At 41.4% G+C, this 64,403-nt stretch overlaps 1 protein-coding gene across 4 annotated transcripts; it reads right to left on the bottom strand.

The window, feature by feature from the left end:
* Window positions 1-6,092: 6,092 nt before the first annotated feature.
* Window positions 6,093-58,715, bottom strand: SLC6A6 (solute carrier family 6 member 6). 4 transcript variants are annotated; one of them, XM_028719247.2, is made up of 16 exons: window positions 58,576-58,676; window positions 49,173-49,208; window positions 44,778-44,843; window positions 31,505-31,744; window positions 30,730-30,864; window positions 27,315-27,549; window positions 24,958-25,090; window positions 22,382-22,516; window positions 20,576-20,679; window positions 20,339-20,463; window positions 16,886-16,998; window positions 15,316-15,453; window positions 13,865-13,967; window positions 12,139-12,239; window positions 9,556-9,726; window positions 6,093-6,375 (listed from the first exon to the last, which is right to left on the bottom strand). In XM_028719247.2, exons 3-16 carry the CDS (start codon window positions 44,830-44,832, stop codon window positions 6,235-6,237), a joined length of 1,929 nt encoding a protein of 642 aa, XP_028575080.1. In that variant the 5' UTR covers window positions 44,833-44,843; window positions 49,173-49,208; window positions 58,576-58,676; the 3' UTR covers window positions 6,093-6,234. The 4 variants fall into 4 exon arrangements, with proteins under 4 accessions (XP_028575080.1, XP_028575082.1, XP_028575081.1 ...); XM_028719249.2 differs by lacking the exon at window positions 44,778-44,843 and having other exon boundaries at window positions 58,576-58,678; XM_028719248.2 differs by lacking the exons at window positions 44,778-44,843; window positions 49,173-49,208 and having other exon boundaries at window positions 58,576-58,715.
* Window positions 58,716-64,403: the final 5,688 nt, after the last annotated feature.

Raw genomic sequence — 64,403 nt, 5'->3', positions numbered from 1 at the left:
GCACAATACAGCAACAACACAAACAATGTTCTATTACAACAGTGAATGTATCAGAGCACTGCACTGACTGCTTCGAGGGGAGGTGGGAAGAGACATTTATGAACAGCCTCAGACTGTCCTTTGGTTCCTGCCATCTAACCTTGTCCTTCCTTAAAACAAGTCACAGTCTCACATACACACAGACAAGCATTGCCCTTCTGCAGCTAATGGTTAGCCATTTGGCAGCTCATCTGTTACCCTGTCCTTCCAGAGAGTTTTTCAACTCAGTTGCCTGGCTGCCCATAGGAAGGGGTTGGCTTCCAGCTTTAGGTCAACTTGCTTGCGCAATGCATTGCAAACGCATCTGAGCTAGAAAACTCCTTCCCGCCCCAACCCTAACTTAACAATATTCCAGCTGCAATCCTAAGAATATGTCTAGGAAAATGAGCTCCCTTGAACATTTTGAAGAGCAGGCTGCGTGTCTGCGTATCTGGGTTCATCTTTGAGCCAGCCGGCTACTAAGCAGATATCAGTTAAGTGGATTGCAGAACTTGAAAATATCTTTTTATGTTTTAAAAAAAAGGAAATAAGGGGTTAGTTTTCTTTTAGCACATTTGACTTCTCTTCCCAAAAAATATTAAATTAACCTTTCATGGGGATTTTCAGATCTAGTTCCATAGCTAGTATTAGTGCTGTCAGTGGAATTCCTAAGGCTATCGTTTAAAAATAAGCTACCACGTTTTATTTCCTGACAAAGGAATGCACATCTTATCATTTTTGCCCACCCCTCTAGCCTTCCATAAAGTACTAACAGGCAACCAAGAGCCTAATCCACAACTTGTTCATGCTGTAGGACTGGGACTTCTATGGATTTAGGACCATAGAAGACAACGAGGCAGAACTGGCTTAAATGAAAATACTTTGGCTTAACTGAATTGCAGACTAGGCTGTCAGCAGATACTTTTAGAGATTTAGATAGAGACAGGTGGAATACACAGCTCCTTTCCAGAAGGAACTAGGAAACCAACATGTGGTCTAAAATTACATTCTTCCTGCCAAGCGTTTAGCACAATTAAGACTCCCACTCTAAATTTAAGCAAACCAATGTGAAACTGTAGAGCTTGAATCTGGATGATTTCCAAGCTTCCTTGTCCATTTTCAATATTCTTTAATCATACATTGGAAGGAGGTTTCGAATTCTAACCATGCCATGGCTGAGATTGAGCTCTGGACAAAAGTGGTACAGTTCAGACTGGCATCTGAACATTTGGTCAATTGTGTGCAGAAAGCTGGGTTGTGCTCCTGGATTTCAACTTGGATTTGGGTTCCAACCCGCCTCCAGTCCCAAACAGATGGCATCCAAGTTTGGGTTCATCATTCCATATGATAGAACAATTTTTTCCTTTAGTGTACAGTTCTTGCAAAAAAATCAAACACTGCAAGGTATTTCAGAACATCACTACCTTTTCCCATACAGGAAAGAACCAAGTTTTTATTCTGCACTGATCACTATTAAAAGAAAAATAATGAAGAACCATTGTGCCTCAGTGGAGATGTGATTGTTCCTTTAAAATCTTATTTGAGCTTCTGTTCAGCACAGTTTCACCAGTCAATATGATTTACTCAATACAGCATGGAAATCACCTTCAGTTTATAACAGGCTAGCAACTACAGACTTCTAAAAAAATGCTAGAGGAAAGGTTTTTTTTTAACTAAATGCTTTGAGTTCAGGTCCTCTCAAGCAAAGAAAGCTGTGCAAAGTTTACAACTGTCTAGTGTCCTACTGGCTGATGGATAAAGAGGCAATAATGGCTGAGGGTTGTACCAAATGGTGTCCCTCTGTAGATGGGAGTCTCTTTGATCCACTGAAGGTTTACACATACAGAAACAGGAGGACAAGCAGAGAGAAGATGCAATTGCTGCTGATTCTCCGTTCCCTCTACAGTCCCCTAAATCTGATCCAGAGATTTGGGGAGCCCTTTGCTAGTGCAGGGCAATGCAGGAGTAAGAGGGGACTTGCAAAAAACAACCTCTCGCTTTCCACCATGGAAGCCACCGCTAGACAAAGCAGCCTTTTGCCAGTCAGGAGAGGTACAACTGGATACAACCCTGAAACACTTCTTGCCTCTTTGAAATTGTTTCCTGGTGGCATTTGGAAGTGGAGACCTGCTATGTATATTACTCAGAAGCATGCCCCATTGCACATGATGGTGCTTAACCTCTAAGTAAACATGGGTTAAGGTCACACCATAAATGAAAAATTACATTACTCTTTAAGGCTTAAAGCAAAGCACAGTAATTTCTGTTGCCATAGCAGCACACACCTTCTCGTTGCACAAATTAGCTGCATGTTTCCTTCTATCAGCCTTGACTGCTCACCTATCCTCCAGCCATTCCTCTTCCCTCTGCCTCCCTAGGCTTGCCTCAGCAGCTGCCCAGCCCAGCTGTTGCTGCTTAAATAGCAAAACACCCAGGTTTTTGGTTGCTCAAAACATCCATGCTCTGATTCTGATGCTTATTCTGCCTTGCGGATTCAATCTGACCAGAACCACATACATAGTTTTGAAGCAAAGTGTAAATAATGAGAATTAACACCATTTTTTCCCTAATTTACAGTATGTATAAATATTTTGTAAATGTGTATTTCTGGTTATATTGTTATTAACTGATACCTCTCAACGAGATTGTGACTAATGATGAATTAATGCTGAAAGTTTGGAAGATGTGTCCTTCTCTTAAACAAAAGTTACCAGACAACTCTGGAAACTGCTTTGGTCAGAACCAGATCTGCAACTGCTGGCTGCAGGTGTCTTGAACGTCCAAGTGATCTGTAACTGGACATTTCTGGAATTCATCTAAATCAAGAACACAGTTTCAAGAACATGTCCCTTTTCCAAACCCACAAAGCATTCAAGGTATGCTCTCATTCTCTCCCCACTTTTTTTTTTTTTTGGAAATGCAATCACTTATGTGAACAAACATTTATGCTATTCCGCCCTCCCTCCCCCATCTCCCCGAATCCAAACCAGTTCACCAACAGTTAGTCACAATACTGAATATTTAACTTCTTAGTTACAAAATAACAGATAAAATAGGCCACAAAGTTCTACAAAGTAAATTAGAAAAAAACCAGTCTTTCTTTTTTTTCAATCATAAATAAGTAGAAAATACAAACAGTTGTTTACAATGTCCCCCTAACCCTGCCCCCACTCCCACCCCATGCCCTTTAATTTGGCAGAATCTACTGTTGACATTCAGATTTACCACATTCGATTATTCTGAGATTTTGCGGTGTGAAAATGTGCTCCTTGGAACAGAAAACCTAGGGATGACAGGCTGTGTTAAACTTGATTGAGGCTTTGCTCACCCCCACCCGCCCCCAATTACACTAACTAGCTAGCATAACTTTTTAAGGTCACTGTGTATATGCCTATAAAACCCTTTCACCCTCAACATGGAAGCTACTGATTCAAATGGCACAGCTTAACCTCAAAATGGGCTGGAACTCTAAAGGCGCAGGACTGATTCTTTCTGGTTTTGTTCTGGAAATTCATCCTCCCACAATATGTGCTTAGAGTATCCCCTGGTTGATTATATTTGCACTGGGATCATCAGCTGCTTTGGAAAGCCTGAACTCATTTATTTACTTGCTTATCAAAATATACACTGCACCGTATTTAGGTCAATGTGCACCAGGGAGAGTCAAGGGAATTCAGTTAAGATCTGCTTCTGGCCTAACTCCTCATTGCTCCCCAATAGCATGAAAAGAGACAATACAAGTCTGACCTGTGCTTATTAAATTGGAGTCCTACTTTGGCTAGCAATGAGGCTTGGATGAGAGAGGTCAGCTTTCCCTTGGCTGCCTTAGCCCTCCAGGTTAAGCTTTTCAGCTGGTAGGGGCTAGGATTTGAGAATGATGCTATCATGTCATCACATATTATGGAAGTGTTTGGCTTAAGGCTCTTCCAGTAGGATGGTCACTGGAAAATGAAAGCCCTGACCCTGGCCACCTGTGTGTACTCAAAGTTCAGTTCCCTCGCACAAAAATAAATTTGAGACTCTTACCTTAAAAAAAAAAAAAAGTCAGCTAATACAAGAAACTTGAAATAACTGTGCTTTGGTCCTTTTTTATTTAAAGTTGTTGTTTCCATTTCATATAAAACCTGACATGACTTAGCAAGCATTTGTAAAGCCAATACGCTGTGGCCAATGAGAGCATGGGACACACGTAGACATTTTCTTAGGTTTTCTTTTTTCTTTAAAAAAAATGTAATTAGGAATGTTTTTAAATACTGGCTAGGTTCCAGTTTAAACTACAGTATCTGTCACTGACAGACTAAACTGGCTACAGGTACTCAGGTAAAGGCTTTGCTGCCATTTCTGGCTTACAATCCTGCCCATATTGCGTTTAGTGCCAATACTCACTTAAAAGGGGGCACCACCTCCCCCAGGATCAATGCCCATATGGGAGGGTCTAAGAGCCTTTATCCAACATCATCTTATTACCTTCCATAAGAACCAGGGCTTGGTCAAACTGAGGTGAGATTTCCAGAAGCAAATCCTTATTCCTGAGGTAAGTGGGAAAGTTCTGTATGCTTAGTTCATTGATGAAAAATCTTGTTCAGATGTTTCATGCCTCATCCAAACTAAAATGCCTTTGTAGCTCATTTCATCTTCTTGTGCTTCCTTATCTCCATACGATACAAATGATGACTCTACTTAAATGCCTGTGAGGATCAGGATCTAAGTCTGCCTCCTGCATCTCCTTCTTTCTCTCTCTCTCACTCAGCTGCATGTCCTGAATAGTCCTGTGCTGCAGTAGCTTCCTCAGCAGTGGGTCTAGAGGTCCATTTCAGGTTTTATAGTGACCGATATGCTACTACGCTGCTTTGAATGATACAGGCCCAACACTCCTTTCTGTGAACTAGAAATGATAAATTTTGGCAAGTTTGGGGTTTCAAAAATGCTTCAGAATTGCACAGTGCTTTTGCAGCATCCTTGCAAATGCTGCACTTCTATACGTGCTCTTTGACAGCAAGCTACCTTTCTAAGAAAATTCAAGTCAAAGCCAGATCATTTCTCGAGTACGGCCTGCGGAAGACGGGCCACTCCCCACATCACTTTGCTTCAGTCCACTCCGCCGACCTGTTAAGTTACTCTTGTGTCTCAAAAAGTAACCCAAGAAGGGATCTGGGACACATGGTGGCTTCTCAGAGAAACCCTTCTATACCAACAATAGTAGTAGAGCAACACAAAGGTCTGCATGTCTTTCTCAGAAGTCTACATATAAACTCTGCCTGTGTTGGGATATTAGACACAGAACTGGCTTAGGGAAGACGGGACTCGTGGGATGTAGAAAGTGGCCCTGAGAGGGTACTGCCCGGCAAAATGCCACCCAAGCAGGAATGACCTTGCCACCCTCTTGCAGGCTTTTCGCACAGAAACCGTACTCGGGAGATGGCTGCTGCGTGGATTGTTCCCTTGGTTCCCAACTGCTCCCAATTCCCACCCCATATTGCAGCTTTTCCAATTACAAGCACACAAATATATATCTACAATCTCTCTATATTTTACATGGACCACAATAAGCATAAAAGCATGTACCCTTTCCTGCTTTAATTCTCCCCACTTGAACCAGAGGAAGATAGTGCCACACCTTTGAAAACCAGTTTCTTAAAACAACATAAGCATTAAAAAAGCAAATGCCTCCAGTGAGATATTCACTTTCTTAAGTTTTGGTTTTACCCTGTTCGCAACCACACCAGCACCTAAAGAAATTTGAAACGTGTATATGCATATATTTATATATGTTGTGTGTTGGCATAATCCTATATATGTTTACTCAGAAGTAAGTCCCACTGTGTTCAATGGGGCATAATCCCAAGAAAATGTGCATAGGATTGCAGCCCATGTATATATTGCTGGCAAGAAAATCAACTCAAGTGGTAAAGTGGTATCATGAATAGGTGTTAGATAGATATGTTGTGTGGAGAGAGAGAAAATTAGTAAATTCCTGCAGTGTGCCTAATTTGATATGAAAGCTCTGCCTCTAAATAGAGCGAGAGGCATCCACTGTGATTTACTTTACAAAATATTAAAAAATAAAAACTGAACACACAAAAAATAACTTTCTCTGTGAGAAATAAAAATAAATCCTAGTGCAAATATAAAGCTCTGTAAACCTGGTCCTATGAGAGATTCTATGGTTAGTAAACGGCAGTTTTAAAGCAGGCGTCTTCCTCTCATAGAGAGAGCTCACATCATTGTCTCCACGATGATATGAGTTGGCTTGATCAGTTCTCCATTGGCCATTCCAGGAGGGCAGAAGGGGGCAGCACTCTCTGTTTCTTTCTCCCACCGAGTTATCTCACGAGGGGCAGCCACTGTCTTCACCCTCTGGAAAGAGAGAAAGGGAAACATTGTATTTGAAAAGGCTTCCAGATCCTTATGGAGTGAAAAATTGGAGTGAAAAGCCTAACTTTACAGATACATGAATGTGGGCTGATTTTCCCTCCTCTCCTTATAAGAACATAAGCAGAGTCCAACCAGATGCCCCCTAAACCTGTTCTGAGGGCTTCCCCAATGCTCCAGAGCAGATGGGGGGGCATGTGGGAAGAGGAGATGGAAGCATAATTGCATGAGTGGACCTTGTTCTATGCACACAATTTAGTGGAATCCAAACGTATATGACTGAACTGGCAGTAATGACCAGAAAAAAATCACCGGCAGGGGTGAGGTGGGGAGAGGTTATGGTAGATATGCATCAACTCAGCCTGCAGCAGCTGTAGAAAAGAACTGAATATCATACTATGAATTGTTAGGAAAGGGGCTGAAAATAAAACTGCCGGTATTATAATACCAATACGTATGATGTAGCACACTTGAAATAGCACACTGGGTCATATTCAGCAAACCCATTCCACCAGCAGAAGCTAGTACAAGGATTCCCACATTAATTCCTTCCTCCTCCTGTGCTGTTCCCAAAACAGCTCTGGAGGGTTGGGGCAACCCCCAGAAAAGATCAGGGGGAGGCAAAAGGGAAGAAGGTCCCATCATGCAGGAAAATCCTTGTGCTGACAGCACCTTAGCAGTAGCACTGCAATGAACACAAGCCAATGCCAACAGTTCTGGTTGCTGCATCTCAAAAAAAAAAGGGGGGGGGAGGAATATTGTAGAACAGGAAAGGGTATAGAAAAGGACAGCTCCGCTATGTGGAAAGATTAGAACAACTGGGGTTTTCTGGTTTAGAAAAAAAGGTCAGAGAAGACATGACAGAGTTGTGTAAAATGATGCATAGTGTGGAAAAAGAGGAGAGACCTATCTCTTTCACACTCACTCACTCACTCACTCACTCAGTCACACACACACACACACACACACACACACACACACACACACAGTGTCATCCAAGAGAACTTAATGGGTAGCCTGTTTTCAAATATTGCATTTTAAATGGATATAACCTGTCCTGGGACCTTATGGTGAAGGGTAATCAATAAACTGAATAGATTTGGCACAAAGGAGATGGAGTATTTCTTCATACAGCACGTTGCTAAGTGAGGGAATTGGCTGCTGCAAAATGTCAGCGGCACAGTGGCTGCCACCTTAGATGGCTTTTAAAAGGGATTAGACCCATTGAGGGAAGGTAGGGCTATCAGTGGCTACCCATCACGATGCCTGTATGCTTCCTCGGGATCAGAGACACCATGCTTCTGAGTTATTCAAGTCACTAGTGAACAAATGAAGGAGGGCGCTGCTTGTGGGTTTCCTGCAAGGATCTGACTTTGGGGGGGGAGGGGAGTGTTGAAATACATATGCCTTTGGTATGATTTGGCAGGGCTGCTCTTATGTATTCACAGTTCAAATGCCAAAAATGTTGGTTCGTGACCATGAAGTGGATTTAGTTTGAACGTCCAAGCCACTGCTCATGAGACGAGATGAGATCAGAAAACTGATTTTGTTACTGGGAGAAAGTGTGATAATGCAAAGAACAAGAAGGCAACACAGAAGAAAGGTTTTGGGGAAAGCTGGTGTGAGTAATATGCTGTGAGCATCACTTAGACCTGAGGTACTGACAAATTACTGCTTCCACTAGGTGGCTCTCTTAACTCAGTAGTGCAGCTGATGCAGGCCAGATCCTTCCACACAGCACACTATGTAGCTAGGATGCCCATCTATGGTGCAGCACCCGGAAGGGAGGCTGCACACTCAACATGTGGACCCCACAGGTGGATCTTCATGTCTTTACTAGGGCTCTTGTCAAAGTACAATCATCAAAAGCTAGGCTGACTTGTCTGAGATTCCAGTATAGCAACTAGGCAGAGGACTGCTACTCATGCAACTCTTATACTCAGGCAAAATAGTAATAGCACAAAATAGATGAGTCCTGGATTTATTTAAAAAGGATAAATATTTGAAACTTGCCCCTTTAGAAATATATGCAAATAGAAGTCCTATACTGGGGGGAAAGTCTGCTACATGTTGCATAACACAATGAAGGAATTAGTAAGTTAACTGTATTAATGCCTGATTGTAAACTATTTATTAGAATGAATATATTTGAGTGTTATTATTTAAAATACATGCTGTTTAAAAACTGATAATAAATTAAAAATATATTAATAAAAAGGCCTATATTATTGCCTGGTTACTGTTTCTGTGCATTTGATTATTACAGTACCAAATGCTTGCACACTTCCTATGTGCTAGAGTCTGGGCATTTTATACCTGGGTAGACCCGGAAGCTGTACGCCGGCTCCCTCAGCCAATAAAGCGAGATGAGTGCCGCAACCCCAGAGTCGGTCACAACTGGACCTAATGGTCAGGGGTCCCTTTACCTATTTCCACTCCAGTAAGTACTATTGCAAAGAAGTCCCTTTAAGAAATGGTGTGAGAGGCAAGCAGAGGGCCCCCATTTGGATAATTCTTAGAATATTGGTCTTCTTTAACTAGATGATCATGACCACTGGATGATCATGACCACAGCAGCACTACCAACATACAAATGTAAGATTGAAAGAATTAGGAAGCGTGTCTTCAAAAGGATGTTTGGGCTAAATAAGGTCCCAGGTTGGAAAAGATTGGAAATTACTGTACTGGCTTAGAGGAATCAACTTGGATAGAGAGGGCTTTGTGGTTTGTAAATGGACACCAGTTCTTTTAGCAAATACTACAATCCCATGCATTTCTAACTTCGCTCTGTACTGGCCGTGTTTCAGCTGTCCAGAAGCTAAAATTATTGAGCACCTGTATTCTCTTCCAGAATGTAAATATGACTAAAGCAACAGGCATCTTATTTAATTGCACTGAACCTTGTCCAGTTCAACAGAGGAACTCTGCTATGCCTTGTTTTAAGCATTGTGAATGCACCAAAATAACAGAGCCTGTAAAATTGCCCTATCCATTGAATGAATGACCAGGAAAAACTTTTGTAGACGTAGAAATGATGTATGTGCACTGGAAATAGCCTGGTTCCTGCAGCAAAGCACTGAAGTTGAGGCTGGGAAGGCAGCTGCGGAGAAAAAAGCTTGTGAGGACCAGTGTGCATTCTTATGCGCTTCCAGGTTGTTGACTTACCTCAATGAGAGAGCCATCGGACTGTAGAATACGGATAAGCATTACAAGCGGGATGCAGACCATAGAAGAGAGGGCAAGAATCCACCCCAGGCCAATGGCCCACTGAGGATATATGTACACCTTGTTGTAGGTCAGTGGTGTATACTTGGCCAGAGAAAAGATAAAGCACCCCTGCATTAGGAAAAGAAACAAAACAAAACAGACAGGTTGAAGATTTGTTGGAAGAACTGTATGCACCTTTCTGCTACTGACACTAGTAGCTGCATGGATTTACAGTATCCAATGAATGTACAGTCGACAGAAAAAAACACGAGCTTGACAACAGATAAGCTTGACAAAAGTTGAGCTTCTGCTGTAGTTTTGTAGTTGTTATTTGCTTTCATGCCTAACTCTGCACATGCCTAAGTGTGTGTTTACAAGAAGCTGTGGAGTGGGAGAAAATGACATTTTAAAAGCTTTCTCCACTTCTTTTTTGGAACTTGAGATTCAGAAAACAACATCTACCTCATTGCTTCCTTTCCATTAAGTACACCCCCTTAGCACTTCCTCTGCCCCTGGAATCACACTGCTAGAGATTATGGTAATAATTGGTAATAGCAGGGGTTGTTGTTGTTTAGTCGTTTAGTCGTGTCCGACTCTTCGTGACCCCATGGACCAGAGCACGCCAGGCACTCCTGTCTTCCACTGCCTCCCACAGTTTGGTCAGACTCATGTCTGTCCAACTATCTCGTCCTCTGTCATCCCCTTCTCCTTGTGCCCTCCATCTTTCCCAACATCAGGGTCTTTTCCAGGGAGTCTTCTTTTCTCATGAGGTGGCCAAAGTATTGGAGCCTCAGCTTCAGGATCTGTCCTTCCAGTGAGCACTCAGGGCTAATTTCCTTAAGAATGGATGCGTTTGATCTTCTTGCAGTCCATGGGACTCTCAAGAGTCTCCTCCAGCACCATAATTCAAAAGCATCAATTCTTCGGCAATCAGCCTTCTTTATGGTCCAGCTCTCACTTCCATACATTACTACCGGGAAAACCATGGCTTTAACTATACGGACCTTTGTTGGCAAGGTGCAGGGGTAGGGGATGCCAAATTTGTTCTGCATCCTTTCCCCATTCAGTAAGAGTGTTGTTTTGTTGTATATTCTGTGGAACCAAAAGTGAAAAAGTGTAGCATGCTGCACACCAGGAGCAGCTGATGGGGTGCACACCAAGCCTTCTGGCAGCTGTGTTATGTTGGGGTGGGGGAAAGAGGCGACAGGGAAATAAGCCCCGTGTACAGACACACCACTGGGAGTGCTGGCTACTCCTGTGCTGCACTACTATACACCAAAAAGAACAAGAAGGCTTTGATGTATTCATCATAGCACTGCCCTACTTCTTTTCACTTGACATGAATGCTTCCACCTTTTAGGCTTTGTGCAATATGCAGTGCAATCTTGTTCATGTTTACTCAGAAGCAGATCTTGCTGTGTTCAGTGGGGCTTTCTTCTTGGTAAGCCTGCAGAGCAAGCCATCTCAAAATACTAGTATTATAGAGCCACTTCTCTCTCACGCTTCCTGTGTGCTAAAGTATATAAAGTTTAACTGAAATAGCTTGAGGAACCATCTAATGGCAACGGCCCATCGCATTCCAATGCCTTCAAACAATGCTTGATTACTGTTCTGCTTACTGCATGTTTATTTATAGAATTTATAGTCTGCCTTTTGCTGCAAACGCCCTCAAGGCAGCTTACAAAACTGAAAGCAGCAAAAATGCAGCTCTACACAGCCACCAGTAAGATAAAAACCCTTCCACAGGCCACTTGGACAGCTGAGTAGGACAGCCAGGTGACTGGAAGTTCAAGTAGGGACTGCAAAAAGAGGCACTAGAAGCACATTCTAAGGGCGTCCATGCTTCTTTTTTCGCAGCTCCAGCTTCAACTTTCACATTCTGAATTCAAGCAGTGGCTGCAAAAGAAGATTCATGAGTGTGCTTAAGAGTGTACTTCTTATTCTTCCTTTGCAATAGGATGGACTTTGCCTAGAGAAAAAAAGGTAATTAATAGAGTGCCAGGCAAACAGGCACATAGCTTTGGGGTGCTTCTGGGTTCATTGTTGTTGCTTGAGGCTCAGGCAGCTTCGGTGGCAGGGGGTGCCTTCCACCCTGTGATCCTCAGATGAAGGGCGGTACAGAAATTATTATTATTAATGATGATGGTGATGATGTGTGGGATGAAAATTTCATCATTTGGGCACCCTATGAATACATTAAAAGCCACTTCTGTTAGCTGCAGCAGAGTGGTCCACAGGAAGGCCTCTGAAAAAGATCTTAATTGGTAGGCAGTTTCAAGTGGGAGAAAAATGGTCTTCTAGGTTCCCCAACTGATGGCTTTACATGCAAAAGTCCAGCAGTTTTATGTGGCCATGGAAAAAAATGGAATGCCAGTGGAGATGTTTTAACATGGGAGCAATTCCTTTACACATTATACATTTTAACTCTGTATCTTAATTCATGAAGCTACTGTTGGAGAAGATGAGGAGTAAAATAATAAAGCAACAAAGTCTACTACAAATGCAAAACCATGTTTTAGCCAAGCTGTTTCAAGCACTCACCACACAGAGAACTGGTGTGATTATAATCCAGCTCCACTTCATCCAGGGACCGGGCCTGTAACCAATCATATCTTCAATGGCATCGTAAAAATTATCAGCGCCTAGAGTTCGACAAAAGGGAAAGGGAATGTTACTGGCCTGGATGAGACGCCTGCTTTGGCTCTAACCTCATAATGGGAGCTATGCCACTTTTTAAAATTCTTTTTTATTAAATGCAAAATCAAGTGTAGAACAAAACCATCACAGAAAACAGGTACAGGGGGGGGGGGGCAGAGATACCAGTAATACATTTCAAACCTTTATTATAATAGAAATTATAACAAGTTTCTAAAAATATCAACATGAATATCACTTAATTTCCAGGGGGATGAGCTGCAGATCCAGCAAACCATAGTTTTATTGTATTATCCACAGCCATTTATAGGCTGGGAGGGATAGGACTAGGGAGACAGGCTATGTTTAACATAAACACTAACATCATACCAAACAGAAAGAAATTTGTTCTTTTTTGACCTCAGTAGGGCTGATTCCCACACTTATGTGGACCAGAGTTTTGAAATAAAAAGTGTGTTTTCAAGAAGCCTGAAAAGAGTGCTGAAAAACCCACACCTTCTATCTTACACTTCCTTTGTGCCTGTTAAAACAGTGATTCTTCCCCAGTCTGCTACTGGTCCAGGAATTTTTTTTTCAGCTTTAAAAGTTAAACTTATGATTTCTCCTTCACAATGGGATGCAACTAAAAAGACACCACACTGTAAAAGTGATGGCAAGCCAGACCCATTCAGAGTTGGCTATGTAGTGCCGAAGGCAACAGAAGTTGCACCGCCTTCCCTCTGCAGTTCCAGACCACTTCTAATTGTGTCAGCACAGGCACAGGCAACATCTGCGCTCAGATGAACATGCAAAGTATATCTGGGCAGATGCTCCCTGTTGTGCTGCAGTGCAGCACTTTCATTGTCACAGAGCAGCATAGCAAAAGGGAACACTGGTACAGTGGCCAAGCCCCATTAACTTTCCTCTCAATAAGCCCAGCCATGCCTTTTCAACTGCCCCCTGAAAATCTTGCTTTTGGAAAAGAGAGATACTTTTTGAAAGTTCCCCAAACCAACCACTGCATCCAGCTTGATTCAGCCAATGTCTCTCATACTGTAATGTGTATTATAGACACTACTTCATTTTTCAAGGCTGGGACTCAGGCTCACTTCCTAAGAAAGCCAATATGCTGTTTCAATTAGGAAAGTGATTCTTAGCTTCACATTCACCAACTCTGTTCCCATATAGCAGGGACGTCCCAACTCCCAATAGACTGTGATCTCCTCACAGTATAAAAAAAACCTGGCAGTGATCTACCCATTGTCGTTGGATGGGGCAAAAGTTGTTGAGCTTTAAGCCACAGTTGTTCAGCTTCCTCCTCCCTTTTTTTTTGGGGGGGAGGATATCTCTGAGGGGCCAAAGATCTACCAGGAACACCCCACGATCTTCCAGTAGATCACAATTTACCTGTTGGACATGCCTGTCATATAACAACTTTTTTTCACCCTATCAAGGACTGCATCTCAGGAAGCAAAGTAAGAAAAATTATATTTGTCACTTAGACCCCTATTTTAGCTCTGCCTCCCTCACAATCCCAACTCCTGGGCTCCAACGGCCTAATCTTCCAAGACCTTGCAATGTTTAGTTGTTCATGTAGGAAAAATACCAGGCCAGATATTTACAACTTACTCACCATAAACCCAGGCTACAGCAATGCATTCAAAGAATGCAACCCACAAAAGGCATACACCACTAGCTGCATAGTAGTCAAAGAGTTGAAACACATACATGCCACCCTGAAAAAGAGCAAGAGAGAAAAAGAAACAAGTGCTATTAATAAACCACAAAGGAAACCTGTGGCAAGCAAGATGACCTTCATCCCTATCCTTCACATCTATGACTCACTCTGGAGAAGATTACTCATCTGCAAATACAACTGTCAATCAACTGTTGGGGAGTTATAAGCACATGCTGTTGTCCTCCCCAGAACATGCACTTATTTCTTATATAGAAGGCATTTTTGAAAGAGATTGTGATTGACCAAAATTAAGCCATTTAGCTTATTCTACTCCAACACTGAGCTATTTCCTTTCTAAAGGATAGTATTTTAGGATGGGCTCTCACAAGAAAAATATGGTGGGAGAAAACAATTGGTGTTCAACGGAAATTGCTATAACAAGACCAAAATATATGGAAGCAATGCTTACTAAGGAGCTTCCTTATATATGGGCTGACACTGCTTTTCCCTTAGCATGATATTTTCCTTTCATGCACTGTATTTCCCTCTGCTCCATTTTCTAGCACCTTCTATAAGCCTCTCTAGTAAAGGTAAAGGGACCCCTGACAGTTAAGTCCAGGTGTGGACGACTCTGGGGTTGCGGGACTCAGCTCGCTTTACCGGCCGAGGGAGCCGGCGTACAGCTTCTGGGTCATGTGGCCAGCATGACTAAGCCGCTTCTGCCGAACCAAAGCAGCGCATGGAAACGCTGTTTACCTTCCCGCCGGAGCGATGCCTATTTATCTACTTGCACTTTGACGTGCTTTCGAAGCCCCAAATATAATGAGATAGGCTTCAACCTGCACCATTTCCCACATGTTTCACATCTGTCTAGCTTTGTTTACTCCAGATCTACAGCACAATGGAGCACTGTCTAGGTTCTTCTATAAGAATAAGCTTGGGGGAAATGCAGTGCTGGATAAAAGCAGCACTAATAATACACAGGGCTACAACTGGCATGGCCTTACATTGACACCACTGGCGAACTTAGAGAAATGAAAGATTTGGATAAATCAGTTCTCAGCTGTTCTTTCTGCTTTAAAAAACAATGACAACAACAGAGTAACCGTTTTATAGAGCCAGGCTCCTCTCTTAGGTACCAAGGAATTTCCCCTATGCTCAGGCCAAACTATTTGTATATCCAGCCCAGTACTGTTAGCTCTGGCTGCTACCAGCTCTCTGAAACTCTCAGAAGGAAAAGTTCTCCCAATTTTATTTTAACTGGAGATGCAGGAAATCAACCTGGGCCCTTTTCACATGCAAAGCCTGTGCTCTGCCATTGAACTGGGATTGCTTCCCTCTTGCACTGTACTTTCACAGAATGAAATCAAAACCCAAGCAAACCCACACCAGCTCGTCTCACTTACTTCAGTCACCATAGATAGTCCCAGAAGATAGCTGACGAAACATATTATAGCGATGAAGATTTCCCGTCGGTAACCCTTCCTTAGGAAGGATGGGTACAGATCAACTAATGACGTGATCTGTCCTTCAACTTCAACAAACTGGCAGAGAAGGAAAGAAAAAAGAACCCTGAACAACTGCCATGAATGTGTTCCATTCTTTCATAAAAGGCATCCCTTGGAAACAGTGCTGGCACTCTCCCTGGAGAAGCTGAATCCATTTACTTGCTTAACCTTTCAACAAGTCAAGGTTACAGCCTGTGAGTGGTGTCCAGCTGGGGTTTTGCACTTAGAATGTCCTCCTCCCAAGCATTTAAAAATAAGTCCCTGTCTTCTTCTTTCAGTTTATTATGCATGGGAATATAAGCAATTTTCTTTACACATAACACATATTTGTTTCTGCTAACAAGCAACAGTTGCACTAGTACTGTGCTCTGTAAGGCTAACTCACAAGCTAATGTATTAAAATCTTTCTTTAACCCAGGGCCTTAAAATACAGTACACTTCCAGAAGTTTTTTTCTTCTTCTGTTGCAATACAACTATAGTCTAGCTTGCTCCTAAGCTATTCTAGCATTCCAAAATCCTGCCTGACAGCGCTCCAAAAGCAAACAAAACATTAAGTGCTCCAATTAGTTTTAATTATTCGACACAGTGAGAAATGACTTAAAATTACTAGGCAACCCTCAATTTACATAAGTACTTGGTTGCAGAACCACAGCACCAAGCATGTTTTAACATTCAATTTGGAAGTGATTAAAAGTCACTCACTGGAGTTCAAAGATTAAGCACTAAAGAGCCATTTAGAACAAATGGAATGCTTTGCCAATTTAAGAGATCAAGTGAGTAACAGCCAGAGGGAAAACTCCACTAATCGCTGCTCATATGAGAGGTTTTGAATTCAGTAAACTTTCTGCCCCTGTCAAATAGATTTATTTCATGTTAAAGCTACTTTCCCAAGGAATAAATAGAACCTTGTTAGTTTAAATTCTTAAACCAACTCAATGAAATACCCCCTAAATCCCTGGTACATCTGTGCAACTAGCAATAGCCTACAAATTATTAACAGATTTATTTGCGTCATATAAATAGGTCTCTTTGGGGAGGCGGGGCAGCCATCCATTTCCTCAAGGAACAACACCACCACCAATGTGTACTGCACATTTAGTCTAACTGTTTTAAAAGAGAGCTTATCCATGGTTTCAGTTTTCAAGGGTGCTGAACTGTAAGAGACCTCATGAAAGGCAGGACATGCAAGGGTACTCAACCCCACATCCCAAGGATCGCTTTGTCCCTTTCTGATTTAGCTGGAAACTTCCTGAATAACTTAATTAGCCACTTCATACACTTCAAAACAGTGCATAGGCTAACACTGATTAACAGCTGTTATCCTTTCTCTGCTAGAGAATGAAGCAATCCTTTTCTGCAACATTTATGATGCATTTTCCCAGAGCAGAAAATGCAACAAACCCAATTACATTGTTAAATTTTCCATCATACAGTATGGATGCTGTGTTTGTTGCTATGGTTACTCACCTGGCTGTCCAGGCCAAGCAACAGAAGCATAATAAAAAAAAGAATAGCCCAAAAAGTTGGGAGTGGCATCATGGACACAGCTTTCGGATAGGCAATAAAGGCCAGGCCTGGACCTAAAGGAATAAAGGGAGAGAAAGAGGAGAAGATATAGTAAGTAAGCAGCTCATTCTCAAAGGCAAGACCCCCTCTGCCTCTCCAGAACAGATGCTTGATTCGATTCAGATAAAACAAAACCCAACTGAAGATTCCAGAATGGAACTCACTTGGATCCTTTATCTGACAAAGAAGCATGCATTGCTAGAACAGGAACTCCAATGATCAAATTCAAAAGCCATTATTTATCCACTTTCAGTCTCAGCATCTGCCTCAACATGCCAAGAATAGGTCAAACTCTACACGCATCATGCAGAAAGTGAATAAGATAGAAGATGAGCAGCTGGGCTTATGGTGTAAATGAGACATAGTTATAGGATGACCGGTTCTTGTGCTCCTTTATGAACAGAGGAGGGGGGAAATGCCATACGTGTTCTCTTTGTTTTCGCAACCCCCAGCCCCTCCTTGGACAAATAAAACCAACAAAATAGCCTTCAAGGGTTTGGGATTTGTGCTCCACAGGCCAGATTTGGAGCTGTTATACCCCTCCACACAGTTCTATCAATGCCAACAAAAAGCATTTCCATACCACAACAAAGGAAGTCGAAAAACTGACTTGACTATCTAAATAATCAATCCTCCATCCCTTTCTATGAAGGGGTTGGTAGCTGCATTGTGTTAATGGCTTACCCAATGTCTATAATGAATCAATTTGCTGCTATCAGTAGGCAGTATTCTTTTAAGATACAAAGCAATATCTGCTGTTTTTTCATTCTGAAAACATGCTGGCTGAAATAAGGCTAATGTCCCTCAACTAGTATTGTTAATAATCATTGGTCAATTATTCCATATCTGCACTGTGAATGAGCCACTAGAAGCCAAAACCAAGCTCATTTCCATGGCACGTGACAGTCATGCACCACAATGAGATGAGCTTTCAGTTTATATTGGTGCCACTTATTAGTGTGCAATAAAGAATCATATAGGGATGAAAAAGCCAAAAAGCACTATTGTTTATGTTTAAAGTATTTGGGTAGTTTTAAAGATGACTGAAAATATTACATCAACACTTTTCATACAAGCTTTTGTTTAAAGAAAATACACTGGCATTCCAGTTTATAGCTCTACTTTGATTTTCTTCTTTTATCTGTTACAAAGTACAGCAGAAGAATTCTCTCCGCAGATTAGTCCTTGTCACTCACCACTGAATGCCTCTGCTACCTTCCATTTTCCATGCCATTAAACTGAATGGAAAGGCAGATCGGTGCAGCAAAATGAAAAAATGCTGGCACCCCAATCCTGAATCTATGGTCTTCACCTCAGAAAAGTTAGTTGAGCATGACCCACTAAAATAAATGAGATTTAAGTTAGACGTGCCCTTGATTTCGATGGAAATTAAGTGCAGCCACTTATCTCTGAATTGGTGGCATTGGGGCAAATGCATATTTAAGGTTATGCTCATGACAAACATCTCTTGCTGGGTAAGGAACAAAATGTACAAATGGGTCTTATCCACATCATTCCCTCTTGTGAACCAACTGCTGGGACTGAATACATTATTTTAAAAAAATAAAAATTGCATCAGTCAGTTATTTAGGAAGGGAAATAGAACTGAATCCAGTTCCTCCACTTCCCCTTGAAAATACTTTAGCTTTTTTAAAAGAAAAAAAGGAGGGGAGACTATGCTCACCTCAAGCTGTTCTATGCATACAGAGCTAAAAAGTACTGGTTTCCTGGGCTCATCTCTCAATGGAGCTCACTATGGCCAACTATTGTATCCTGCAGTTGCTTATCTGCTCATAAAGTTACTTAGGCTTGATCTCCTACCCACTTGTACTTGGAAATAAGTCCAACTGAACTAAGTGAGTCTAAGTTAACATCAGCCTTAGCCACTTTTTCATTTTAAAAAGTGCTGTGTAAGACTAAGGCATCAAACATTTAGATCTGATGGCTACAATCTTTCAACAGACTGACAAGCACATGCTTACTCAGAAGAAATAAAACCTGCTGTGTTCAGTGTGGTTTGCTCTCAGGTATGTGTGCACAGGATTGCAGCCTTAAGCAAGCTTAAGCTAATTGAAATCAACAGGGTTAAGCTCTGCATTGGGATGTTAATAGCCATTCCCAGCTCCCTCATTTTCCTGCCTGCCTGCCTTGAAGAACTAGCCTTGTTTGTTAAATAAAGAAAAATAAAATTTGAGGGAATATACCAATCTTCACTGGCATTCCTCACCACTATTAAAATGGCACTATAGGAAGAAAAACCGATCTGTTTGACAATATGGCACGGCAAAATCACAGTACAAGTTTTCCCCACAGCACCCGAATGGGTGACCTTTGTCTGCTGCCTGAGGTGTGCATTAATATTAGGGTAGCCACAGCCTTTTAACGGCTTCACATCCAATGCTGATGCACATTTCTTGCCTTTTCAAGCTGTTTTGAACCTCGCCAAACCTGCACTCTCAGAGAAAAATAAAATGTGTATAATGGATATGACCAGCAGAAACCTCTGGGGTTCTACAATACCCTTTTTACTAGCTAGTTGCAGAAATTGCTGCCAGCCAGTCTAAGTGCTATCGTTTTAAGTTCACATAGACTACAATGAAAAGAGCATTTGGTCTAGCACGTCTGGGCTTCGAAGGCATAGTTAATTTGAGTTGCTGTGCTTCCTCAGGTGTTACAAGGCAAGTCCAGAAAAGTATGCATGCTTTGTTCGAAAGTAAATGAGATAAGGACATATTGTTCTTTTAATGCTCATGTATCCCAGGGAAATATGTGTAGGAATCAATCCACTGTTTCCTGTACATGGAAGTGCTCTATGCACAAATGTAAAATATGTTGGGAGGGCAGGAAGGGTGCAAAAAAAGGGGGGGCTCCTCTCTTTCTAGTTTCTATACAGCCTTGTCATGGAAAACAATGGCCCTTCACTAAAATATACATGGTGCAATAAAACTCAAGGCATATCCTAGCACAGCTATAATCTCTTGAGGTCACTTGCTGTGGGTCTATGGAGCTTTCGGCGATCATATCTATTAGGAATTTGACTGAAGCAAATGAAGAGCGACCACAGAGGTTCATATATTTATAAACTGTTTGCATCTCGCATATTTTTGACTCTGTTCTGGGCATTTCTTTTAAACTCAATTCCATTTTATGTTTCTGCATGTTTTCAATTTGTTTTGAACTGTCACACCCATTGAAATAAATTAAGACTTTGTCTCCTGAAATGCTGAGTAATTTTACTTTTCAAAATATCTCCTTTTGGGGGGAGGGGGAGAGGGGCGGTTGATTTGGTTTGTATTACTTTGCTCACACACTGGGTGGCAGTGCCCACCATCACTGCCACCGACACCATCGTACCTGACTCTGCCACATCAGCAATGTCCACCCCTTGCTCTTGTGCCATGAAGCCCAGGACGGAAAAAATTGCGAAGCCAGACACAAAACTGGTACCACTGTTCAGGCATCCCAGCAGCAAACAGTCCCTAAGTCACACATATGTCATGGAGGAAGTTAATTGGAGAAAAAAATTGAACCCATGGTTCCCTACACATCAATTAGCTAACATGTACTAAACCCCTTTGGTAGGAAACTTGCCTATAGCAGTTGTATTTGTATTTATTGTAGCTCCCCAAGGAAGTCATTGCACCTAAGCAGATTGCATAGGAGAAGAAGATTTGCGTCCCAGCATCTATCCAGACCTAAAGAAAACACGAAAGGGCCCATTAGAAGGCTGCATTTTGCACCAGCACCGGCCATTTATCTAAAGCTAATACAGACTACGCAAACCCCACAATGTGACAACAATAGACGTCTCTTTAAAATAATCCGCTCATAAATGCTAGCCATTGAATGCACCTACACTGTTCAATACCATATCACAACATTTTGGCATAAAAGTGAATAAAAACGCAATCAGTTCTTTTAAACAAAAACAACAGAGCATTACATATATACAGTCCCAGTTTTGAGAATCACCCGTTGTAGATCCCAGCAGACTAATATACACACAAGATACATTTCAAGATCAGTTCAGTGGTTTAAGGATCCCAGGCTTTTTGGTGGATAGCACTATGCTCCCTCCCAATACCTCTTAGGGTTTTTCTTGTTGTGGCTAACTATGTCTTCCAGTGTGCTCTGCTTAGGCCAGTGGTAGGGACCCTCACCAGATGGCTAAGGGCAAAACACTGCCCTCCAGCCCTCTCTGTCTACCCCCTAGAACACTCTCAAGGCCATACCCTCCACCAGCACTATTTCAGATCCCTCTTAAGGGTTTTCCCTTTGTTGGAATATGTCTTTGAACTATGACAATGCCTCTTGGTTTCCTGGACGGAGGATAGCAAGGGCTGTGTGTAGAAATGAGTCCCACTGTACAAAGATAAAAATTGCATTTGTTGCTTCACCCACTTTTGCAACTGTCCCCTCCCACCGCTGGCACGTGTCCCCTGCCCCACAGAAGGCTGCCCAGGTGGGAATGTGACCCTTGGCCTGAAAGGGGTTCCCCAGCCCTGGCTTAGGCTAACAGAGAAGAGTTTAACGAATCAGAACAGGAAAGAAGCAGCAGCCTCTTCCATAACTTCAATGCTGCTATAAATGGTGTTCCAGATGGATTGTACTCAATGGCATTTTCATCCGGCTTGTATCATAAGTTACTTTTCATTCACTGCTCGTATGACAATATTACCATAGTCTTATGTGCATTCCCCACCCCCACCGCACCCTACTTTAACTGTTTTGCATTTCCCCATTGCTATGGGGTAGAGCTTGTGGCTGACCAGATCATAAAATAAACTGTCACATAATTTGTAAGCAGTTGAAGATGGAGCAAAAAAAGAAAAGAAATTGCTATACTCCTGCGCTTTACTAAGGGTGCTATCTTCCAAACATTTGCATAGAAGCAAGTTTCTACAAAGAACGTGAAAGGTGTTCAGCATTTCCCATTTTATTTCACTGTCCTTAACTGCCTTCCCCCCAGGGCGTCCATATGACATGGACATTTGCAAATACTCACAAGTGCTCCTTACCGTTCTGTTCGCTGCTCCATAATTTTGCTGCCTTTAAGAGCTAAAGACTGAAGCAAAAATTATCTCCCTTACCTTGTCCACAGCCTAATATCAACAAAAAAGCTGAGATGCTATATTTGGACAGAGTCTACAAGCCTCAGAATCCTTCTGATATAAAAAGATATACACACATGGAAAATGCATTAACACATTAACAATAATAACCTTTTTGACAAGATACGGTGGAAAGGAATAACACCATGGAGGTAATCTTCAATTAGGTTTTGACTGCTTCAAGATTACAAGAAAATCTACTGCACAATCATCCCACTGCCCTCCTCACATTTTGTTTAGAGCATAGGAAGAAAAGTATCACCACTTCCAGTTTTTAGTAACCCACCTGTGGATCTGTTAGCCGAGAGATGTCAGGGTAAAGATAAAATTTGATGCCCGTTGAAGCTCCAGGTAAAGTGACACCACGGATTAACAGTACAAGAAGCATGATGAATGGGAATGTTGCTGTTATGTACACAACCTGGTATTAAAAATGATAAATGTTATCACTTTTTGATAATAAAAAGCTAGAATTTTAATTGTATACACCTGGTATTTGAGGTTACAAATGGACTCATCTCTTATCTTCAATTCTTATCCTCCTGTTTGCTCTCAGCTTTCATTATTCAGTGGATCACAGCAGGTTCCCCTTAACTGCATGCGTATATATCCATCATGACAGAGAAAGTATATGCTGCCAGTCAGTGTTGTAAATACAGAACTACTGTATCAAAGGCACCTAACTTTGTTCCTATTGTATCCAGCACAGAAAAAGGATGAATCTGGGCATGATCAACTGAGAATGTCTTGTAACACAAACTGAATAAATAAAAGGTGATGTATAAAATCAGTATGCACAAGAGATTACCCTAGCTGAATTGTACCCCTTGCTTACTTCTGAATGATTGTCCCATAGTACACGTGTGCCTTCTGGAAATCTGCCTCAAACTTATATATTTATTTGGTTCCTTTCTTCTGCTAATAGGGTCAGATGATGCCACCCAGTAATTACAGCTCTGCTACTTTAATATAGCTTTGTTTTTGTGAAATTGGTTTAGCAAGATAAAAGCTCCTGAGATGCATCTTCCTGCCTTTTAAGTGAACCTCGAGAGATTTAACAGGCAGATATCAAAGCCTGTTGCACCATAATAATTTCTGCAGCCAGTCTGATCTCTAAATGCAACACCCTTCCATATCATGCCCTGCTTTTCTTTTGGTAAATTACATTTCTGTGTGTGTAATTTTTTCCTGAATTTTTCTTTCCAAAGTATTTTGTTTTGCTTTTAAATATAATCCTTGCCTTTGTTATTTCCCCTTCTTTTCTACATTAAACAAGTATTTGTAAGTAGTGTTTTTTTGTTCATCATAATTACCAACTTTAACTGTTACTATTACTACATTAATTAGTCACTTTTTCCCCACAAGTGACTCAAACTGACTTAAAGAAACAAAACTCACCAGCTTTTTCACCCCAAGATTGTTACTGAGAAATTATTTCAAACTAAGCCAACCTAGCATATTTTGCCAATGTGAATTAATTGTAGGAGAAATATTTTCAGCCAGAAGAAACACTGAGCTATGCAAATTGCTTTTTGGATTATTATTTTTTTTTTAAAAAAAGAGGTTGGACATTCAAATTTATGTACTTTTTTCTTTTTACATATGTTTAAAATGAAGGGAGACCTGACTGCTATCTAATTATTATTGTTGGGCAAGGAATTATCTTCCAGAAGTAGACTGTTGACAAATGTGGAAAATCAAAGAGGCCTGTTCATCAATTCAAAGAAAAAGAAAAAATCTAAGAATGTTCAACAGCTATGACCTTGGAGAAACAACTAAAAAAACAGAAGCCAGATGTTATGACAGTTTCTGAACTCACTCTGAGTTTTTTCCAAGTTTTCAGTGGGTCTAGCCAAAGAGTTCACAGAGGAAACAACGTAATAAATAAATGCATCCTCCATTCTTGGATAAACAAAGAATATGTTGAGCTGCAGTAATAAAACTGCTAGCATATTTGCAGGGCTCAGTATGGCTTCAACCATATTGTGAATCCTGCATTGCAGGGGTTGGACTAGATCATGGGCAGGCAAACTAAGGCCCGGGGGCCAGATGCGGCCCAATAGCCTTCTAAATCTGACCCATGAACGGCCTGGGAATCAGCGTGCTTTCACATGAGTAGAATGTGTGCTTTTATTTAAAATGCATCTCTGGGTTATTTGTGATGCCGGCCTGGTGTTTTTACATGAGAAGAATGTGTGCTTTTATTTAAAATGCATTTCTGGGTTATTTGTGGGGCATAGGAATTCAGTGATTTCCCCCCCAAAAAATATAGTCTGGCCCCCCACAAGGTCTGAGGGACAGTGGACCGGCCTCCTGCTGAAAAAGTTTGCTGACCCCTGGACTAGATGACCCTGAAGTTCCCTTCCAACTCTACAATACTATGATTCTAGGAAAGGTTCAAAATAACATTGGGAACCTAGCCTTTGCTAAGAAGGCAATTCAATCATTTTAAGCCCAAGATGATGTGGAGAGTGCGCAAAACCACTGCATAAAACAAATTTCTGAACCTATTTAAACACTTTGGCTATAATGCTAAAGTATATGTGTGTAAAGAGGGTGAAATTCAAAGGCAGATTATGCCCTGCTGGTATCGAACAGAAGTTAAGGCAGAGTAATGTTTTGAATTTCTCTGGCCTTTTTAACACCTCATTTTCCCTCTATTGGAAACTATGGAGCAAAAAAGTGGGGGGAAGATTGAGCAAGCTTGGAAGTTTGTTCACGTTCCCCCCCAGTTTGAGATGCACTGTGGGACTGAGAGGAACTTGGATCCAAAGAGAACATTTTCTTTTTGGACTTGCCAATACCAGCACTCCAAGAAACAAGGCAGTTATAATTGCAAAGGGAAAGGCTGAGAGCACTTACTTTCCCAGTGGACTTTACACCTTTCCAAATGCAAAAGAAACATATCACCCAGACAAGGAGGAGACATAGTGCCAGGTCCCACTTGACAACACCAGGCTCATCAATTCCTGAAGACAAGCTCAATACGTTGTGCCTTAAAGGATAAAAAAAAAGGAAAGAAACAAGACAAAAGTTATGATAAAACAAACTGAACAGCTGCTTCACAAGAACCAGTCTTTAAAAGCAGAATGATGCTACTTCCCATGTTGCCTAAACAGATTAACTGGACACATGGGAAAGGCCCGTTGTTCTATTTGTAGTCTTCCAAAGAGCTGGGAGTGATAATTATCCCTCAGCTTGTTAAAACTATTCTGTTCACTCTGGAATACTTGGAACTGAATCCATTTGTCTACAGGCAATCCTTGCTTTGCACAGGGGTTACATTCTGGACTCCTAAGCATGTCAGCGGGGCCCACGTAAAGTATTCCATTCCGCCCCTTTAGTGACATTTCCGGGTCACTTCCCGGTTTGGTGCCATGTACACGTGCGCATGCTCTTTGAATCTGATGGGGCTACTCTAAAACTAATGAGAAGAACTGGTTTTTTAAAATAAAAAAAAATCAACCCACAAACCCACCTTTACAACTTCTTAGTATTTCTACTCATAACTAGTAATTTCTGTTGTGCAGGGAAGGTATAAATACACAAACCTCTCCAACTTTGTTATATATTGCCTTGAATTGTAAACAAATCAATCCATTATTTTAGATAAATTTAGTTAAGGGGGGGGGGGTAAGGGAACAGGATAGCAACCTGCTTCTATCACAGCACTATAATCACACAGACATCCATTTTAATAAGTAAACAAAACACAGAACTAGGGGAGTTGTGTAACTTCTGAAGCGTGTCCCATTTCAGCTAAGATGAAGAACTGTTTAAAATAGAAATGGAGGATAATAAACTAGCTGTTCCCAAGGATCTCACTCATAAGAAGGAAAAGAGCAAAAACAGTTTGCTAGATTTATGGCTAGCATCAAGTGTACATGAGCCAAAAGCGGATTTTGCTTCGTTTTATTCAGCTCTTATTAGATCTGCATGTCTGAAGCATGTGATCAGCTTCCTGAGATTTCACATGAACCAAGCCTGCTGAGTCCTAAGCACTTATAAGCTTTTGGTTGGTAGCAGGGAACAATCAAAGTTCTTGTTTACTGGTAATTGCCCCCTGCTTCTTACTGTTTCATTATGTTTGCAACCATATACTATGAAATAAAATCTTCACAACTAAGAAATCAAAGCATGTGATGTAATCCCAAGAGGTAAGACTCTGGAAATAAAGCCAGATTTGCTTATCCCCTATGACTGCTGCTCAAACAAGCATGAGATTTACACAGACCATTAGCTCAAATAAGATATAATGATGGCCTCCAATGCACAATCAGCAGCACTGCTAAGAGGAAGATGTCACTTAGCATACCAAGGTGAACATTTCAATAAAGCCAACCATGCCTGAGAAGTTTAGTGTTCAGCAAGTACAACTGATAAAGATTTCAGGGAACATTCCACCTAATAAAGAGCACTAGGCTTCATAATTCAGGCATTGTAACAGCTCCTAAGGATTATTTAATTCACAGTAGGACGGTTGTCTTCTGAATGTACCAAACTTAAGTGAATTAACACATGATAAAGAGGTTTACATATTTACAAGGCAACATATATTATTCTGAGTTATGTAACTTATTAGCTAGCTCAGGGCAGTGCAGTTGACCTCAATCTGTTAATACATATAACATATGGTAGTTATAAGATTACTGAACGTTTATCATTAATGTAAGATGCAAAAAAAACCCAAACCCCAATAAAAAGTTATTTTTAAAAATTAATGTAAAATGCAAAGTTCTTTGTTAAGGCCTTTCTGTGTAATAAGTTAACAAATACCTCCCACATAGATGACATTACTTGTGCAATGATTAAGTTAAATATCTGTATAAAATGCATGGTGAATCAAGGCCATCTTTCACAGAGTCAACGTGAAATTTTATTTGAATAGGGCTAAATCACATAATCAAAACAGGAATATCAGGTGTGTGCATTGTCTCTGTGACTCTATAACCTGACTTATTCTTTTATTATTCTTATACTCTGCCCTTCCTCCTTGCAGAATCCAGAACAGTAAACAGAGATGTTAAAACATGACCCAAATATCCTAAGACAATAATTTAAATTCGTAACAATAAAAAATTCGTAATAATAATCCAAAACTCCTACAGAAGTAGGTAATACCCCATACTTCCCCTTACAATTTTAGTCAGTCACCATTTTACTCTATGTTCTATGTCTTTTATAAAGTTCTCCAAAGAGCAACAATTAAAATTGCTTACTCCCAAAACTCTGTCACAGGAGAAGTGAAGTTAGTGGTATTCAGTGACAACCAGAGGGTTTTGTTCTTCCTGAGAGTGTCTTCTATGCAGTTTTTTGTGTTCCACTCTTGGTCGCAGAAAGCCCAAGGCAGCTTACTCGTAAAAGAGTGGAATAGATAGTACAGTCCCCAAGCCAGGATGATGATGTAATACACATTCAAAAGCGACACGATCACTATGGAAGCATAACCTATTCCTGATTTTTTTTAAAAAAGAAAGAAAGCAGAAGAACATATGAAATTACACACATAAGTAAGGCTTGTTGGTATTACAGGTGAACATGTAATATTCACTAGTTTAGGAATCTCTATGTCTAGGGTTACAAAGGCAACAGTTCAACATCATATATCTGCTGCATTAAGCGGAGATGCATAATTTCAAGACTCAGATAAGGTATCAAGGCCCTCTTTCACCAGTTGCACCCATGTTTCCAGAGAATTCAGTAAGGAGTAGTAGTTCTTCCTAAAACACAGTTGTGAGGTTGCAAAGGTATGCAAGCAATGGCTATCACATTTGGACTGCAAACATATAAACTATGGAAGGGTAACCTGTGGCTCTCTGAATACTTTTGAACGTCATCTCTCATCAGTCCCATCATAAATTGGCCAATGCTTAGGGCTGATGTAGTCCAGCAAGATCTGGAGGGCCACAAGTTGCCCACCGCTGTTGTGCACACCTACCTGGAAATAAGTCTCATTGAATTCAATGTGCCTTTCTTCTCAGTAGACATACAAATGATTGCACTGTTAATATTTAGGAACACCCTTCTTAATATCAACAAAACCACTGAAACTACAACACTTGAGCAGAAGGAAACGGCCATGTAAATGAGGTACAATTCATTTCTTGTTAGGTTTGTAGTCTACATTTCCCCCAAATGGTACTCAAAGCAGCTAACAGTAATTAAAAACAATACAACAAAAGAACAATAAAATACCAAGAAAAGAAAAGCAGATAAGGCATCAATAAAAACTAGCTAAAACCTCATTTTGTCTCAACAAAATTACAAGTTATGGGCCAAAGGGCTATCTAAATAAAAATGGAAACCTAAGGACATGATGCAGTACCTATGGCTCTGTGGCTTGTGTCCTGGTGGACTATACCTACTAGCAATAGTAGTAGTAGTTTCCCTCTCCGCCTCCCAAAGGAGCCAAGGGCGGCAAGCATACAAACAAGAAAACATCTAAAACCAATGCAGACTAGGAAGGAGTCCCAATTTAAAGCAGGTATTTGTAGGAAGAGAATAATTATTCCATGTGCACAAGGTAAAAATTGCCTTGTGTTTCTCCATGCTACATACCAATATGCTTTTGAAATAAAGGAGAATTTCAAAAGCACTTTGTGATGAAGTATTGGAGGGGAGATGTTCTGCTCTTCAAAGAAAAAAATCCCACTGGGGAACAGCACACCCAAGGAAATAATGTGAAGTAGTTATTTCAATCCTGGCTTGTATTATGAAGCCACTATGAAAGCTTTAAACATATTTCTGAGTATCAGGAGCCAAAGCTAAATCACAGGAGATGGTTCTCTCAATCCAATCTGCTTATGAGTCTCCCTGAGTCAATGTCAAATGCAGACAGTGGACAATGGATGTGTTGGCCTAACTTAGGGTGACAATCATTACGTATGGAACAGAATTCAGTGAAATGCACTTTCTCTGCAATGCAGTTATAAACAGTATTATTCTACTTATACCTCTGACTACAATGTATAGCACAACTTGAGGAAGGTATACTCAGAATTAAGTCCCACTGTGTTCTGCCTGTGTACAGCAAGGCTTGTTCCCAGGAAAAGTGTGAATAGGACTCCAACTTTACAGTGCAATCTTATACATATCTACTCAGAAATAAATGCCATTGAATTCAGTGAGGCTTACTCTTACGTAAGAATGTATAGGGTCACACAGTCATAAAACATTGGTTATAGCAACAGTAGTAACAATATTCTGGGAAGGAAAGACAACATGTTTGTGCAAAATAAAACAAGGTCAAAAGAAGGTCAGCAAACTGAATTTTGTAATATATGTACACATCTATCTTTTTTTTCAAAGGTATCATGCCTGCTATTTATAAAATAAATGTTTAACTTGCATATCAATGCTTGACAACAAAAAAATACTGCCCTGTTTGCTTTGCAAGCACAGGGTCACTAGCAGATAAGGTCATGTCCTTTGCTGCTCCAAATGGCATGCACACAGCTAATGAAGTGCAAATTGGCACAAACCTTTAGCTATAAATTCCAATCCAGGCCCCATACACTTGGCAAGAAGTCCTATTGATCTCAATGGAACTTCCTTCTAAGTAAGTACTTTGGGAGACACAGAACTGGTATAAACTGGCAATCATCTTACAAAACACCAAACTGCCCTGGAACAACTTAATGGCCTGTGAACACACCAGCTCCTTATTAAATATTGAGCTTTCTTGGATGATGGGAGCCATTCCACATTCTCCTGATGCAAATACCCACAGTAAAGCATTTCATAGTCATTAAAGATCAGAAATCTCAGAGAAGTTGTTCCAGAGAGTTTCATGTATTCTGAAGTCTACTATTTGAAATAATAGTAAATCCTAAACCTTCTATCAGGAACACATCAATTTCAATACTGCTCTTATATTTTTTAAATAGAAAAGTTGCATTAGCAGAGGCCAACCAAAATTTTGTTCTCACCAGGATCCACCCCTGCCAAGCTAAAGTTATGTTTCAAACACAATACAAGGTCAGGGGGATATTTGCTCCGCGTTCCAGTTCTAAACTTGGAGGTGGAAGGGAGGGCAGGAAACAAGACCACCTCCAATAGCTCGGAGCTGGAGGGGAGGTGGAAGAAAAAGCTTTTTGTACTTCTGTGACTAAATTTTTAGCACCCCACTGCCCCCTTTTTCAGGGTCTATCTCCTCCTCCTTCTCAGAAGGCAACACTGTGGATGTGGAGGAGATGTCAGAGGGAACTGCCCACAGAGGCAGTTTCAAGTCCTCACTGTTCTGGACACTCTGGCACAGCAGGTCATTCTCAAGCTGGGCCTTGCATCCTGCTGTGGAATTCCTGCCAGGTGTTGCCCTCAGTGCAAAAATGTCTCCAAGACCAGTACTGTTTAACTTTTCCCCAGAGAGGTGTGTGACAACCATTCAGCTGGATGGGGAAAAACTAAAAGGAAAGGATAGGAATTAAATAAATTCAGAGTCACCAGCAAAGTTAAGGATAAAGCCTGTTTCCTGCCCTGCTGACCCCAGTCACAGGGAGCCATGCCTCTGCATAGTCTCACCCTTTCCTTTGCATAGCTGCAAGGTGAAGGAAGAATGTCACAGAATTTTGGGAACTAACTTAGATGTGTGTATGTACATATATATATTTATAACAAATTAGGCAGATAACTAACCGGTGAAGATAGGGCAGATCTTTTCCCAGCATGTAATTCCTCCTTCGGAGGTATACTGTCCTAGTGCCACCTCCAGGAAAAACACAGGAAGACCTCCCCCAAACAGAAAAATGAAATAAGGTATGAGAAATGCACCTGTAGAGAAAACACAGAAGGAAGATTAGGAAGATTCTATGACTCAATGATTTTTTTTTCTTAATGGAGTAGCAGCTGATGGTGGTATTTAAGTATCACTATGAAATCTGGCCCATGCCCTTGTTAGCATGTTCTGAAATTGCCACTTGAGAGCAAAGATTAATAATCAGACTTTAAATATGTTACACAAATGCCCTGCTATTTTCAGATTAAGAAATGGGGAACAATGTGAAAGAAAATGTGCCACAGAATGGTTTCCTTTCATTGCATACTAGAAGATTAGGTAAAATCTCAAGGCAATTGTTTTCTTGTTTTACAATGTCTCAGAATTTAATGACCTGCTGTTTACAAAGTGTACTGCATGTAACAGCTGTAAAAGTTTTTAAAAAGCAAATTAAATGCAGTGAAATGCATACCGGAAATATGTGACTGGCTTTCGCTAATATGAATCAAATTTCCCCTTTGCAAAAAAAAAAAAAAAAGCTGAGAAGTAGCTATTAGTCCAATAGCACTTCCGGTTGTTTTTAAATCTTGATCTCATTCATCTTCAGAGCAGCCCTGCTTCCCCACATACCCATTCACATGAAAGGGAGCTGCTATCCACATCCCAAACCATTATGGAAGCGACAACAATACTCACCTCCGCCATTTTTGTAGCAGAGATACGGAAATCGCCAAACATTGCCTAATCCAATAAATCCTCCAGCCACAGACAACAGAAAGTCAATCTTGCTGGCCCACTTTTCACGCTGTGGTGGCTTCCCCTCTGCCTCATCCTCAGGGCGTGTCCCAGGGCTCTTGCCAGGGGAAGGTTTGAGAATGTCCTTGTGGAAATCTTTCAGACACTGCAGTTTCTCCTTGGTTGCCATGTTTTTGCTTTCTAAAAGGAAGGAAATTACAATAAAGGTTTTATAATTCACGTTACTTTGAAGACAAATAGGTACCTGTGCTTACAAATCACCTTGGCAAACAAAAAGTTTCCTTCAAATTCACCCACTTTTTCAAGCCAGTATATGCAGAGGAAAGATGCAGCTGACAATTATTCCTGTCTTGACCCCACAAATGAGTTTAAAATACACCTGTGCCTCTTTAGCATTGACACCTATTAAGGGTCTTTTCACAATAGAAGTTTAGCATTCCAGGTTCCTGAGCAGTCTGGAAAAACAATCCTTGGATCCTAATGACAGTGTTAGTAAGATACTTTGTGTTAAAGAGGCGGAAGCATCTTTGTTACTCAAGAGTATTAAAAACAAAAGCAGCATTGCCATGTATTGCGACACCTTTTCAGGCCAGCAGGAAGTAAAATGGATCCTTCTTTTGCACAGAAGAGATGTGAAAGTCCATCTGAGCCAGGCCTGTAAAAACAGGCGAACTGCCACCGCTATGCTTTTGTTCCCTTTCCCCCTCAGAGCCACCTTTCAGACTGGGGCTCAAGCACTTGTCAGGCTTCTTCCTAAAGCTCCTTTAGAAAGTGGCTGTGGATTAAGGTATAAGAGTGCAGAATAGGTAATGTGTGCATAACAAAATTAAGAGGACAGGTAGAGTTTCTAGGGAGAGGGCAGAAGTGTGTGCCCTGGGGATGAATGGCGAAATAGTGAAGGTGTTAAGGAGGGAGGGAGGGAGGGAAGAAGTAAGGAAAGAAGCAAGGAGGAAAAGAGCAGTGTATTCTGCATTGGAGATGCCAAGCACACACCCAGCCACTGGGCATTCTCTTGAACGTCCTTGCCATTCCTGGTGTGCAACCCCAGATTTTGAAGTACTCTTTACCTACAGCTGTGAAGGAATTATCAACAGGCTTAACTCCTGCTTAGGCAACTAGGAGATCGAACTCTGACTTTATGTTTACATCAGCTTAGTAAATGGGAGGGGACCACTGTAGAAAATCTGCCCTCTATTAAGTCACCACATTACTTTTTCTTTGCACTGACCCAGTGTCCATTCCAAGCCTGTAATTTCTCTCCAGAATCATCATCGGCTGAAATATTAAGGCTTTACAAAGAGAGTTATCATGGAGCTTCTATTAAAAGTGATCCCCGGCCCCCCGCTTTAAACATAGTGATTTATCCTAATGAGCGGAAGGATCTAAAGCAGCAGTTTCTTTCTTCTTCTATTTTTATATCTTGGTACTGATTAAACAACAAAACCCCTGCATAAATAAACCTTTCTGTTCAGTTCAGTTTCGGCATACACCCCCGCCTCATTTCACTGCCATCTCAGCATCTCACTTGGATTTCAAAATAAATAGGACTGACTCACTCCTGATACGCAATAGAATCATGTTCTTTGCCATAGCAATGGCTTTTTAGTTAATGAAATAGCCAATGATAAGGCTTGCTTTATGAAAACTCCAGGGCAAAGTGAACCCTAGAAGGTCACACTGGCTTATAAATATTGCTGTCAGCTGTTAAATTGCAAAAAGTATGCCATATATATATATATATATATATATATATATATATATCCATGTGCACATGCGCGTGCACACACACACTTGTGTTATATATGTTAAATTTTAAAAAAATGGAAGATAAACACGCAAAAGATTTCATCCAAAGTGCATGTTCAAAACAGGCCACATTTGATCAGATTCAAATGTGGAAGCTGTGGGAGGTATGCCATTTACACTGGAGCACTAAAGTAAACTTCCATACATTGCAGAGACCAGGCACGCATAGGCAGCCTAGGTTGTCCTCATTTCTGCATACTTGTGCTCTTATATATTAGAAGGGCAGTCAATCCAATCCAGTCTTCGTATCTGTGTCACATGGCTTATTTTTCCTCCAATCAGAGAGTTATTCTGTACCGGGTTGTGTGAATGGAAAGGCACATAATGGACTTTCCATCATTTTTTAAGCTTGCATGATGATCCTACATTGGAATCAACACATGCAAATAATCCTACCAACATGCAGAAGATGACTGCTGGATGAGGGCAATGATTTAAATCTAGAAAGTTTAAAATATAACACTGATAGAAAGAGATATAGCTAGTAAACACTTAAACCTAACATTCATGATAGAAGACATTAATACCTCGTGCTTAAGCCATCTAAATAGATCATGGACTTATTTCCGAGTAAATGTGCATAGGACTGCACTGCAGATCTGTTTGTATTTACATGGTGCTTTATTAGTGAAAACATCTACGTTTTTATTGGGCTTATGCAAAACAGTTCATTTATTTAAGGCTGTAACAATGTTTTTACTTGTTTACGCAAGTGTCACCACAAAAACTTAGTTCATATTATCGCAGTGAAACCTGGAATTAATTTGCTGCTTTCTGATCTGTAAACAGATTTAGCTTGTATGGCAATGACCTGAAACTAGGGTTGACATTAGTTTGGCAGGAAATCTGCAACTGGAACATGATTCTGAGATTGATATGCATCAATGTAACCATGCAGATGAAAACCTTTTCATAAACCATGCAGATTAGCTAAACCATATCTGGAGGGAAACAATGGAACTTGCCTTACTGCCTCAGTGTCTTGCTTACAACCAACGATAAGACACTCTCATTAAAAAAAATTTGAATAAGGTTTGGAGGGAAAATATATTTGCTTTTCATGATGCTATTATCTGCAAAAAGTTTATTGGAGCCATTTTAATCTAATCTTTTCAAGTGTGCCTAAACAGACCATATGCAACACTGAATGCCAGGTAACAGATTGTCAATTAACACGTCTAGCCAACTTGTTTCAAAGGGTTGGTTTAGTATGGGAACTATGATGTTACAGAATAAGAGCTGGCAGGCTGACATATTAGACACTGAATCTTAACCAGTAATTAAGTATGTAATAATTATATCTACACTAGTAGATATGGAGAACAGCAAATTGGAACCTCTCATTTGCAATGGTCCTCTTCAAAGATTAGTTTCACTTTATTCAATACATTTGAATTTTTGAACAACTTTAAAGTAGAGATATTATAGAAAGTAATAGGTCATGGCTTTGTATAACTGAGACAACAAGTAGAAGAAATATATGTCCTACAATAGCTTTCATCTGAATCAGAGTTCAGTGTGTGGCATGAGACATCCCCTTCCTCCTGAGGTTGAGCTCTGTCACTATTCTGAAATTTCCATCTACCCATATAAATTAGCATAGGTGAATCAGTGCCCTCTTTTATAGTGAGGAATTTCCTCTTTGGGGCAGGTATGTGAATGTCCACCTTAATCTTGCCTGCTGAACATCTTGCCTACCTCTGCCTACTCCAAAGCCCCAAATGTATTCGAGATCTATCATCCACCACCCTTTTCTAGGGCTGCCATACATCTGGATTTTCCTGGACATTACCAGGATTTCAAAGGCAATTACAAAATTGTGTGGTTTTTTGTGTTTCTGTAAAAAAGAAAAAATTGGGAGTTTTGTTTTTTTAAGTCAACAATTTTGGGGTGTGCTGGTTTTTACTTTTTGAAATATGGCAACCCTCCCCTATTTCAGTCTTTTGGAACATACAGTAGACTTTAAGGGAGAGGAAGGTTTAGTTGGGAGGGCCACACTTAAGTTTGTAGAGGCCCTGCCTAGGTAAGAAATTTAAAAACCTTGCAATGACTTTGTCACATCAAAAATGAATGCCAGAACCTAAGCTTTAATAAAATCTATTTGCAGGGGGGGAATCGATGTAAGAATCTGGGTTAAATTAGCAGGTCCTTGATTTTAAAAGTATGCTTTTTCAGATTGACTGGATGTTCTTACTTCTTGAATTAACAGGGAACATTTGTTTGCACTGAAAAAATATGGTGAGACTGGCCAGAATAAGTTCACTTCAACAAGCATCAAGTGCTTGCAATTAACTCATGCTAGTTGTGTGACTTCTTGGTGTAACTAAACTAAAGTGTCTAAGGAGTATTCAAACAGATTCCTGCTTTGAACTGACAAGATCTGAGGGCCCATTTTTTTCATAAACTGTTTTGCAGATCACCCCCATAACAATCACACTGAGCAGTACCACAATTCTATCTTATGACATAAACAAACTTCTTAAAATGCTACCCTTTATTGTGCTCATATCTCAGACTTAACCCTATGGCCCACCCATGGTCTCCTGACTATTGCCAATTACAGGAAATGCCAAGAGAAGATGAAAAGGAGGTGGTTCAAGGCACTGAACAGTTGAGGAAAATTCCAAGAAAACTGTGTGTGTTTAATAAAAGGCATTGTCCTGAACATTAATAGGATTTGTTTTTAATTTCCTGTGATTTTATTCCACTGCATTAAACTACAATGCCTTTTAAGAGATAATAATCAACAAGCTGATATGAAGCTGGAAGGCATTTTGCATGCTGGAAACCAGAGCTATTATTTCAATATCAGCTAATAGGAAACAAAGTAATTCAAAGACAGAAACTCTATGTTTAAATATAACTCAAATTCATGGAGAATAAAATGGGCAATTCTACTTCTAAAGAACATGCCAGCTTCTAGGAGACACATGTCTGCTTTCCTTTCAGAAAACAAGGGCTTGGCCAAAAACACTTAAGATGGCTGAACAATGAAGAGAGCCAAAGCCACCATTTATAGAAGCAAGTCTGAGTGCAGCCAAAGGCAAGTTCCTTCAAAAACAAAAACTGGGTGGAGGGGGGGGGGATATCCAGGCCAAATCCTGTTGTTGTTTTACTGGTGAGTATCCAAGTCTGTTCATCAAATTCAGAGCAATTGTCCAGAACTTTCAATGACATTACAAAGAGGGATTATTACATAATCAGTTAGATATGGCTTTGTTTCTCTTTGGCTCCCCAAACACATACTTATTCTTAGTAATAAGACGTCATCTCTGCTTCCAGGCTCTAGGCAAACCATTCAATAACTAGCAGTGTCCCACTAAACTATCAGTCATGAGCATTAAATGCTCTGGGAAAATCTGCTGACATTACCTCTGTCAGTTCTGGTTTGCATTGCACCCACAGGCTCATGCTCTTCTTCCCACCTTTCCACCTCCAGCCTCTGGCACAGCCATGAGATCAGAAACGTTCACTTCTGTTTTCAATTAGCTGCAGTTTAGCATTCATCACAGCCAAACCCAAAACTTAATCTCAACTATAAGTGGGACCTTCAAAAAATTTTGAAGCATAGAGTGCTCCTTCTTCAGGATTCTAGCCACTGTATTCCGTCTCATCTCACCCCCATTTTCAATTTATCCTTCCGTCAGTCAGCTTTCCACAGCCAATGAGCATGGTCAATCCTCATCAGACTGGGGTTCCCACCCTGTGTGGGGCTCCCCACTCCTTAGATTATTTCCCCCTAAAGAATCAAATCTGTGTACAGTGGTACCTCTGGTTACATACTTAATTCGTTCCGGAGGTCCGTTCTTAACCCGAGACACCACTTTAGCTAATAGGGCCTCCCACTGCTGCCACGCCACCGTCGCATGATTCCTGTTCTCATCCTGAAGCAAAGTTCTTAACCCAAGGTACTATTTCTGGGTTAGCGGAGTCTGTAACCGGAAGCGTATGTAACCGGAAGCGTATGTAACCCGAGGTATCACTGTATTTCTGCAAACCATGAGGTTCCCCCAAGCCTGCTGATTATTTCCTTTTGTAAGTGGATAGAACCATGTTGGCTACATAAGCAATGGCATCCACTCCTACCAAGACTGGAATTGGTATTTGGTTGAGTGAAACAACACAGCTTCATAAACCATGGTTTGGTTGGCTTGTCTCGTTAAAGCATAGCTAAGCCTAGCCAGTTTATCTACTTTCAGGCATAACGCTGAAATGTGGCCAACTAAAAAATGGAACTGAGGATAGTTGAAAATGGAAGCTCAAGCTTCCTTGCAGCTGCACCAGGGAGAGAGGCACGCATGACCCCAAGGCACATTCACATAATTTGGTAATCCAAAACCTCAGTGATCAAAACACACACTAGAACCAGGATGGGTGGTCTCTAGGTCTGCCAGCAATTTCTTTTGCCTCCTAGTAATTTTGGGAGCCAGAGATTTTAAACAAAACATTAACTACTAAGCAGACACATTACTAGAGGACTCACTCCTTTCCACTGTATAATGAACAGCAAAAACTTCTGGGCTTTGCTATTTTGAAAGAACATGCTTCAGTTTTACTTATCTCGTTTATCTTAATGCACCTTCCAAGCAGATTGCCACATGCCATTTATACTGCCTTCTGCTTATCTGTTTTATTTTTCATTATGTGCTGCTCTGCAATGAACTGAGGATGTTTCAAAGTACAAACAAAGCGTACTATGAACTGCAAACTCCTAGAGTGAAAGTTGCTTATATCACAATGTCTCATGTCTTTGTATGTGTAGAAGCAGTGGAAAGGATTAAAAAATCTTCAATTGTGAGGAAATGTAAAGAACTTACATCTTAATGAGCAAAATGGCAATGCACACTGCACCAGTATTTGAAATTATCTAGGCATGGGTAAGACCCCTTGCCCTTTTCATCTGTATAATTAACACACTATGCTTTTGTACATATAAGCAGGGGAAGTAATGAAATCAGTGTGATCATCTCACGGAGGTGTGATGGTTTAGTTAAGCCAGTACAAGTTCAAGACACAACTCTTTTTATTTAGCTAGGTTCTCATCATTTCAGCTTGATGTTCTATGAAGGTTTATACTGTAAGATCAGACACCATAATTTGACTGGCTAATAATGCTGGAACAGAACAGTGCTCATAAATGAGTAAGAGGCAGAAACGAGCAAGTAGCACTTTCCTGTAGCAGATAGCACAATCATCCTATCTTGCCCAAAGTAGCACTTTCCTGTAGCACAGGGGTCAGCAAACTTTTTCAGCAGGGGGCCGGTCCACTGTCCCTCAGCCCTTGTGAGGGTCCAGACTATATTGGGGGGGGGGGAATGAATGAATTCCTATGCCCCACAAATAACCCAGAAATGCATCTTAAATAAAAGGACACATTCTACTCATGTAAAAACTCGCTGATTCCCGGACTGTCTGCGGGCCGGATTTAGAAGGCAATTGGGCCGGATCCAGCCCCTGGGCCTTCGTTTGCCTACCCATGCTGTAGCAGATAGCACAGAGTCATCCTATCTTGCCAAACATGTTTAGGCTGTAATTTAGCCAAAAAGTGCAAAGCTTGCAGTGTTAAACTGAGGCTCTTTAGTATCAAAGCTGCCCATCTGTCACCTCCAGATTGACCCTACCATGCTATGTGTCAATTCATCTTGTCATTATTGTCTGCATGTAGTATTACCTGGGATTCCCTAAAGACACATTGTGTCTCAGTTTAATAACCATGATTTAAGATCCTGGCTTGTTCCAAGGGTGATAACCATAGTTTCCCAGTTTATATGAGAAACTGTGGGCTAATTGGAGACCTGCAGCTTGCATAAAAGGAGGTGTTATGGGGCTACCTAAGCAGGCAAAAAGCTTGTTCATATCTTGGCCAAGTCATGATCACCCAAACAAACCCAATGTCACATAAAGACTGGGCTCTTCACAGATGCAGTACACATTTTTAAACCATCATGAGATCCCAAGAATTGTTCCTGAGAAAGTGCAGGTATATTAAGTGGAGACAAAATTCACCACATAAATTTGTTTGAAGACATGTTTTCCATACCATGAAAGGAATGGATCTTTGAAGTAGGCGTGCTTGGAATACACTCACTATCAGACACTGTCCCAGAAACAGGACATCTAGGCTTCCCTTTCATTGCTCTCCAGAGTCAAAACAACACCACACTCTTTAGGCATCAGGACTGCTTCCATAAACTAACAGAGCAGGAAAGAAATGGTGGCAGGCATCAACAGAATACAGATGAAGGGCTGAAAGCTGTTATATCCTGCTGCAAGTACTGTTAATTCAGTAAGGAGAAGTGGCCTGGTTAAAGGTTGTTTTTGTTCATAACAAACCAACTTCTGATCTCAATTAACACCCCTGGGGGTGAGCTAGCTAAAAGGCTAATGATTGACAATAATCCAGAAAGGAGCACAAGCTTCCTGCTGCTTTCTCTTGATAAACTGCTGCTTTGATCATTACATCATCACTCCAGATGCAAGAGTGCAAAATGTTACTGTTTGGTGCTGGACAAAATTTCAGAGGCGACTAACTGCACCTGAAAAACTTACAGTATTAGGTGCAATTCAAATGACAAGTGCCTCTTATTTAAAATTCTGGGATACACAGAAGGCAGGCGCTCACAAATGCTATTCACACACATTTAATATTGCCTGGAGTACATCTGAATGTCTTCTGTTTCTATTTCATTTCAGCTCGTTATGTGCCGCCATCAACTATCTGCATCAGTGATTTGTTCTTCAGGCCACTTTCCCATCCACAACCAGAGCACACTTTGCCTGACAATGATGTCACAGCATGCAACGTCAGAATCATTCCATTGCCCTGACAATCACAGACAGAAATGTATTTTGTGTGGCACAATGGGAAGAGATGCAGAAACAATGTGGGCAGGCACTGTTAACATCTTCATGTTGGCCCCTATTAAGAGCAACCATCCCAGGTTACACAGTACAGTTACACAGCAAATCTAGTGTATTATTAGAGATTTCATTGCATCACTAACAATGTGATCTGCTCTAAAACTGGAAACAGGGCCACAGCTCAGTGGTTGGTTGGCATCCATCGAGAAATAATGAAGGAGTGAGTCTTCAGGGATGAAGTCAAAGCATTAGAGAGTTACAGCACCTGCTGTGGCTGCAGAGGCCAATAGGGGAGAAGCATATTCTGTTGCAGCTGGGACAGATGAAGGCATCCAATTGTGCTGATGAAGGTATACAGTGGTAAAGCACATAAAAATGATTATGGATTCTGCCCCTGGGATTTCTAGGTGTGTGTGTTAAATATCTCAAGTGGCATGGCTAAGGACGAAAAGCCATCTGCGATTATGGATGGCTGCTACCAGTCAGGAAGCGAAGCTTTGAGGACTAGCCGCTTCACACATTCATGACAACTAGGATACGTTACTTCAGTTGCCACTCAGTCACCAAGGCAGATGTCATGGTTTGTGGGTACAGACAAATGGAAGTACAGATCAGAGCTACTGGGATGATAAAAAGAACCAATAACAGCTAATGGATATATCTTGAAGGTGTCTGATAACATCTTTCTTTATGAAGTCTACTACAATTTGCTTCATTAAGAGTTGGGCTTCCACTTAGGGGAAAAGAGAAAAGAAACAACTGAACAGAAACTAGATTTTATCATATTTGAAAGAGGAAATGAAGTTCTATGGTCAGTCACCAGAATGCTGGGAACAAAAGGTGAAACAGAAAGGGATCAGGATGTTTCTACAGAGAAAATGCTCTAAGCTATATAAACCTGCTAGTGAGGAAACTCACACTGAACTACTTGTTCTTTTCTGAGTGGCAAAACAGCAGAAACACACACACACACACCCCTCAAAAAAACTCTCATCATCTGTTGTTTCCTTACTTTCCTAGCCACACACATGCACGCTGATGGTGAAACAGCAGCAAAGAAGACAGAAGCCTACTGTTTATGCACTTATGTGGGTACAGAACAGACTGACTCACTGCCTAGAGTCAACGTTGATTTCTCACTCTCCATAGCTCACCCACTCACTGGATTCTCCACTGCACCTTTAGCAAGCTGGTACATTAAAATGGCTACTCCTGCCCTGATTTTAGACAAGTAGCATTCATAGGGTGTCCTTTGACATGCTAAGTGAGCCCCTGCTACTGCTTCAAGACACTTTCTCCTCTTATTTCCAGTCTCATCAACCCCCCTCCTTTCTTATGCGGCAACAGCATCATGACTAATTTAATTACTCCAGAGACTACTTAAGTAGCTACTTAATGGGTATGTGAGAATGTGGCTGAGAGACTGGCTGGTTGCACATGACAAGTTAAACCAAACCTTGACTTACCCAGACCAAAGGAGTACACATTCCTGGAGAAGGGTTTGCAGCTGCTTTGCTCCTTCCTAGTTCTTTTGCACCATGCCAAGCAGGCTTAGTTTATCATGCCATCCAAACCAGGACTCGTGGTTAAGCTCCTATCCTCACTAACCAAGAGCTATAACAAAATACAAGCCCTGATTACAACTTGTGGGTAAGTGGAACCTAACCACAAGTCCCAGTTTGGATGGCACACTAACTCAAACCTTGGCTTTGCTCAGCATGGCAGGAAGAATTTGGAGGAGAAAAGTGGCTGTGAGCTCTTCTCCAGCAGCCCACACAGTTGCATGGTCTCACTAAACCAAGTTTTGGCTTAGCATTTCATGTGCACCAGGCCAATGTCTGCATTGCACACTAGAAATGGTTCTGGCATGACCTTAAACCGTATCCAAATAAATCCTAGAAAAAGCACTTCTGGGATCACCAACACTCAGCATCAATAAGATAACACTTGGCTAAAGCTATGGTGCCCAACAACAATTTATGACTGTGGCACAGATATGCTCAAAGTGGTGAGGGAGTAGTCATCTGTTACATATGACCACTGCCCCAACTGAGCACCTGCCGCTACTTCCTGAGGCACACACTCCACTACAACTTCCCCTCCCTAGTCAGAAAGTGTGCCAACTGGCATCTCTCAATCCTTTTTATATGGGAAGAAGCCAGGGAAATCCTTTGGGGCCAAGGGATAGCAATACTATAAACTCTCCACAAGCCTGGGAAAAGGGAGTAGGAAGGATGGATAGCTGAATGGAAACACTGGATTAGTAAGGAAGCTGGTTGTAGAGGAGCCTAGGACCTGTGTATGTGTTGTTTATCTGAAATCCTATGCATATGTACCTAGGAGCAAGTCCCAATTAGAATTCAATGGGGCCTACATGCATAGGGGTGCCCTTTATGTCTATAAGCATTTAAGATTAGGAAACATTTATTCTTATAGTTAAAATGATTCTGTAATAGGAATATATTTTACTATACTTATGGGTCTACCAGTTATTTCCAAATTTCAAATCTTCTGCATATAACCTTGGAGTCATATAAGTCACTAGCCATTCTGTGTAATTCTTAACAGTTTTCCTGAAGAATGTGCGATAGAAGATCCATTTTTAAATCAGAAAATTATTTTCAGCACAATATTTTTTACCAACAAAAACTTTGGCAATCAGATGCAAGAAAATGCTACGCTGTTGCTTTTTGCAAATCCTTCTGTTGGCTAATCATATCAGGATTAAAATAAGCATTTCATTTCTCTAAGAAACCGAAACATGCAGCCCACTTCTATATATCATGCTTTGCAAAGCAGAATTTGCAAACAGAGAACTTAACCTACACTTTCACCTATAGACAACAACAGCAACAAAGCCACTGATTTTAATTTTGACTTCAGTTAGGAGTTTCACTTGAGTGAATGTGGAATCAATTCCTGAATCAAGAAAAAGAACTGTCCGGCTCTGTCATGGTACATGGAGCCTACTTGCCCTGAACATTCTTACCAAGAAGTGGTAAAAACCTATACTGAAAATTACTGTGAAAGAAAGAAAGCAAGAAAGACAGAAAGAAATTGTTTATCTCTTCTATTAGTTGCCACTGATTTCAGACAATGCTTTTGATACCATTATTTATATTTAGTTTGTGTTAATCTCACACACACTTTTTGCACTTCAGAAGCATGCAGAACCACAACATTAATTTGAAGAGGGTACAAAGCAACCAGTCTGAACAAAATTAATGGATATCCCTGGTTATGGTCACTCAACCTTTAGTATGCAATTTGCATTTTGAATTTTTATTCTTTTACCTTGTGGCAGAAAAATGAAACTATGACCAAATGGGAAATGTTTGCAATTTCATACTACTACTACTAATAATAATGCTATGGAGATGTGAATGAAGTTTGCTATGGCAACATCTTTACAAAAGCAAAACAACAGAAAATGAGACTTTAAAAAATAAAATTAAATGCATATTTTTCCAGTTTGCTTGCAGAACAGGGAAATAAGACAAAGCATGAGTGATTGGGGGATAACAGCAGTTTTCAATAAACATGGATTTTGTGCTGCTTTTTAAGGAAGTCAAAGGTGCTTTCGATCAAAATTCAGAATAAAGCATTCCTCATTTTGATAGTATCCTTATCTGACTCCAATGAGGTGAACCCAGATTTTAAACAAAAGGGAGAGATTCAATGCAGTGAGTGTCAGCTTGCACAACAAAGCTTTCCCTTCCTCTCTCCTCTCCCCTGCAGCCTCCCCCCACAAATGGCCCCAGTATCTGCTCTGGTGTGTTGGGGGAATCTTCTGGAGCAGATTTGGGGGGGGGGGGGCTGCAGGGTGGAAAAGAGAAAAGAAAGTGTTAGTCCTGTTGCACAAGCAAATTTCCATTATGTATGTTGCCCAATAAATCTAATCTGAAATGCTGTAACAGTAAATTATTCTGGGTGAATTATTCTCCCCTCAAGTAGAGGAATTATATGTGTGCCTTCTGTAACAGGTAAGTAACATTTTTCTGCTTTAAGCATTTGTCGGTTTTATTATCTTCCTATGTTCCCCTACATATGTTCATTATGACAATTTCTCAGAAAAGACAGAATAAAGAGCAATTATTCAAAATTAAAGGAAGAAAACTATGTCATCTACCGGAATATTTGTAAAATATTGTGAGCAATCCAGGGCAACTTAGACATTCCTATCAATGGGGCCACATACTCTGGAGTGTACCTCATTCTTTGCAAGCTGAATAGTTATAAATGTCCACACCCCTTAGACTGGCAATAAAATTATGAGAGCTGCAAAGTCCGGATGTAATGATGGGATGTGGCAGAAGCATAGTGGGTGACTGGAAATGGTGCAACTTTTCTGTAGATCATCTGAGGGCTGGCACTGCCAACATAGCACATTTTGGGGGGGGGGGGACAAAAAATGTTGTAAATGTTTGCAGATAACATTCCTAGAACTCTCAGTGACATATGGATAAACACAAACGAGGCATCAAGCTCCATGTACAAACATGCCTCCCCCCCCATTTCACAAGCATCCCACCTTAGCTGCACTCACCCGTTGGAACTTCTGTCCCCTCCTCAATGCGGATGGGCAGTGCTGGTTCCTCCATAGGGTGAGGCACTGATAGAAAGTAATGAATGATGGTAGTATTTGACGCAAAATGATTACAGTAAGATGGTTCCTTCTTAGCATTAGTTACAATGAGACTGGCGATAGCTATGAGCAATCCACTTTCCATACTAAGAAATGACCTGCTTCAAAAAACAATCCTAAATCATGACAAAGACCATCTCTGAGAATGCATTTCTGTCTGAAAAGGCTCAGATCATTCCACCATCTCTGAAATACTTGAGCACAACTGCCTTAAGAAGTATTTATACTTAAGGGCTACACACTGCTCCCTCAAAATTAACACTGCTGCAGAGGATTTAATTTTGTTAAATGTCAAGTTTAAAAAAGGAAAAAGTATCTTAACTAAGAAGAGGATACCGTTCCAAAATTACTGTACATTTTAACAAATCTAGTATTTGACAATGTGCCTGTTTTAACTCTCATGAGAGCATTTAACTCCCATTTAAAAATTCATGCTGCAGCAGTCCAAAAAGCCAAAGCACTAAGCCACAAACACTATAGAGATTATGAGCAAAAATAAACGTATACAAAGATGTATATGAAGAAGAGTCTTCACAGGTTATCTGGATATGCAGAAAAGGAAGCATCAAGACTTCCAGTTTCACTTTACTGATACATGTCTAAGCAGGTAATAAAGGGGCACACTGTTATATATTATATGCACACCCAGGTTTGTACATATATGATATATATGTGTACAAATCAAGACCCATGGCACTTTTTGCAGTCTGTGTATTTATCTCCTTTTTTTGTTGTTGTTATATCCCATTCCTTTTCTACATGTAGATGTGTGAAAGATATTCACAGAGTGAGAAGGAAAAGGGCATGGGGGGAAAGGAGAAAAATGCCCTGCTCAAGCAGAGGGCTGTAGAGGAACTGGGCTTGGAGAATGGACACCTGTTTTTCCTTTCTCTTGTCCTCTGAAGCACAACATGGCATTCCTCCTTGCTTTTTAAAGAACTTGAAGGAGGGGAAAGTTTGGAGCTAATGCCTCCTCTGCCCCCAGCTTTACAGTGAGGAAGCATTACATTTTGCAGGTTAAATGGCCTTTGCAGAGAGCAAATTGAGCCCAAGGAATGTACTAATCAGAACAGAGTATTCTCCAAAGCCAATTCCTTTTCCCAATCCAGCAATGGGCACAGAAAATACACACCAGACTGGCCTTTAGCCTACCTCCCAACTCCAGGGGCCAAGAACTCATGTGTGGGTGCTGCTCTATGTTGCTAACATTTCGAGGTAGCTGGAGGGCAATGAGCATGTGAAACCACTGTCTTCAGCCTGTTTTTGAGGGTTACTGGGAAGGCATGTGTGTAATAGGCCATTTAAAAACACAAGACCCACAATTTCCCTGCATACCTCAGTGGTATGTAGGCATCCAGTCTGACCCTTTCCCTTCACTAGTTCTGCTGTCCAGCACATCCACATGCAGCTAACCCTCATTTGAAAATAGGAACGGTGATGGTTTAATAGTTTAGAAACTCTGTCTCTCTATCATGCTAACCACCCATAGAGGCCCTGCACCTTACTGAGCTGGCCAATTATGACATCCAATGAGGCCAAGGGGACTGAGATTCTATGTTATGCTCATTTCATGGGTTTGCCTGTCTAGGCTGGGAGTTTCCTCCAAGAAGCTAGTAGATCCCAGTTCTCCCATTCCTACAAGTAAACTTTAATTTTCTCTGGACAGCACCATTTTACCCCTAACCACTCACCAAAGTCCCTGCACTCAGCTGCCATTAATATTACTGCTATCAGGCTTAACAGGCGCAGAAGATGCTAGATCAAGAGGTGGCAATAATGACAGTGAGTGAGGTGGCAATAATGACAGTGAGCACTTTAAACACTGCTCCCACGGAGAAACATCTTATTAAATGGCATCTGTTGGGACCTTTGCATGTTGTATTGCAGAGGATGAAATGTGCAAATGGACTGTGTGCCGCTGTACTGTAGTAGGAAAAACACACAAAATGGGGTTCTATCGTCCATTTCTCTAATTGGCTAACCATGGCCTGGGATGGCCTGCCTTTGGCAGCCTTCCCCAACCTGGTGTCCTCCAGATGGTGTTGGCACTCCAAATCCCCTCAGCTCCGGCAAGAATCACCAATGGTCAGATGTTCAACTACAACTCCTCTCACCGCTGGAGGGTACTAAGTTGGCAAAGACTAGCCTATGGTGTGGCTGGCAGGCATCTCATACATCCCAAGAGGAGGAGGCAAGGAGGGAAATCTTCAAAACCTATACCCACATCTGTTGAGAAGTAAGGCAGAAAGGAGGAAATTCTTCCATTTTCCTCATCACAATATTTTGCAATGTTCCCTTAAATCTGAATGCACTGCTAGTTTATCATGCAAAACAAGGCCATGGCTTGAAGGCAAAAGATGTTTGCAATCAAATTTGCCTCTACAAATGGAGGTACTCAGCACAGAAATGATTACCTATGGAGAGTGTGCTGCACAAGCTGCTTTTTATTCTAGCTCAACTAGTACTTCAGCCCCATAAGAACATTTGTTACCATAGCTTTTAGCTACATGAACCCATTGTTATGCAAACATAGGGCAGCACTATAGCTAAATACTTACTTTAAAAAAACAAAAACCTATTGTTTTATTAGACCTTTACCCAGGGCTAACATTCCTGGGTTTGCCACTGAGTTACGGACAGTGTGCACAGAGAATGTCATATAAAACAGACTCCATGCTACAAAGGAATGCAATAATTTTCCTCTCCAAAGCAGATTCTGCTCCATCAAAACAAAAACAAAAAACTTAAACCTAAGTGAATCCTTACCTTTATTAAATTTACAAATTTAATTATGTTTTTGAACACAGAGACAAATTTTCAAAAGAACTGTGTGTCCAAGGGGTTCTTTAGTCCTGTGTTTCGCAAACAGCAGCCCTCTCGATGCATGGTTAAACTGAAGGGAAACTCATAAGCAGTTTGAGATACGGCATGGTTATTACTATTTAGAAGGGTATGTGTGCATGGGTGTAAAGTCTTAGTGGGCGTACCCAAACTTATGGGCTTAGACAATGTCTTTGTAAGTAACCAGCCAGAATTTGCAAGTAAGCCCAGTCCATGAGCAGAATATACAACTGTTTTACTGCAACCTGCTGCTCCATTTGGTCTGAGAATGATGCTCATGCAGAGGAAGGGAACATTGAGTAAAAGGAGTTGCTTAATGCAACTAAAAAAAACATTGATGGCTGCTGGGACTGGCTCTCTAGCACAACCTAGTGGTTAAGACTCTTGCTCATTCATTCAGGGTGAGTCACTGTTTCATGTAAATAAATAGTTTGCCAGACCTCAAACTGCCCTGTGATACATAGATCAGCAGACTGACTGCATCCTGTTGCTGTTCTTTGAAGGGGAAGGGGACTGGTAATTGTCTATATATACTTATATTCATGGCTGTCAACAAGTAATGCCAAGAAATCGTAGAAAAAGCTTACAATATCTACATACTATCTGAGGCCACACGCACATATGCACACGCCAACTTTGCAAATACTAACTTGGATTATGTTATATAATCCAAGAAAAACAAAGTGTATTTCAGCACAGAAATGGCAGCAGGAAAATTTATACTGAGCTCGTACACTGATTTGCTCTATGGCCTTGGAGAAATCTCTTACAGTGCAATCCTAAGCATATTTACTCTGAAGTCCCATGTAGTTCAAAGAGAGAGAAAGGACTTACTCTCTAGTAAGTGTACCTGTGATTGCAGTGCTGATTACTCTTCATCAACTTCTATTTCTAAAATGAGGGCAATAGCAGTTACCTACTTGTTCACATGAAACCCAGCACTTTTGTCAAACTGCTAATTCAAGTCAGAGTTTGTTGGCTACTAATACTACGACAACGACAATAACTACTACTACTAACAGCAGCATTTCTAGTTTGGCCCAAATCGCTTGCTCTCTCAACCACTATTTTGTAAATTTGAAACAATAGGAACCCCACAAAGTTGGTAAGAATATAGGCAAAACAAAACACTGATCCAGAATGGGATGATCTGTGCACATGTTCTGATCACAGATCACCTTAACTATACACAGGAGTAAGAAGAGGCTCTGCTAGAGGGAGCAGACATCCACGTCCAGCAGCTCCAATTCTTATGTAGTTCCCACCCTATAATAATAATAATAATAATAATAATAATAATAATGCTGAGTATTTATCACTACATGACAGTAGCTTATTTTCTGCAAGCAGTTTTACTGTCCTATGAGCAGATGGTGAATATTTGGAATTCTGGAACATCTGAGCTGCACTGCTAATATTTCGCTATTTTCATTAACGAGCATTAATAACACTTACATGAAGAAGAGTCTCTCCAGAATGGATTTTCTCTTCCTGTTTCAGAAAAAGAAAAAATAAAATAAAATAAACAAAAACAAAACAAAACAAAAAATAAGATGCTAATGGAGGGGAAAATATGGACATAATCCTACCAGATATGAATGCCACATGTGTGTTTAAGAACTCCAGATAACAACAGAGTCTGCACTACCAGGCAACTGTTCCTCCCTAATTTTCCGCTTTAATCTTTCATACAATGTGCCAGCTTTAAAAAAATGAAATTCTGGCAAACTGTCTCAAAAGTCAAACTTAAGATCCAGAAAAATTAAATTCCTGCAGCAAGACAGGGAGGCTTATCACTTTCCCTGGGATTTGTTTGTGCATCATTGTCTAGGATCTCCATTGTTTATAGCCATTTTCTAGCACCGAAAGGTCCTCTGTGGCCTACAGTAGGGACTCTGATCTTTTAGTCTTGAAAAATGAAAAGCTGAAAAACAGCTTAGGAACATAAGAAGCTGCCTTACACCAGGTAAGTTTGTCCAGTTAGCCCAGTACTGTATTATGCACTCTTGACTTGCAGTGGCTCTTCAAAGTCTCAGGAAGAAGTATTTCTCACAACATTCTACTTGGTCCTTTTTAATCTAGAGATGCCGGGGTCTGAGCCTCATACCTTCTGCTTCCAAAGCATGTGCTCTACCACTGAACTCTATTTCTGGCTTTGGGGCACAGCAACTGTTTCTGGATCTCTTCTTGCCAGAGACCTAGTCTGCAAATAGGTACAGGGATCAGTAGAACTCTGTAATGGTTCTCAACTACCGGTACCTAGTTAGATCCTGCAAAGCAAATACCCTCTCTGGGTCCTATAGCGGATTCTGCTGGCATAGGGCAGGGAGCTGGCTCAAGTATGAGAGGGTGGACTGGAAGGCAGAGAGAATGGGATTGGAAACTGAAGAGTACCAAGGCATCAAATTTCTCCCCAAGTCTGCAGTTTTGACAGGCCTCTACTACATTGTTCTTCTAATGCCCACATTCTGGTAGCAGCCTGAAGTCTTATCTATAAGCAAGAGTTAAAATAATCTGTGCTAAGGAATTTGTGCAGTTCTGCAAGAGATGGGGAAGAAGTAGAGATAGTAACAAAGTGTATTTCGTGTCCTGACAGTCTCTAACTGAAAATAAGCTGCCTAGGTGTATTCTATTAAAATAGCTAAACACCTCTTCTGTACTTACCAAGGCAGGATGTGGTGTATTGAGTCACTTCTGCAAGTGCACACCAAACATTTAAAGCACATCTGTCCAAAGAATCCTGGGAATTGTAGTTTACCCTTCACAGAGCACAATTCTTGACATCCTTAACAAATACCTCCAGGATTACCAGGATTATTTGGGGGTAGAGGAGAATTTGCTTTAAATGTTTGGAGTATACACAACATCAGGCTGAAGTGTAGTTTCAATGCTATCGTCAAACTATTGTGTACTTAAGCATGGCTTGGATATAGGCTGAGCAGCTATAAAGCTGGGTTTCATTAAGTCTAAAGGCAGTCCTAATGTAGAAAACAAATTCCTCCAGCTGCAACTGGAGTTAACTACTATAAAATTTGTTGTGCATGCCAGGCTAAAGCTAAAGTAATTCATACAGAGGGCTAGAAGCTACTTGTCCATTAAAAATACACTTTGTTTCTGCTAGGCAAGGGGATATATGTGGGAATGTGCAGTTATTCTACATTCAGTTTCAACAGTTTAACAGGTCTATTAAACTTGGCAGTGTGTATAAAACTGAAAAAAATCAGAACAATTTGAACACAATGGTATATCACAAAGCCACAGAGCTGGGCTTCTCATTCTGTGGACCTTGAAACATTGTAGCTCTTGGTGTTATTTTTATCTTTCTATAACTTGCTTTAGGTGGAAAATATTTTTAAGTCTAAGCCAGTGTTTCCCAACCTTGTGCCTCCAGCTGTTTTTGAACTACAACTCCCATCATCCCTGACTAGCAAGACCAGTGGCAAGGGATGATGGGAATTGTAGTCCAAAAACAGCTGGAGGCACAAGGTTGGGAAACACTGGTCTAAGCTACTGCAAGCTCTTAGAACTTGAACCTCTGCAACATCTGGAATAATTTTCTGAATTAACAATAATTAAACAAAATGATAATGGTGGTGTGGTGATAATGATATTGTTAAAACTAAAAGTAGTTGCATTAGTAATAACAATAAAATTAAAAATAATAATGATATAAATAATAATTTAAAAGAAACAATTCAGCATTGAAAAAAACCAGTATTATTACTTTCTCTGGTTGAACAAGCCAACTTGCTCTTAAAAGGAAAGTCACAAGTCAATGATAAAATATAATTAATATTCAAACCCCAATTTATTCAGAGATACAGTACAGGACACATCTTGAATGAGAATAGATGGCACTGTTTTTCAGACATTTCATTCCCCTCAAGAAATCATTTTTAAATATTTGACATTTATAAGTACCACTGTAATTTAAAACAAATAGATTTAACATATTTAAACAAGCTCCAGTAAGTTCAATAAGGCTCCCAGCCCATTGAAGAGACTGGCATACTTGTGCATTGTCTCTTATGAGTACTGGGACAGTTGCACATCTTACACAATGGTGAATGAAAGTTTCACACCATACACATATGAGTTGGAGACCTTGGCACTGGTGTATATGTTTTTGAAAAGTGATTATTTGTAAAGCAGAACTTAACAGCAGAAAGTGCTTTTATCTGGGATTAGACAACAGCCTCTGCTTGAAACGTTAAGAGTATTGTTAGGGACAGGGCACACATGCAGTGCTTCTATGAAGCAAAAGTCTTGAGGCAAGCTGCATCTACAAAGCAAGCTCACATTCACAGCTGCACTAGCAAAGCAAAGTTAATTTTGTAAGGATGCAGAGACAGGGAAGAAGTATACAGAGAAGGCTGCCCTAAACTATATATGAACAGGCTTTAACTTGCCACGATGAAAAAAATAATCAATCCCTGCTAGAATCATATTTGAGCTTGAAGGCAAAAGTAGAAAATAATGGGACAAAACTGAAATGCACCAGGAGGGGGTGCCCAGAAGTATATAATTGTGATTATTACTACTGCTACATATAAAGTATTTTGTACTGCAGACAGACCTAATTGTCCTTTGAGTTACTTCTATGAGCAAAGCAACCAATAAATAAATATTATTAATAAGAGCAGTGCAGTAGTATATATTTGCTTCTGGCCTTTAAGCCCTGCTTAACTGAGGAATACTTACATATCTGGTGGAAAGGAAGCTGGTTAGCAGAGCTGGAGCATCCTGCTGCCATGGCACTTTTGTGTAGCTTTGCCTTGCTAGCAAGGCTTTCACGGCCCCCACCCTATAGTCAGCTTTCATTTCCCCCCCATCTAAAAACTGTTATAAATGCTGAGGATGCTTGTTCATTGGTTGATGAGACTTACAACAATGGGAACAAAAAGACCATATAGAAAGAAACAGAGGCAGGCTAAGTAGATAAATGTTAGGCAAAAATATGAAACAATGAAGCTAAATGAGTGGATCAAGCCGTGTCGGATTTCTAGCTCCTTTCTTTGGCCTTTCCTCCTCAGTCACTAGGGAGCTGGAGCTTTTACCTCTGCCCACTGCCTCGCCTTTATCCTTACCTCATGTCTCTGCCTACTTCACCTTCCTCTGGGCAGCCTGTCCCTGTTCCAATGTTAGCTACAGGTGGGAGGGTAGCGGGGAAAGAATGCCCTTGTGACATCAGCAGCCATTGTCTCAGGCTTCTCTCCTCTGTTCCTTAGGTGTGCAAAGAAATCTGAGTTGAGGGCAGGCTGCTGATACCACAAAAGAACTGTTCCTCCCCCTTAAGCAGGGACACTTCCTGCTCTCCTGCCTAGTTACTAGGGGAATAGGGCATTTAGGTGGCGCTGTCTCCCAGCTCAAGATCACAAGTTCCCCAAGCACAGTCTTTAGCCTTCCCCCGCTCAGTTTTCTGAAGAGAAGTTGTTCAGGAGGAGGTTTGAGCAGAAGGAGGGACTCCTTCTCAGGACACTAGTCCCGCTCCCCAAATCTCTTGCCTTCCCAATCCCCACCCCTTGCCACCTCCACTGAAATGGTTCAAAGGAAGGAAGGGGAGTGGGGAGAACCAAGCATATGTTTACAGAAACGTTAGTGCTTATATGCTTATCATCATACTACACGTGACATTTGCAGGATGCAGATGGCTTTACATGACCTTGTTTTCACAATCCTGTAACTACTTTGAGTTTATTGATTAAAAAATACTTTAGTGGTCCTTTTGACTCCTATCGTCTTCTCCCACAACTTAACTTGCCTTCATATTCCCTCCTCTCCTTCTTCTGTCCTGTCTCTCTTTATATATTGTGTGTGTGCCCTTTCTATGGTAGCAGGGTAGCAAGAGGGGCATTCTATATGGGGAAGATAAGTACTAGTGTAGGCTTGTTTTGGGTTATCACATGCTATATAATAAACAACATATAACATTCTTTCAAGAGCAAGAACAACAAGGTTCCTTCCTTTCTCTCCAACCATTCTTACCATATGCAACAGGATTCTGAAATATTGGAATCTGAACATCCAGATGCTCCACATCCCCTCTACCATTCCACCACCATTTCACCATTTGTGTCAAGCACAGTATCTTATCTCACTACTTCAGCAATTAAGTCATGTGATCATCAGACGATATCAAAGACTAGCAGCATCTTGAACCATTTCCATAGAACAGTTTCTTTTCACATTAATTTACAAACATTTACCAAAACAACGCTAGCCACTTTCAGCACTGTGTAATGGAAAAGTGTCTTGTCCTACCGAGATGTCCTGAATTTATGGTTTAGTAAATTATACACAAGATTAAACTCAGATCTGTATCACAGGATATTTCATAACCTCTTTCCTCCCCAGGGCATAATAGCAATATGATGCCTGTCTATGCCACATCATTATTTTCTTGAAGATCAATTACTTCACAGAGTCATTTACACTACCACACTGAAAACAAAAATGTATTTTTTATTCTGTTGGATATGACAAATAGAATTTAGATACAGATATTAGAAAGGTTTGTTGCTGACTTGAGGGATGGCCACACAATCCCACTGATACATGTGGGGAGCTGATTGTAGACATTAAAACAGTTGTGTGGAGCCCCAATTCCACAGATGCATTTCAACAGCACCCCTACTGCTGTGTCTTAATTGGGCCTCACTTTGTAAAAGATGTGTCACATGCACAGAGAAGCAGCAAACATAACAGTGATGATGCCTTCAAGCAAGTACAGAACATTTTCACAACATGATGCTGCTCAGACAAGTAATCCAATCCATGTATTCCAAGGGAAGGAACTCACTTCCCTCCCACCACGTTCACCAGCCTGGAAGTGGGGGAAATCCTTCCCATTCCCAAGTGTAATGATCAATTAGAACACTGACAGGCAACCTTTAAGGCAAAAGCACCACAAGTCAAGCACAAAGTGTGAGACAGTGCAACACTAGAATACCTTTCAAGACATAGGCTACTTCCAGGATTTGGGGTGATTTCAATAGTCAAACCTAATAGTTCTCTATTGGACAGTGTTCTCGAAGCTACTAACATGAGTTTGACCAAACTGCGGGAGGCAGTGGAAGACAGGAGTGCCTAGCGTGCTCTGATCCATGGGGTCACAAAGAGTCGAACATGACTAAACAACAACAATAGCTCTCTGGCTATTGTCCAGAAATGCCACAAACTCTGACACTAGGTGCAACCATGCCACAATTTGGCCACCCACTTATGAGCATGAATGCCTATCCTGACATTCTAACATGTAGGCTCTACTCAACAAAAGGCTTCTAGTTACACTTTTCTAGATACAGCAGTTTTAAATGCCTCAACAAATCTTGGGAGGCAGAATGAAGGCTATATATATCCCACTTTCCCCCTCCACAAAAGGAGGTGCTCAAACCGGCTTTCACAAACAGAAATGCAAAACATAAAAATAACAATAATCCAATAATTAAAACAAATGATCAAACTAAAAACTGCACCAAAAAACAAAGCACAAAACCACATCACTCACAATACTACATTTTATAATGCCCTTATTTCCCACCACAGAGCAAACAACAGCATAGGATGTGTGCTTTTGACTGAAGTATGGTGCAGTAGGAAAAGGGGTGAATAGACTTCCCAAGTGCTGCTTGACCAATCTAATTGGCAGCCTCACTTCAGTTACATTACATTAGAAAATAGAACATCAAAAGTTCCAATCACACAGCTCCAAAGTCATGCGTAGTTTTGCCCTCAGTACCCTGTGGGCCATATTTGAGAAGTCACTGTGAGACTGGAAAACCTTTACTGAAATAACCCTGAAAGAGAGGCTTATAGTTCACCCAAGCCCTAATGAAGCAACAAGATTCTGACAGGTCTATACCTCATTCACCTATTTTTAGTATTCTCATCAGGCATTTCTTCATTTCCCCCACTAATCAGTTATCAGACTCTTATGTCTCAGTCCATTCTCCCCTTCCCATAAGAAAAGAGGAACAGAAGAAATTCTAATGATATTTTATTCCATCATGGCAAAAAAAACAATACCTAAATGATATCATCACATTGCACTCAGTTACTCCACTGTAAATTAGCCTTCGGAGAGTTGCTTCAGCTTTACACCAAAATCTCCTGCTTATATCTCTTTAACCAAAGCTGCTCATTTTATGATCAGCTCAAAGACCAAGACTTCCGGCCATTTGTTCACTTACTAATGCTCTAATATTCTATAGGCCTCATCCTGGAATTACACAGTTCTACCCAATGCAATTAAGAGATTTCTGAAGATAATTCTGTCTAAGTTTGCATACTGGAGCCCATCCATGATATAGCCCAGGGGGAAAAGCAACAACCTATTCCCCCCACCCATTACCATTCTGTAACAATGTCTTTGCTGGTCCAATCTCACATACCGCCCCCTACAGGATGGGATGTTATTTGCCACACTTGCTTTTGCAGGCTGCCAAAGGTTATGTCATTCTTGGGTGCCAGTGCTATAAGGAGATTAGTGCAGAGGAAAGTGGGAAAGGAAAATGAAAGACCTTGGGGGAGAGGGTAGAAGGTGACTGGAGGGCAGAGGGAGACGTGAAAAGCAAAAGGGAGTGACAGATTTAAAAAAGAAGAGAGATCAATATTGGGAAGATTAAAGGAGAAAGAGGTAAAACTGAAAACAGAGAGAAACGGACCACCACAGCAAACATATAATTTCCCCCTCTGAACAGTACGTTCACCTTCAGCATTTGCCTTAAGTAAATGACATTGTTATTACAGTAGATGACTAGCTCATCTCCGGTACAAAGTAAAATCCATCCCTACTGTAAAAGATCAGTTTCCAAGCAATGTCTTCCAGGAAAATATTCCCACCACATTCCAAAGTCAAATGGTGCTAGAGAGATTATTTGTTTATTCAAATATAAATCTAGACATACAAAATCATTTGCCAAGGACACAGAGGTCTGGCCTAGACTGGGCTATATTTCCCTCCCCTCAAACACTGTGTATGAATAACCCCACATTTTTAATAAGCTCATTCACTAAAAACAAAATATCCTTTTAAAAAATAAGAGATTTCAAAATCTTAGCCAGCAGCAACTCCAAATTACATAGCCTGTTAACATGACAAACCTATTTGGTTCTTTCAGCCCAACCCTTAAGACAGTCTTTAACACAGAGGAACAATAAAGTACAGTGGATACCAAAAGAGCCCATTAAGCACAACTGACTTTTCTTGGCACACTTTCTTAATGCCTTTCCTGATACGGTTAAAAATTAGTCACTATGAATGTTTAAAAAAGAATAAGCAAAGCTCTATATCCACATTGGGAAGAGCTACAAGGACGTTCAAGATTTCAAAACAGGCAGCTCTGTTTCTTCACCATCACACCTGGCTCTTCATTTCACAGTATATATTACTTATTTTTAGAACACTAAAGACAGTAAGCTTAAAGAATGCATACTTAGAAATAAGGTCTGTATGAAAGATAATGGTCTTTTCTCCCAAAAGCATTCAGCATTAGGCAGCAGCAGTAATAAGAATGTCTAGTTCAGACATTCACCTTGGTAAAACACAGGTTGTATAGGTAATGAACACTTTGTTCTCCTCTAAACAAAACAGTATAAAAAGAGAAGCATATCCTCAATTGGCCATCTGCTGATCCTTACACGTATGCAAAGTGCCTTCCTCCTCATGCTCTTATATGGAAATTTAGATGGTGCTGCCTCAAAAGTCTGTATCCTTCCCTTTTGTTAAACGATCACACACACAGATGAATATTCATCACCTTAGTGCTGCCTTCTGATCCCAGGAACAGCGGTGGAAATCCAGAATCACTTTATTGACACTGAAGTGTGCTGGGGATTCGGTTCTTGCCAGCAAACTTTCTAAGAGTATCACAATCCCTTTCCTTTCACCACTCCAAATCCAAAGAAAATGAATGAACGAGTGCACAAGAGGGCAACTGCAGTCCAGTTAAAGATGTACTAACACCAACCGTGTAGCAATGCTAGCGCTTGCCTTTTCTGGTAGATTTTTAGTAGCAGAGAACAGCGCTGCTTAAATATAATTTAATCGCACACTGCACAGAAGAGGAAGGGAGTGAGGAGGGCCAAGCACATGCTCACCACACATACAAAGGCAGAAAACGCACTAAAACTAGGAGGAAAGCGTTAGTCGCACCAGCAGACAATTCCACTTAGCTGCTATCTGTTATTTAAAAGTTAACACAAGGTGTCGGAGGGCGGCGGCGGGGAAGAGAGGTAACTGCTGAGAGACCCCATACAGCCAAACCAGAAAGGTGCACATGCATGCACGTTTTAATGGGGGGGGGGGACACAAGACAAAAGGAAAACCGCCATGCGCTCGCTCACTCACTCGCTCTCCAAAAAAAAGAGCACAGAAGCAATGCATCCTAAAAGTAAATAGCAAAGGACAAATACAAATCTCTAAGGAAGGGGGAAAGGGGTGGGGGTCGGATAAGGGAAGGTAGGTGGGTGGGTGGGCTTCTCAGCCTACGGTGAAACCTGGCCAAAAAAATCCCCGACCCCCTGATGCCAGGATTTCTTGCTTCCCACCTTGGCGGAGGGATGCCCCTTAGAAAGAGGAAGAAGCGTTTTTCTTCAGAGTAGCTCCCCGTTTTCCAGTAAATGACAAGAGGCGATCCATATGCCTCCGACTCCCTTTGTTCCTAAACGCTACGAGGGGGAGCGGAAAAGAGAGGGAAGGAGAGCGAGGAAGAAAGGAAGAAAAGGGAGCCACCGACAGAGAGAAAGCAGAGCCGCGAAGGATGGGCTTAGGTCCTTCCCTGTGTGCCTTTGCTCTCCCAATATATATGTAATAATATATATCTATATCAAAAATCCCTCGGAAAAGAGCCTCGGGTACCTGTAGCAGCGGCACCCCTCTGACCAGGTATCTGTCCAGCGCCTTAGCTGCCCGTGGGTCTGTCCCGTGTGTCCCGGGGAGAGTGCCAAGGCGGACTAACAGGGCTGCGAGGGAGGAAACGGTAATTTATAAGCGCTTTCTTCCTGACCTCTCGTGTCTGTTGTCTAATGAGCGAGCGCCGAGCATCACCCATCCTGCTGAGTGGAAAAACACCAGCTCGCCTCGTCTTTGGCGGGGGAGGCGGGGAGAGGGAGGAGGGGGGAGCGGGAAGGAGGGGCCATCTTTCCGTCAGTCCCTTTCGACACACACGGGGGGGGGAGCGGGCGGGGAGAGGGAGGAGGGGAGGCTCGGCTGGCAGGCGGCCCGGAGGGCTGCGCGAGGCGGGGAAGGGCCGCCACAGGCGCGGGGAGGAGGAGGTGGGAGCAGCTGCCTGGCCGGGAAAGAGAGCCAGCAGCTCCGGGCGTGTGCCAAGGAGGCGGGAAAGTCGCGCCTTTATTCCCCCCCTACTCCTATCCCCCCCCCTATCCACCCGCACCCCCCGGCGGGTGAGAGAAAAGGAGACACGGCGCGCGCGCGCTCGACAGGAAAATGGGGGGGGGGGCAGATTAACCGTCGAGACTGCCGTTGTGAGGGCGCTGCAGAAGGGGGCTTCCTCCCTCCCTCCCTCTTTCCCCCTCCTCAGGCTGTGAGGAGGCGCACCAACGCTATAATTTCGACTCCCCATGCTCTACAACGCGAGGGTTTCTGCCTCCCCCCCCCCAACTTCCCAATCCCAGTTTAGAGAGAAGGGGAGCGGGGTAAACAGAAGAAGAAGAGGGCGCCATTTCGCAAACGGTCGCAAAATCCCGGTTTGCCGCCGGGCGTCGGTTGCCTCAGTGCGGAGCCGCCGCCCCAACGCAGCTCCCCCATTGGCTGCGCCGGGCTCGCGCCCGCTCTCAAACACGTGTTCGCCGCCTTCCTTGCTTAGGTGGGGTTGTAGGCTTGAAGCACCGAAATGTGTGGGCTGTGGGTCTGAGTGGGCTTCAGTGAACCCGCTCCGATTATTAATATTAAATTTATATACTGCCCTTTATCCGAAGATCCCAGGGCGGTGTACAACATTAAAAACAGAATTTGCATTGCATAATAATAAAGGACAATAAAACAATAACGGGGGGGGGGATCTTAATAACATTCCCCACAAACACATATTTAAAATGCCATAGACCAGTGATTCCCAATTAGCTAAGAAATGCAGACCCTGGTTTTTAAAAGCGAAGCCATGGGCCCCATACTTTTGAAAATGTTATCTCTAAGGTAGTAGTTTTGTTATTTGAATGGTGCCATGGATCCCCTGGGTGGGTTACGTGGACCTCCTGGGGTCTGCGGACCACCAGTTGGGAACCACTGCCATAGATTGTTTAATGGCCAAAGGCCTGGATAAAGAATGTTTTTGCCTGGCACCTAAATACTGGTACATATAATGATGGCTCCAGGCGAGTTTCTCTAGGGAGAGCATTCCACAGATAATTCCAACGCAATAAAACGACTTGTATGCAAAATGTGTATGTGTTTTAAGTGCATTTTTTTCTGGGGAGAGGATCTATAGCTTTCATCTGATTCTCAAAGGAGCATGTGACTCCTACCCCACCCCCCATGTTAAGAACAGTGATCTAAAGTGTATGCCCAATAGTAGTGAGTTGAGGTGTGGTGTAGTTGAAGGAAACTGGATGGCCACCAACTTGGGTGGTTTAGACAAATAACTGGAGGATAAGGCTATCAACAACTCGCCAGGACGGCTGTTTCACCCGTGTTGGAGGCCTCTAAAGACCAGTTGCGCAAGTGGGGAGAGTGCAGTTGTCCGCATGCCCTAGCTGGCATCCTATGGGCACAGGGTTGGCTGCTATGAGAACAGGAAAGCACTAGATGGGCCTTTGATCTGATCCAACAGTTCTCTAATTATGTTTCTTGCATGATAGTTCTTTTTTAGCTGTTATAAGACCTTGGTGGGCAAGTCACACTCTTCACTTATTTTACCTCGCAGGATTATTGTGGGATTGAAACTTGTGCATTAGAGGACAGAGAAATCACAAATAATAAATCTATTTTAAGGTCTTACAAATAAGTCACTTATGCTTTCTTGAGCTGGCATGGATGATTTTTGGAAGCATAAGAAATAAATCCTACCAGATAAAACTGAAGCATTCTGCGTCCTCTATCCCTCTGGAGACCTGAAATTTATGAATTCTTTTTCCCTCCAATAACCAAAGTTCATAAGTTTTTATACCACAAAGATAAATGTCAATTTTTCAAAGTTTTCCATTGCTGGCTTATTGGAATCCTAGCGGCAGCTAGCATCCATGTCAAAAGTTCTTCAGAGCAACACACTTTCCTTTTATCAAGACTTCAATAATGACAGTTGTGAGGAAGACTGAACAGGTGATATAATTATTTTAGATGTTTCATGACAGACTTGAGACCAGAGTAATGAAACCCAAGAGCATTCCCACTAAAGATGGGAAAATATCCTTCAGAGGCCGCATCCCCACCAACAGGCAGAAGCTTTGCTAGATGCATCATGTAACTACAGTCCACACACATCTGGGATGACAGCTTCCGGGGAAGAGGGTGTGCAGGCATGGACTTGACATCAATTCAAATCAATCATTGTTTGAGATCACCCCCCTATATCAGCCCTTTCATCCTCACTCAGTGATGTAAGGGACATCTGGTAATTTTGTTGAGATCAGGCCAATAAAGGGGGGGGGGCATCAGTGCCATGTACCTTTACTTAGAAGACTTTGCCAGTATGTGAGTGTGACAAAATGGGAAGGACAGAGAGATGCAGTTTGCCACAGATGCAAATGTGGAACACAAAAATAGGGAAGCAGCCTTCTTCAGAAAAATGAAAGTGCAAAGCTACCACAATAAACACAAAGTCAAACAGAGAAAGCTGAATTTTCTGATAGATCACAGAATGCTGAGGAGTAGATGCACTTCTCCAGAGATTACAATAATAAAAGATGGCAGGCCTTTGCTTGAAAAACTCTACTTCAGCTCTTTACAAAGGGATGGTCCCAGCGCTTGGATTAAGGGAGACGTATTTTCCACAGAATCCCCTTAACATTTATATCAGCTGCCTTAACTACTGTTTTTAGAAGGTCGAGTCTGTGAATGAGAGTGATAAATTGGCTAAAGAAGGAGTGAACCAGGGATTGGATCTTGTCAATGTCATTAGCTTCACTCTCCGCTGCCCCCCACAATAATCTGGGCACTGAGCAACCATCAAAAATAAATAAATGATGTAATCAGACAAATCAGAAATCATCTCTGTTTAGGTGATGGATATGGTCGGAAAGAAAGCAGTCGAGATCAAATCATTCGGATTTCAATCTTGCTAAAAGATGAAGAAAACAACAGCCGAAATGATCAGGGGGTTGTAGCAAACTCCCCTGAACATTACACTGTGATCAGAGGCTTACCTAGACAGCTTTCAAATGGTAGACAAGTGATGAAGGACTTTGTTTATTTTTGATAGAATGATTCTTATTTAATAGAATTTACATACAACTTAATCACTAAAACCTCTAGGTGTATGCTAACTCCAGGATCAGAGAGAGCCTGTGTCTGAATACCAGCAGCTGAGGAATATTAGTGAGAGAGAGAGAGTTACTGCCCTCATGTCCTGCATGTGGTCTGATGTAATGGTTAGGATGTTGGACTAGGAGTCAAGAGACCAAGGCTGAAATTCCCACTTGACCATGAAGCTCACTGGGTGACCCTGAGCCAGTCACTGCCTCTCAGCCTAACCTACCTCACATGAGTTGTTGTGAAATAAGGAGGGGGAAGAACTATGTGACCACCTTGAGCTCCTTGAGAAATGGGTGAAACATAAATGCAATAGATAGATGGGTGGTCCTTAAGATCTCTTAACCCTTTGCTCTGGCCTTGGAGATGGCTGCAGCCCTGCAAGAGGCAGATATGATTGCACTGAAAAGGCATCACGGCATGCAGGAATTTTGCTGCGTTGAAAAGGCACAGATCTTCTACACCACCACCACCCCTTAATTTTGATTCAGTTCTCTTGTTTCATTGAATTCAACATGTAGATGTAAAAAACAATCAGGCTACTTTGGGGCACCAGTGCATAAGAGGAAACAAAGATGTTTTGGAATCAAGAGTGCATAATAAACAGTACCTGGAACTGAGTAAAGGAATAATAATAGTAATAATCAATCTTGTATGACACAAGATTGGGTACTGGTAGTCCTTGTTTTGTTAAACAGAATCACACAGCGGAGTCCTTCAGGATGATAATATGAGTGTCGACTTACATTGTAGGGCTCCCATTCTAAAAATTCCTGTTCATGAGCACAGTGGTCCAAATCAGTAAGGCTGAGAACACTAAAGTGCTTCCAATTGAACCATGTCCCATTAATATTTGCACCCTTAAATACCACCAAAGTAGTTTAGGAGTAATTACCAGTAATTCCTACTGGGTTGTGCTTGCTTTACAATTTGCCCATCAGGTTGTTTCGACCTGCAAGGCTGGAGCATTGACACACATTTCCCAGCAATGTCAGATTACACCATGGGGAAGCACCTCCTACATGACTGGGCATATGTGGAAAGGGGGCCTGAGTTTCCCTGAAATGTATAAATATGTTGAGTGGTCCCAGGGCCGGACCTACTGTTAAGCAGAGTGAAGCAGTTTATTCAGGCAGCAGGTGCATTGTTTTTGCTGCAAGATTTTAAGTTGGTGCCTAGGACCTCGTGTGAGATGTAAGGGTTGTTGAAGTGATTGGGAACAAAGACCATAGCGCTATAAAATTCAATATATATGTGAATGGACAATTCCAAACCCTGCACAGAATCCCAACACGGTCACATTTGACTTCAAAAGAGGAAACTTCCCAAAAATGAGGGAATTGGTAAAAAGGAAGTTGAAAGGGAAAGCCGCAAAGGCCACATCTGCAATATACTTGGGGGTTGCTTAAAACCACAATATTAGAAGCTCAGCTAGATGGTATACCACATGTCAAGAAAGGTACCACTAGGGCCAAGAGGATGCCCACTTGATTAATAAGGAGAGTCAAAAATCTATTATAGTGGTACCTCGGGTTAAGTACTTAATTCGTTCTGGAGGTCCGTTCTTAACCTGAAACTGTTCTTAACCTGAAGCACCACTTTAGCTAATGGGGCCTCCTGCTGCTGCCACGCCGCCGGAGCAAGATTTCTGTTCTCATCCTGAAGCAAAGTTATTAACCTGAAGCACTATGCGGAGTCTGTAACCTGAAGCGTATGTAACCTGAAGCGTATGTAACCCGAGGTACCACTGTAGAAGCTTTTCCTTTAGAAAACTGACGTTTTGTCCAAATGAGAAGAGCAAAAAGGAACACAAACTATGGCAAAAGGGAGGATAAGGAGATTGAAGGAAAACAGAATGAATTCTTTGTATTTGTCTTCACAGCAGAAGATACAGGGCCAGAACTTACTGTCACCAAAAGTGAGTTGGGAGAACTGAGCCAAATAGCGAAGATAAGAGATGAGGTTCTAGGCCAGGGGTGGAGAGCCTCTGGTCCACGTGCCTATTTTCACCTGCCATGGGGTCCAGTTGGGTTCACAAGGCCATTTTCCTGAAATAATGTCCACCTGTCAATCAGCTGATGTCACTCCCACAGGGAACTGGGCTAGACAGGCTTTTGGTCTGGTCCAGCAGCTCATCCTCTGGGAAATATTCCTCTAGAGTAAATCGAGCCCATTGAGTGAGCCAAAGCAGCTCCTTTCCTATGTGATCGGTTTTGATAATTGTGCTTACTTTGTTGATACCATTATGGATTTCCAATCGC

This window comes from Podarcis muralis, chromosome 2, assembly GCF_964188315.1.
Source record: "Podarcis muralis chromosome 2, rPodMur119.hap1.1, whole genome shotgun sequence".
Lineage (NCBI taxonomy): Eukaryota > Metazoa > Chordata > Lepidosauria > Squamata > Lacertidae > Podarcis > Podarcis muralis.
This window is presented reverse-complemented; position numbering and strand designations above follow the sequence as displayed.

Excerpts from the sequence above, each read along its gene's own strand:
- SLC6A6 (XM_028719247.2), bottom strand. The coding sequence starts at position 44,832 with ATGGAGGAACCAGCACTGCCCATCCGCATTGAGGAGGGGACAGAAGTT. Across the intron at positions 20,464-20,575 it reads TACAAATACAACTGCTATAG|GGACTGTTTGCTGCTGGGAT; the intron begins GCAAGTTTCCTA and ends TGTGTGACTTAG. Across the intron at positions 15,454-16,885 it reads TGCTTGGCCTGGACAGCCAG|TTTGTTGAAGTTGAAGGACA; the intron begins GTGAGTAACCAT and ends CTTCTCTGCCAG.